Source organism: Lonchura striata, chromosome 2, assembly GCF_050655825.1.
Source record: "Lonchura striata isolate lonStrDom1 chromosome 2, ASM5065582v1, whole genome shotgun sequence".
NCBI classification, from domain to species: domain Eukaryota; kingdom Metazoa; phylum Chordata; class Aves; order Passeriformes; family Estrildidae; genus Lonchura; species Lonchura striata.
Window position 1 is genome coordinate 119,390,487 of NC_140704.1, and position 66,218 is coordinate 119,456,704.

At 38.3% G+C, this 66,218-nt stretch overlaps 2 protein-coding genes across 7 annotated transcripts; one reads left to right on the top strand and one right to left on the bottom strand.

Moving 5' to 3' along the window:
• Window positions 1-18,290: 18,290 nt before the first annotated feature.
• Window positions 18,291-30,605, top strand: UBXN2B (UBX domain protein 2B). Its single transcript, XM_021555669.3, has 9 exons — window positions 18,291-18,422; window positions 20,477-20,577; window positions 21,324-21,395; window positions 22,923-23,082; window positions 24,555-24,632; window positions 25,954-26,063; window positions 26,533-26,670; window positions 26,800-26,961; window positions 28,957-30,605. Exons 1-9 carry the CDS (start codon window positions 18,300-18,302, stop codon window positions 29,117-29,119), a joined length of 1,107 nt encoding a protein of 368 aa, XP_021411344.1. The 5' UTR covers window positions 18,291-18,299; the 3' UTR covers window positions 29,120-30,605.
• A 17,104-nt stretch (window positions 30,606-47,709) lies between these two features.
• CYP7A1 (cytochrome P450 family 7 subfamily A member 1) lies at window positions 47,710-59,719 on the bottom strand. 6 transcript variants are annotated; one of them, XM_085573848.1, is made up of 10 exons: window positions 59,615-59,719; window positions 55,941-56,011; window positions 54,790-54,988; window positions 54,582-54,679; window positions 54,312-54,456; window positions 52,819-53,059; window positions 51,863-52,476; window positions 50,416-50,546; window positions 49,320-49,495; window positions 47,710-48,691 (listed from the first exon to the last, which is right to left on the bottom strand). In XM_085573848.1, exons 5-10 carry the CDS (start codon window positions 54,389-54,391, stop codon window positions 48,392-48,394), a joined length of 1,542 nt encoding a protein of 513 aa, XP_085429974.1. In that variant the 5' UTR covers window positions 54,392-54,456; window positions 54,582-54,679; window positions 54,790-54,988; window positions 55,941-56,011; window positions 59,615-59,719; the 3' UTR covers window positions 47,710-48,391. The 6 variants fall into 6 exon arrangements, with proteins under 6 accessions (XP_085429974.1, XP_085429973.1, XP_085429971.1 ...); XM_085573847.1 differs by having other exon boundaries at window positions 54,553-54,679; window positions 59,615-59,714; XM_085573845.1 differs by having other exon boundaries at window positions 54,790-54,906; window positions 59,615-59,713.
• Between the last annotated feature and the right edge of the window lie 6,499 nt (window positions 59,720-66,218).

A 66,218-nucleotide genomic window follows, 5' to 3' on the forward strand; every position in this document is an offset into this window, starting at 1 on the left:
ATCCCTAGGAGCATATATACAGCTTGTGATATCTCTTGCATCAAGACACTCCCTTTCAGAGATCAAATAAAGAGTTACAGGGTAATTTAAATGGCTAAAGCAAAAATAAAGTCTTACTGAGAGTAAAGAGCCATAGAATACTTTGGCCTAGTATCTAGTGAAACCATTAAGATAAAACTATTTTTTCCCTCTACAATGAAGACTATATATCCACATATGGATATGACTCAACAACAGCAACAGCTGCCTTGAACACATGGAATAAAAGTCTGGAAAAACAAGGTGAACTAACTCTGGAAGATTCAAAGGCTATGATTTTTAAATATTGTGCCGGAGAAGCTGAAGTCCATATTCAGGAAAAGGAAACCAGAGACTCATGGCAAAGAGATTGTAATATAAATACTTTGCTTTGATGACCTCTATGTAACATGAGAGAAATTCACATCCCCTGAAACACAACTGAGCTGTTGTCAGCTTCACCCTTTCAAAAGCAATACAGTAATATCAATAGCCTGGTGTTCTGTGTCAAGCTCTTCTGAGAGACTCTGAGACTGATGACTTCATGTGAATTTATCAAATTTTGGAGTCTGCTCCAAGCTGGTCTGGAAGACAGAGCACACAGGAAAAGAGGAAATTCAAGGAGATAATATTCATCTGATAATTTCCCTTAGGATATTTTGTGGCTCAGCTTTTCATGGGAAAGTTTTCTTTTCATATTAAACTATACTATCTATACTTCATACCACAAAACCAGAACTGTTTCCCAAGTGTCTTAAAGGCTCAAGGGCCAATGTACTTTATATGTTTGCCATCCAATCCATTGCCCAAAAAGGAATTAAAGTACTGTCTTTCAGCCGCACACAGACACATTATAGCAGAAATGAGAATCTAATGTAAATCTCTTAAATGCTGGATTTACTTTCAGCCATAGTAAGTATTTCAGAAAAACTATAGTCAAGATTCCTCATATTTATTGAGGTATGGAGTCCTTCCGGTTGACACTGAAATGTGCATTTAGTGGATGTTAAACATTGGGCAGCACTGCATATACTCAAGTTGTACTTAGATCACACACTGACACTGTGTATGATCCACCAGACTGCAGTGTGAAAGCAGAATTCCTGCAGTGTGGAAGCAAAATACTCTTCCTGACCATCAACACTGCAGACCACCCATAGCATTTTAATTCAGTGTGACTGTCCTACTGCTTGGTGCAGTATCCACTATCTATCCTTTAGTCCCTTGCCTTTTCCACCCTACTAGGAATAGATTCTTTCAGACTGTTAAATTTTTGAATATGTTTTCAAAACAGTAGCAATGTATGCTGTGCATACCTCATCTTTGTTCAGAATATTTTATGATCATTATTTCAAAAACCAGCTCTGCACATCCCACAACACAGTGCTCTAAGGTTCACAACTAAGTCCCAAAAGTTATAGGCAAGAGACTTGCAGGGAAGGGATTGGTTTTGTTTACTTCTTTCAAGGACATAAATACAGAATTTTTAAATTTGTATGTACTTGTTTTACTGGAGAATATAATTTTTAAAAATGTGAATTATAGATTTATACATTATATCTACAAAGCACATACTTTTTTGTGTTCAGGAATAACAAGTAAGTTTTTCTTATATCTTGAGAATAAACTCTGTATGGTTTCAAGTCCTTTCATGTTGTCAGAACAGTGTTTGGGTATCAGTGTAAAGAAGAATCAGGTCCTACAGGAATCTGATTTTCAGAATCCCCTCTTGATTTTTCATAAGTTTCAACAGAAGAATACAAAAATTAATCAGTACCTGGAAGATATTTGTTTCCTAATAGCTATTAGGATAGGGAGAGAGCATAACTCCTTTCTTACCCATTTACTCCAAGTACAAAATCTGAGAATTTGATTTAAACATTAAATATATTCATGTGAGCTAATGTTATGAGAACTGAAATCACTGTAGATGATATGCCAATGTTCACCATTTTAAATGTCATGCCAGTTATATAATGCAAAGTTTTCCCATAGTATCCATCAGGAATTGCACACTAATGTTAAAATCATAAATATTTTTAATAGCGCCTGAAATAATAAAATTTACCATTCACTAATCAGCATGAAATCTATTCACTATGCATCTGTTTACATAAGTTGAAACAAGATAGTAGATATTTGATTGTTCTTGTCAACCAATAAACATGAGAATTTAAAAATTCTCAGCAAGAAAGCAAGACGAGAGAAATAGTGCTTTTCTGGAATCATTTTTTTATTGCTAGGGAAACCATTTCCTTTTGCAGCAGGCGACAATACTTATTATATTTCTGGTGTTTATTACATTTTCTCCAATACAGTTCATTTCATTGTGCGGCAGTAGAAAGACTTTAAAGTCTATCACTACTAATGGATTAATTTAAAAGCACTGCCTGGTAACTGATTTTGTTTCTCCAAATTTCCTAACAGAGCCTGCATTTTTTTTTTTTTTCTGATAGATTATATTGTTCATAGGTTGAAGTTTTTGACACACCTGTTTACATAATTTTCACTGTCTAAGAACAAAATTATGTACCAAATTTTTTATAATACATGCAGTGCAGTGAGGAATGAGTCCTTTTTTATTATTGTTGCTTTCAAGCAACAATAACATACACAGCTGCATGTGACATGCCAAGTAGGACACTGCAGTGGGATAAACTAGCATATACATGAGCTGGAACAATCTAACTGAATGTCTTTGCACTGCACAGTCAGGAATATGTTAAACAAAAGAGGGCATAGAAGTGAATTCAGAAACCAAAGCCCTGAGTGCCCGTATTACTTAATTGCTAGTCTGCTCTCTCCAGGCCTGTTTCAACAGGGTCTCTCCTTGAAAAACCTGCTCTAGAGTGTAGAATGCTAAGTACTGTGGATACAAGCAAGTCAGTGCCACTTGGCCTCTTTCATACATCCATTTACATGCAACTGGTAGTACATCTACATCACAAAAAGGAGAGTTTTGCAGAGGTACTCAGTCATGGGAACCCAGATGCCTGACTGGGTCAATGCAGCACTGCTGCCCAGCATCATATGGATTGTCCCAGCAGGTGGCCAGATGCAGCCCAGATGTGTAGGGTGGCAGGGCTGACTGCACAGTGAGATAAATTCTGGTCCTAAGGTGACTTATTACAGCTCACTGCCTGATATCTCATAACCCACAGTGATTGTTGTTGAAGCATGGTAATTTGCCAGAGAAAAAGGATCATCTTCTATTAGTTAATTAGTATGGAAATCATGAGGAACCTTTTGCAAAAGCTAGACTTCCTAACAATATCTACTTGACGTTTTGATTCATTTCTACTGCTGATCTTTCTATTCAGTATCTTGAATGTTGCTTAGAAAATCCCATGATATCATTTCCTTTAATCAAGACTTTTTCTTTTTCAGCCTGGAAAAAAAGGAAGGGATAAGCCTGGTACTTTTTCTCCTCTCAAAGATTTGACACTTGCACTCTTTGTTAGTCCTACCTTCAAAAACTGCATTGATATTTTTGGACATGACAGGCAACATGATTGTGACTAGCAAGTAGTGATTTAATCATATTGGCTTCCACAAGTGTTTTCTGTCTCCTAATGTTGTTTGCCTACAGAGCTAATGATAACATTTTCTTCAGTCAGCTCAACTAAGTCTGCTCTGTTGCACACAGCCCTGTTGAGTATGTAACCACATGACATATTCTTGGAACTGAGTAGAATAGGCTGTTGTATGGGCTTTTAAGGCTCTACTGCCTTTGATGAATCTCAGTATAAAAATCTCCATGAAAAGGCAAAAAAGTCATTCATCTCTTCCTTCTAGTTTTGTAACATAATTTACCAAACATAGCCTTAAATTTATAAAATAAAATATTGCTAAAATGTCAAGGTTCAGTCCTACCTGGACTCTAACCTCAGTCTAGCAAGATAAATTTGCCTTGTAGAATAAATAATCATAATATTTGAAAAATAAATCCAAGTAATCATATCCAAAAGGTCACTTACAGCAGCAGGGTTCATTTGGTGCTTCATGGGAGAAATCCCTCTGACTTACCACATTTCACAAAGGAAACACTGACAGTACTGTCTGATGAAGCACTTAGAGCTGAAATATTTATGCACTGTATGTACCTAGGGAAAAGTGAGAGTGCAAGTATTTCTTCTCCACACATATTTGCATGACCCAACACTTAACTGTTACATCAATACAAAACACTGGACAGGGTCTCAAACCCTACATCAACCCAGCCACAAGAGATGGCATGGCTGGACCACCTGAAAAATTTCATTGTACTGTTTTCAAAGCTATGCTATTTACAATGTAGGTAGGATATTTTCTACTTCTGTAAAAGTAGCACATATCTCCAGTGTTTGGGTTTTCAAGGTCAGTCAGGAAATCACACCTGCTGCTGAGGGTTTGCAAAACTTGAAATTGAAAATACCTTAATGCTTGGAAAACACCAGTCACTGTACTTTAACCAGATGTATTTATTTCTCAAATGTAGCACAGACAATAGCATGGCCTGACCTCCAGATCTGGCATTTTTAAAAATGTTCCCTCTGTCACGTGCCTATTTGCTTCAGCTCCACTAGCCTTGGGGATGGCATCCAGCACCTTGTTACTTAAGTGAGGAGGTAAAAAATGTTCCTGTATTTTATTTCCATGCATGGGTATTTCTTAAAGGAAGAGCCCAACATCCCTATGCAGTGAGTCCTTCCCCCTTTAAAAAAACTCCCCCATGCAAAAGGAATATAAAAATCATTCCCTTCCCAAGGGCCATTTGCCAAAAGTCTCAGCTTTGGAGCACAGCTGGCTGTAATGGCTTCAAGTGACCCATCTTGAGTGCAGTGGTGTGTGGATGCTGAGGTTTGCCCAGCACTTTCAGAGAACTCTTAACACTGCTGATGAAGCTGTTATAAAAGAAGGACATGGGGCTGTAAAACTGGTTGGTTTTTTTCCATCAGGAAAGCAAATGAGTATACCAACATTAGGCTAGTACCAGCAACAGATGGAGGTGAGAGAAAATATTAAGGAGACCACCACACCAGTACAGTCAAGAGAGTTTGATGAAGTGGCTTCTTGTTGCCTGTGATTTCCTAAAGGTGTAGCTGCTCAAGACTTATAAAATTCTCTTGTTAAATTTAAAGGGCCTTATGTCAAGCCCATTGTAGTGTAGAATGCATTTCCTGTATTGCTGGCAAATAAATCATGTTGCTTTTTGACATTTTCCCAGCTCAATAAGCAGTTGTTGTGTCTTACACAGTGTGTGAGGTTTGTCAGATTGGTGCAGTCTGAATCAAAGAGCAATTTTAACTCAAATGCCAGCCTTCTGCAAAAGCCTTCCTTCAAGGGACACTCATTCCTTTCACATTCTCCACCACTCTGAGGGGGCCTGTTTATGTACTGAAATATTTGTAGATTATGGAAAGGTACTGTTGTTTGGATTTTATTTTAACTCTTAATGTGTGTTTATACACACAGGGTATCTTTCAACCACTTGGATTGGTCTTTTGAAGTCTGGTGGGAAGCATATTTGTCACTCCCTCAGAAAAAAGGCAAGCAGATACATAGCACATTTCCAGACTTGTTTTGTGTTCTACAGCCCACTTATGTTTTCTGGACAAAAGCATAAAGTCCAATAAATTTAACATTGCACAAAAAAACACACTGAGCTTCCATGATTTCTTCCTTTCTCATATAAATTTGCCTAGGATTAAATCTTTTAAGTGAACCTCCTAAGTGACACATATTTTGCATAATCTTACTTCTTTCTCAGATAGTTTTCTTCTGCAGCAATATATTTCTTATCTAGTGAATTTTGTGACTTCCTACCACCCATTCAAACTAAATTTTAAAAAGAAATAGCAAAATCAACTAAGTGTATATTAAATATATTTGCCACCAGGTCAACTGCAAAAGTATCTGAGGTGTCCCTAAAGGGTTCCTTCCATTTTCCTACACCTACATTCTTTTATAGATCCCTGTCTTTTACAAGAGGTATTATCCTGGGATCTATATTATTTTTAATTATATTTGGGTTTTTTCTCTTTACATATGCTACATTTTTCTTACTTGTTGTTGAATCTAAAGTGAATGAAGTAACACATTTAGCTTTACTGTTAATAAAGAGAAATTGGATTAAAGTTTCTCTAGATGCTTTGCCCAAATTTTCACTTGCTAAAACATGCTGTGAAACAGCCTTTTGGAACTTGGTAATTTCCTCTCATCCTCAAATTTATTACAGCTGTATATTTTCATCAGCAAAGCAAATTAAGAATAGGTTATGCTGGTTTAAACAGAAATATTAATGTGATGTATAAATTAATTCACTGCATTCCACAGTGCTAAATGCAAATAATTTCATCAGTCACTTCCTGTCTAATTAAAAAAATAAATTAGAATCTTCTCAAAATTGTGCTATATGTCACTTTTAAATAGATTCTTACATATTATATTGCACTAGAGCCATAATTCAGCTTTCATTTTACATCATTTTGTGTCTGTGACCAATGGCTTAGAAAATTCTACTTTCATTCAGCAGAAATATCTGCCTCCAAATTGTATCTTAATGCAACCTTCAAGATGCATACCAAGGGCAACAAAACTGCCAATGTACTCAGCTTCATAACCTCTTTCAGAAATTCCTTTGACAACAAATATTCTATTTGCAGATATGAGTATGACTTTAACTTCTCTCAGACCAAATTCTTGAGTTTTGAGCCTCTCTGAGGGACATATTGGCCTGTTCTAAGTCACAAGAATGTTTCCCCTCTCTCCTCATCTCTCATTCACCACACTTACTGTCACTATATATTTTTTACCTTTTCCTTAACTGCTTGACCTTTTACCTATTTTTACACATCTCTAGGCCAGTTCACAGACATATCTGGAACTCTCACACTCTACAACACCAGCTAAGGACTCTCCCAGTTAACATGTAACAGCCTTGACTGCCCATGCATCTAGGGACCCAAGTAGTGGAAAATGGTTGTTGTGCCTTACTGTGAAGAAAAAAAAATACAATGAAAACTGTCCACTCTTTCTGAAATGACATTTTTTCATCAATTCACTCTTGCTAGAACACTCATAGAGAATCATAGAATTATACAACACTGAGGGTTGGAAGACACCTTAAGAATTCTCTAGTTCCAACCCCTTGCTGCCATGGGCTATTACTCTTGGAATTCACCCCAAAGCAAATGTAGTAAGGTCATTCTTATTCCAGCTGCAGAATCACCATGCAGCTGCACAATATGCTACAGTGCTAAGGCCAGAGCATGAGCATCACCTGCATATCCGTACCACAGCTTGCATGTATGTTGTATTAGCTAATGCTAAGATTTTCCAAAGTAAAACTAGTTGGTGACAGTATAATAGAGGATGGGATGTTGCCTGTAGTCCTAGAGATAGTCACTAATTCCCAAAGCATCAGCTCTGAAATATATAGGATCTACATTACATAGCATAAAAGAACGGTCCAATATCCAGCAGTGCTCTGGTGTTTGTTTGGTCAAAGTCAATGCAATGCAGAGCAGACTAAAACGCTCATTAACTTTGTCTCATCTTTACCTGAAAAGAAATTGCCTACTCTCAAATAATACCCTGGGTTTCAGGATGTCACTCAATATGACAAAATAAAACTCTATCCTGGGGTAAATCAATAGGTTTTCTGTAAATGATTTTAAAATAAATATCTCTTTGGTGAAACTGAGAAGTTTGTTGTCTGTGAAATCAAAACACTATGTAAGATACTCCAGAAATTAAAGCATAATGAAACAGAAAGTCACACCTAAATGTAGTTTTTCCTTATATTTTGGGGACAATGTATTTTATGAAAGCTGCACTTCTGGATTCTAGTGAAGAATATGGTCCTTTGTGTCATTTTAACATCTTGCACAAATCTCAGTAGACAGACTCTATAATCCAACAATCACAATCAATGCCTTGTTACACCATTGAACAGAAAAAGGGTTCTTTGACAGGATGATTTGGTGTTATACATGCTAATGTGAGCCATAGCATCTGCAGAATAGCTCATGAATACCCCCAGTACTGCTCAGCACTCTAGTCAGAGATGTGTTTTACTTAGCTATAGTGCCAAGATGCCGTTTCATTAACCTTATTTCTCTTTCTTTTCTGTAAGGCATAATTCTGTTGTAGCATAGACTCGCCAGGATACGTCATGGATACCAAGTAGAGTAAATAGTATTAACAGAATACGCACAGTCTGTGCTTCCAATTTCCATGCTTCACACAGGAAGATGTGTAATGACTAAAGTCTGACAGTTTAATTCATTCAGCCCAATGAGACTGGTTTGTTAAAAAAGCTTTCAATTTCAGATTCATTTTCCTTTTCTTAAACCATGAAGAAGGAAGTAATTTACTTCTATCCTGCCTTAATTTTTAACTGACCTATAATGCATACGGTTAATAGAAGAGCTCCGATTTTTCAAATGTCAACAGGAACTCTGTCTGTAGTCTATATTTAAAATTCTGACCACTTCTTACTATTGACCTCATGCCGTGGTCTCTCAAAGTCAAAGAACAAATGAGTTAAATGTATATTCAGAAAAAGAACAAAGTTGGAAACACTATATTAAAAGCAAGTTCTAGGATGCAAAGAGGTAGTTTGTTATAACAGGAAGGAAGCTGTTTCATCCCCAGTTTCAGCAAAGCTAAACAAAAGAGAACCTGTACTGTGTCAGAAGTTGATGGAAATAAAGTCATTGCAAAAAACTGGCAAATATTAGTGCGTGTTTCTGGAATTAAACTTTTTCAGAGAGACCTTTCTTAAAACCTCAGTTCAAGTCTCCTTCACAAGTTTGCACTGTAATCCTAAGCAAATCCCTTATGAACAGATTCTTTAAAGTATTTAAATGCCAAATCCTGTTAAACATTTTCTTTCTGTGTCTGTAGCCACTTGGGTAACTTGGAAAAAATCAGCCTCTCTGTCATGAAATTCTATTGTGGTGAGGATAGACATGCTGACTTTGCTTAGAAGTGTTGTGGAAGTACATAAAATACACATTCAACAGAAAACTTTGGTAAATTAAGATACAAAGAATGCTTTCTTGTAAGTATCAATTCCCAACATTCACAGAATTCAGATTTTGAACTTTGCTTTCTATAGTCTTCAGTGTTTGATTTCTGGCAAACTTCACCTTCAGTTGCAATAGAAGGTACAATAAATTGACTATGTCAGAACAGTTAACCTGAACAGATCACATTACTGGAGAGCCTGTAGGCTCTCAACTTCTTCCACATGTCAAAAATTTTGGACTCTGCTATCAGTATAATTGTTCTGATGACTGAACCTCTCCTGTTACATTATGTCTCTTTCAACACTCTTATTTTTAATACTTTCCAAGGTATCATACCCTAAATAAAAACACCCAACTTTCTAAGTTAAACTTTTTTTAAGGTTACAATATTCACTCAAAGTTGGGTAATCTAAGTAATGTTTCTTCATTTTTGTCACTCACTGAGAAGACACACGAACAGCTATCTCCATATGGCTGACAAGTAGCAACTCATCAAATCGCAATCGTGAATCCTGTAATCCACATTTCACATTAAACCAGCGTTTTCCACACAATCAAGCCTCCAGATTCCAATATAAATTCCACACAGTGGCCTCCTTGGTTTAGTACTGAAAGCAACTTCTGATGAGTGAAATGATCCACAAGTTCAACTATACAATCCAATACTCCACATACACATCTGAAAGTGCTACACCTTGCTGGTATCTTTGACTCCTGTGCCAATGCCAGCTACTTGGTGAAGCTAGCAATACTGAATGTAATTCTACAATCACAAGGGTTAAGCAACATAAGAGCAACCCTTAACAAATCAACAGTTCCTAATAATGACCAAATTTGAAAAGTTTTGATAGCAAAGTGAATAAGAATCCAGTAGAGTAAGAAACTGATACCACGTAATACCAAGAAATTTCAGACAAGAACTGAAATGCCCTACAGCCTACTTGTGCAGACACCCATGAGATTTGGACTTATGGGTATTCTCAGTTCAGTCAGAGAGAAAGGAGAGTTTCTAACCAGGCTAGAGCCTGGGAAAGGGTTGCAAAGGAATGTAAATAATTCTCTATCTCTCTTGTTGTTCACATTGTTTATAGATATGTTCTGCCACCGTGCATCATTCACTGCGCACCAATTGTGTGAGAATGTTTTTACTTTAAGACCAATGAAATTAGTCTGCATGCTGCTCTCTGTAAAAGAGCAATGTATTTGAAATGAAGTTAGTTAGTGTTCACATCATCTAGCCTTCTGAACTGGAGTTCTTTCATTCCTGTCCTGCCTCAATGGCATCATGGACTCAGTAAAATATTCCATGTGGAAGCTTCTTTCCAGGGAGTTTGGCTCCATCATAATCGTGTAATCTTGTTATGGTCACACAGGTCCCAAGAATCCCAAGAATCTTCCCAAAATCTTCTTGGGAAGACTTTTCCTTTACTAGTGTATCATCATATAGAATTACACAGTCAAATAAAAATGCGGGGTGTTGAAGACCCTTTTGTTTTAAAGTGCTTTTCACTTAAATACAAAACAAGTCAGAGAGAGAAATCAAGGTTTACATAAACACACTAGAAGAAACTCCCAACAACCTATTTTTTGAAGACAGACAGACTCATTAACAACTTGTGGTTCCTAAAAAGCAAATCACAACAGAAGTATGAATTAACTCCTCAGAAAATTATTTTAATAGTGTAAGTCCTACTAATATTGCTTTTCAGTGCTGTAGCAACCAGCATCTTTTTCCCTAATTCGTGGTGAATGGGAGCATATCCAGCATCACCAGGGTGTACACAAACCTCCCTCACTGTCAAATCTGGGACCATTCTTACCTTACTCTTTTACTAGCTCTACCACAATTTGCTAATATGATTTCACATCAGACAGTTTGAAATTTAGTGCCACAGCAAGGCACATAACAAGAGTGTGCCATGACTCAGGAGAGAGACTTTACTAGGTGAAGAACTTGTAGAACCTCAAGAGTATTTTCTTAGTTATCTGCAGAGAAAACCAAAGCAGCAGGACTGCAGAACTACCTAACCCTCCCCTCTTATAAATACAGCTGAGCAGAAATTTCTCACTACAGGGATTTTTTACTACACAGTGTCAGATTGTCACAGCTGATGTTAAGTGTGGAAAGGGCCTTGGCTTCAAAAAAAATTTATCTCTAAAATTATTTTGGGGAAAATGTGTAAATTTTGAATCTGTCAAAATATCTATTAGCATATTATTAATTGGGATACTCCAAATCTACTAAGTTACTTATTTGTAAATTCAAGATACTTCAAGCTATGTAAACTAAATAATGAAGAAATCCTTTTTTAAAAAAGTGACCTATATAATTCGGTTTGTGAATATATTTCAAGATTTCAGTTTTTCATCTCAGTTTGAGCAAGGGCCAAACCTGATATTTAAAAGGTAATTTAATGGAAGAAAAACATTTTACTTCCAAAAATAAGTTGCAGTTGACTCACAGCTACTCTAGTTTACAGAACCCTGCAAGCATCAATCTACCAATTTATACCACAAGAAGTGACCTTTCCTGAACTCCTCTACTTTTGCTTTGTACAGAGCACTTCAAAGTCTCAGTGAAGATGTCTCTTTTTCCAGGATTCTTTCCTTACAGACATTTTTCAGGTGATGTCTTTTTCCAAAGTTCACATGCACTGAAATGGCACAGGTGGTGTTCATCACCTCTCAGCTTGCAAGGTGTGGCAGGTTCTAGGACTCCATCATGGGCTGCCCCCACTAATGCAGATTAATGGGAGAGTGATTTGTAGATTCAGATTTCTGTCATTTGTCTCTAAGAGCCTAGAAGATACTGTTGTTGCTGAGAAGTAGCAGCCAACAGCTGTCTTTTGTTATCCATCTCCTTTAAATCTTCTTTCCCTCCTCATTGCTTCCATTTACTCTTTCAGCAATGAGGGAAGATTAAAGAACTGCCAAAGATGAGAAATGCAAAATTCAGAAACAAAAGGAAAGGCTGCATGGACAGGATGCCTGTAGGTGACTTTCTAGAGCTTGCATTGATTTAAAGGTCAAAAGCTTAAGTGAATGGGGATGAAGTATTGTCAATGTTTCCAGGTGCATTCTTAATTTCACTCTCAAAAAAAAAAAAAAAAAAAGTCAAGTTGTAGTCTAAGATGTAACAAAGAATAAAAGAAACAAAGACCAAAAGGAATAAGCATCCCTTAGAATAAAGAACATAGTTGAATGTGGGAAATTTTTACTAGATGTATCTTTCTGAGCATTGCTCTGCAACTAGGATCATTATTTAAATAGAAAAACAACAACAGATAGAATTGTAGTGGTTTCCAAAAGAACTGGGGACTTAATTAAATATTATACAACTCAGTGCAAATAATGGGAAAGTAAGTATGAGAACTGTGTGTAATTCTACTTACAAGAAACAGAAATTTAACAAATCCATGCACTACAATTACCACTAGCAAATTAAAGAACAAATTAGTATTTCCTGGGGTTAAATTCCTTGTCATGTGTTACTTGAACTTTAACTATTGTTTCCTAAAATTTCACCTTAACTTATGGTAAAGTTCTGCTCTGACAGACAGGAGGAAAAAACAAAAATCAAGGACAACTGATGCTCTCCCCAGCAGCACAACCATAAGACACTTGTATAAAGAGGACTTTCTGGGAAATATGCTTTTCTTTGAATAAGTTACAGGGTAAATTATCCCATTTCAGATAAGAAGTTAAAGTGGTAGGGACGTTATTCTATGCAGAGAGTATTTCTCTAGGAATTCTTTTTCAAGTGCCTGCCATACAATTCAACATTTCAGGCATGTCTCTTTATGTTTGCAGTACTACAAAAGTATTCATGCAGGTGAGAACTATATTGAAGATAAAGAAACCATCTCAACTTGACCTATAGTTCACCAGTAGCATTTTGTCAAAACTTCTGAGAATTTCCATGACTGCCATGTAATGTATTTTTGGCCTACTTGCCTGAACCAGCAGGGGAACAGAATGTGGTATATTGTCTTTTTGTTCTCTGTGTATATAGAACTTAGACCTGTGTGGCACTGGTACTCAGCTACAGCTCGCAGCCTTCACAGCAGTAAGATGTCAATATTTAAAATTAGAAAGTGATGTGTAATGGTATCAGCCGTAAGGAAATGTTGGCTTTAAAGCTGAGCCCGCGGATCCTGCTTACTTGTTGTATCAGCACCACCTGCTGGTACCTCACATATTTTCCATTGTAATGCTGGCAGGAAGTTTTTTCTCTTAACATTTCATTTAAGCTCTAAAAATATTTGAGGAGGCGTCAGAAAGAAAGATTGTTGTTTCCTAATCTCTTTGGAGACCCCACCGAACAATTTATACTCACGTTATTTCATCTAAGGAGTACAAAGAAAGAGGTTTATCCAAATATCTTAAATCCTAAATTGGGCAAACCCTGCTCTGAAACCAATAGAAAGGATCCAGGGAGTTGACTCCTGGTTCACATATTTTTTTCACATGTTATCTAGCTCATCATATTTTGGAACTGAAACAAAATTAGATTCATCAGTACAGTGAATGATTCTGAACAGATTTGTACACACACTATGATTCACCTGTTGAGACATTTCTAAAGGAGGATTCATCTCACCTAACACAGTCACATCCAGGAATATGTTTCCAATTCAGCTGAGTGCATCTTTTATTTTTAGCTGACAGAATATATCACTATTTTAATGTTATTTTTAACTCGGATCATACTTCCTTTTTGCTAGATAGTCAGATCTACAAAATAGATGCCCAAGTGAAGTGGAGATATCTTATTCATGCATTGGAAAAGGGAAACATAAGGATAATGAAATCTGTTCATTCTTCTGGGAAGCAGTCAGCCATACATTCAGCTCTGGACAAGACTCAGCAGATGATGTCCATGATCCAAGTGAAGGGTCAAAATAGGTGTCTAAGACACATGGCAGGGGAGAGGGGCCATTGCAGTGCAAGGGTACTGGGGACACAAAAATGCTAGTGGCACTTACAGGAGAGGCTGGAGGTTCTAAAATGGCCTTAGGGAGGACACAAAGGAAGAAGCTGATATTCTGGCTTGGAATTGGGGAGACATATAATGGGAGGGATATAAAGGGAGAAATAGAAATAAGGAATGCAGGATACAGATTTGTAGGTATTTGGCTTCCTCCTGTTCAATATGTCTATTTTTCCAGCTTCTCCCACAGCAGAAGCAGTGGAAGATCTTTTGCAGACCCACCACCTGTAGGCTTGCTCTCACATTGATGTAAATATATCCTCACTGCTTTTCCTCATCAAGATGCTTTCCTACTGCAGTCTCATTATCTGGTTTGCAGCAGTTGCTGCACTACAGACCAATTGTCAAACCTCTGAAAGCTTAATCTTTGTACTATGCCTCTGCACCCATTAATTCCCCTGAGTGAGGCAAGGGCGTGGCTACTGGAGCATCAAAATGAAGTAAACATACATTAGCACTGGCAGAATTAATTAAAATATCCTGATTTTCAGAGCATCTGCTGGAAAAGTGGAAAGGTTTGATCTCAAAATAGCCTTAAAAATGCAATAAAATATTTACCTCATTTTTTATTTCATATGTATTGTATACAGAAGGTTTGTCTGATATCCTCAAAGCCCGCTGTTGCCTTCTGTGTGTTCTTGAACCCTTTGCTCACAGAGTGTGAACTGCAAGGTTGTCAGGGATCTTAATGACTTGTACTTTCTTTCCAAAGGTATTGAAGTGATCAGTGTCATTTGTCCACTGTAACTGGAAGTAGTTCTGCCTTGTATGCTATACCTGAAGCTATAGTTTTGGAGTAGGTTTTTGGTTTGATTGATGGGGTTTTTTTTGTTTTGTTTTGTTTTGTTTTGTTTTCTTAGGTTTTTTCTTGTTTCTGTCCTCTCTTAATCTTTCATTTTATTCTACTGTTTAGGCTTTGATAGAAAACTGCCATGTGCAATTCTTATCAAGTCAAAGCCAAATACTTGTCATTTATAGATCCCATAACTGAATGATACATTATTAAATCTTCATATGTGTTTCATATTTATCATCCTAGATAAATATGTTTCATCACAGACAGGAAATGCTGTCTGTGATGAAACATTTGGAGACAACCAAAGTGAGCAGGGAAATGAAGACACTGTTGCTCTCTTGCAGTTATTGTAATACAAAGTTTGTAACAAAACCCAATACAAATTGCAGAGGTAGGTCAAAGTAATTCTAGGCTGAAATGATGATGAAATAGCAGATCTCCACAGCAACAAAAAGCCTATTTTAACACACTGAGTTTAAGAACTGTAATGTTTTAGAAATTAGAAATGCATGTAGATTTTTAACAGACTATGTTCTATTTATTTTGGTGTTTGGTGGTGATTTTATTTTTTTAATACAAATATGAATCTCTCTGCCCCTAAGAAATTTCCTTTAATTTATCTTACAATGTTATCAGTTGCAAAACAGCTGGTACATTGTGACCATAGGCCATGACAACCCATTGTGTTCACCCCAAGCCTTTTCTTGTTCCTAAATTATTTTCTGTGGGAAATTTCCCTCTAACACAGTTTACTTCACAACCACAAAGCACAGATGTCCTCTTCCTTATTGCATTCTTCCCTTTCCAACACAAGCTTCATGGAACTGAAGCTCATGGAGAAGCAATATCATCAGGGAATTCCCTGTTTCTCACTAGTCACAAAACCAGTTTTAAAGAGCTATGCATTTTTGGAAAATACAAGCAAATTAATTTAAATACATATGCTATGTCAGCACTTACTCATTTGCTTCTTGGGTAAGAGAGATACATGTTCTGTAATCTAGAATATATAATAGGGGCTTCTGAAGTGCATTTAAAAGTTTTTGTCTTACTTATCTGCATTCTCTGCACTGTAGCATGGAAATTTTTTTTCACTCTATGTATGTACTTTTTATGTATTATTTTATTTTTACTTGTGTTTTTATGTTTGTTTCTGGATAGCACCAACACTGTAGTGAAATTTTGGGAAAAACAACATTACCAAAAAAAAGATTGTAAATGCTGCTAGTTTTAGTCTCTAGGAGGAAAATATCTAGAATGTTGAAGTGTATTTTAGACATAAATAAAAATACAGTATCAAATTTAATTAAAGAACTAGAGGTTGTAATTAGCTGTTTTAAATCTATAGCTGTGTCAGAAAACATTGGTCACAAGAATGATGTTATGCAAATTAAAATGGATGCTTGGGTTGCACATATTTAAATTTCTAGATATCTGTGACAATATAAATTTCACTGAGAAAATAATTATGTGCTGATCTGTATTCAGGTGATCTCTTGAAATGTTGTTGACACCTTAAGCAGACGAGGCAATCACAAAGACAGACAGGAATTATGCCAATGTTTAGGGAAGATATGCCTGTCAAAATATGGAACACCAAATTATAAAAAACTGATTTTGTAATAAAGTTATTTGGCTTTTACAGTGATTACAGTTTAGACATCCTCACTGCTAATTTGGTCTGCATCACCACAGGACATTTGGACTTAGACAGAAGCTGCACACCACATATCAACCCAAGGAAGGCTGAATGAAATAATATGACTAAAGCTTTGTGCTTGGTATAGTCCTCATGCCAATGCTTCAAGTACAGAAACCAGCTGAGGGAAGTTCCTACTTCTATTCAGGTTCCATTTTTTCCTAAATCAAGCATAGAGTTCTTTGCAAGCATATGCCCTCAGCATATAAAGTTGCGAATGTGGGAGCTACATGAAATGTATTATATATGCAATGTTATATAAATATGTATACATAGAATATATCTCCTCAGTGATGTCATTCTTCTTTGTCAAGCACACAATATAGTTCTGTAGGAAAAAAAACCCAATAATTCATATCTACATACTCCATAAGAACAATATTGTCACCAGTGTAGAGACCAGTGTCACCACTGTCACCATTGACCCTTGAGATGGAGCTGGGTACCAGATAATATTTTTTCCTGCACTGTTTTTATGCTGGGACAGACTGCTCTGTCTGCATTCTCACTGAGAGTTTGGCTGACTATGAAGGCATGAAGCACACAGTTTAACAGTCCAGCTTAAAGAGTTCTATGAGATTCCAGCTCCCTTTGGCACAATTACCAGTGTTTCTGGACTGTAATCCAGTGTCAAGAGGGTCTGGAGAGATTGATTAGAAAGCAGAGGGTGTTTGAGCTGAGCAGCCCTAGAGAAAACTGAGGATGGCAAGAGTTCCTCATCCTGTCTAGGCTGGAGTTGATTTTCCATAAATGCTATGTTTTGGATTTGTGACTGAAAGCCAGTGTTGGTAACACAATGGTGCCTTGACTATTGTTGAGCAGGGCTCGCACAGCACCAAGGCCTTTTCTGCTTCTCACCCTGCCCCACCAGTGAGCAGGCTGGAGGAACACAAGGAGCCTGGAAGGCACACAGACAAATCATCTGAACCTGGACACCCCATAACATATGGCATCATGCTAAGTTTTAAGGAAAAGACAAGACACTCCCAAGATTAAAGGTCTGTCTGGACAAGAGCCACCAGGAGTGAAGTCAGCAGAAGTAACCGGGGTAAAGAGAAGGATCCAGAGGAGAGCAACAAAGCTGGTGAAGGGTCTGGAGCACAAGTCCTGTGAGGAGTAGCTGAGGGAGCTGGGGTTGTTTAGACTGAAGAAAAGGACTCAGGGGTGACCTTATGACTCTCTACAACTCTCTGAAAGGAGGTTGTAGCCAGGTGGGAGTTGGCTACTTCCCCCCAGCAACAGGATGAGATAATGTAGTCTTAAACTGAGGCAGGGGAGCTTTAAGTTGGACGTTAGGAAGAATTTCTTCACATAAAGGGGGTTAAAACATTGGAATGGGCTGCCCAGGGAGGTGGCGAAGGGTTGGATGTGACACTCAGTGCCATAGTCTATTTGACATGGTAGTGTTTGGTCACAGGTTGGACTGGATGATTTCAGAGGTCTGTTCCAGCCTATTTGATTCTGTGATAGGTAATTCCGGCAGTGGGCGACCGCAACCACCAACTCAAAATGGAGGGAACTGCACCTGCAGACTAAGTAGCATAAGAAGGAAGACATACAACCAGCAAGCAGGGCTTTGACTACTGATAGACAAGCTGTGCAATTCGCCGCGAATGAACGCTAAGGGCTTTGTCTGCTGAGGCCCATAAACTTTACTCCGCAAAGGTCTGACGTTCGGGCCGTGCCCCCGCGGCGGGCAGGCACGGCCCCTCCCGTTGCCATGGCGGCCGCGCCGGCGGCGCTGGCCCCGCCCCGCCCGGCGCCCGCCACCGCCTCCACAAGATGGCGGACGGCGGCGCAGCGCCCGCGCAGCCGGACGGGGATGTGCCCGCGGCTCCGGCCGCCGGCCGCAGGGACCGGCAGCCCCGGAGCACCGGCCGCCCGCCCAGCGCCCGGGATTTGCAGGTGAGAGGGCGGGCGTGCCGCCCCACTCCCGGGCGGGGCGGGGTCGGGCGGAGCGCCGCGTCCCCCCGGGGCCGCCGCAGGGCTCCCCCCGGGCCGGCCCTGAGGGCAGGGCGGTGCGCGGCTGCCCCGACTGCCCCTGAGCCCACCCGGCTTTTCTTCCTTCAGCTCCCACGCCCCTTGCAGGCTGGGAAGGGGAGCACGCCTCTGGAAGAGCACTAGGCCCTTTAGGATTGGAAAACAGGTGAAACTTAGTAACTGAAACTGTCTCTGTTCCATTTAATTACACATTATGGAAAGAGGAAGATGGGTGTAGTTTTTTTTTCATTATTACTATTTGGAATTTTCATAGGTTCTTCTTAAGATTAATTTTGCTGCAATCGTAGGATGGTTTGAGTTGGAAAGGATCTTAAAGATCATATAGTTTTAGCCCCTATGCCATAGGCATGGACACCTTTCACTAAACCATGTTGCTCAGAGCTCCATCCAACCTGACCTTCGACACTCCCAGGGATAGGGCATCCACAGCTTCTCTGGGAAATCTTTTCTGATGCCTCACTACCCTCTGAATAAAGAATTTCTTCCTAATATCTAATCTAAATCTCTCCTCTTGTAGTTTAGAACAATTCTGTCTTGTCCTATCACTATCTACCCATATAAAAAGTTGTTCTTCCTCTTTTTTCTAAGCCCCCTTTAAGTACAGAGAGGCCACAGTGAGATCTCTCTGGAGTTTTCTCCAGTGTTACTGTTGTGTTATTCTCCGGGATTGCTTTTTTTTATTGTTACAATAGGTAACAGTAACAAAATCTGTGTTAATAATTCTGGTTCATAAGGTTTTGGCTAGATACTTATTGATAAAGTGTTAAACCCCAAGGAAGTACCCTCCTGGGTCTGTAGTTGATTAGCGGTGCCACATGAGAGGGGATTTGAGGAAAGCACAGAAACCTGGCCATGCCCTTCCATGCTCTCTCAGCATCCCTCAATCCTTGGATTAGGGATGGTACAGGGTATGCTGTCTATGATTTACCCATCAGCTTTACATATCTGAAAGGTATTTTCTTCTATCCTCAGATGGAATAGAGGCCTTCAGCAGATTTTTTGGGCTCTCTTTCCTCAATTTAATTTTCTTAATGGATATAATTCCTCATATTTATTTTTTCCTGTAGAAAATACCTCATAATATTATAAAAACAACAAAAAATAATACGGGATTACTACCCTGTGTTCATAGCAGTGTGTTTTCAAAGGCAGATGATGTTTCATTTTATTTTAACCTGTATCCCCTCTACATAAAACTGTAATGAAACTGTAGCCTAGTACCTTTCTGGTGTGTATGATAAAATGTTAATGTCAGTCACATAGTGTGAGCAGAGTGATCTGGGGACAAAACTCAGGATGGTTTGACAAAATAGAGTCCTATTCAGTACAAAAGAAAGATTGCTGAAATTACACTGTAGGACCCTTGCATAAATTTCTAAGAATGAGCTTGCCAGTGATATGGCAGCATTTTGGGAATCTTTGTGAAAAAGTTTGTTGGGGTTTGTGTAAGTATTTGTGGAGTGATGCCTTGAATTCAAGCCAGAAAGGCTGAATTTGTTCTTCATTCCAGTACAAGCTTATTTGAATTATGTTTTTTATATTTCTGTGTAAGATGCTTGTAAAATTTATTGTTTGCTTCTATCAGAGGGTTAGATTGCTGCTTTATTTCAATTTGTTACCATTAATTAATGAGCTGATGCTTAATATCTCTGTGTATATTTACTCTTGTGACTCTAAATCTAATACAGGTTTTACATAGCTGGTGAAGTAGTGGAAACTAACGGATAGCAGAGTGCAAGTTCCAAGTCATAGTGGCCTTTAAGCATTGTGTAGTTTGTTTTTTTTTTTTTTTTTTTTTCATAAAGCACAAGGGAACTTGAATTTTAGTTGGGGTTCCTCATGTTGATATTTCTACTTTCCTGGACAGATGGATATTTCACATTAATTTTTGTCTTTATTCTATTCCATATGTAGTTCTTGAGTTATAGGCTTACAAAAATGAGTTCTGTTTCCTACAGCTGGCCTTGGCAGAGTTATATGAAGATGAGGCTAAAAGACAGTCATTGTGTTCTGACAAGCCAACAGCTACAAAGATCAGTAACCCAAAGGTATCACAGAGGTAAGATGTGGGTTTTTTTTCAGAAATGCCTGTTAAAGGAGGTCAAGCAATAAATGCAGAAATCTCTTCAGGAAGAGAGACTTTAGCAGAGTATGGGACAGTTGGAAGTATAGGGTGTTTTGAGGTTTTTTTTGTAACTTTCAGTGAACCCACCTAAGCTGACTAACCACCTATACAGAACTAAGTTTACAAACAAATAAAGCAAACGGCTCCATTTACCAGTACATCTCATGAAGGTATAACTTCCCACTCCCAACCAAAGGAGATGCTTCAATACCATATATCAAATACTTCAGTGTGATAGTTGGCAAATACTTGTTATTTGTTGGCATCATACTGGAATCTGCGTGAGAAGGAAGAGATGAATTAGTAGACTTCAGTTAGCTCTCAGATGAGAGCAATGCATTAATTGCATGGAAGCAGTGCTGCTCTTCTATGCTAGAAGAAAATAGTTCAGTTGGAATATACCTATAGTGACCACCCAGTCCAACTGTTAATGCAAAATGACTCTGCCATACATGTGCCTTTTCCTCCTTGTTCACTGAGAAGCATTAATGGCTGTGAACTTTGACAAAAAAAACCCAAACTAAAACAAACCCAAAAAACCAAGCAACCAAAACAAAACCCCAAAAACCAGAAAACACAACTCGATATTCTTAGTTTTTGAAAAAGAAGTAATTTCAGAAGTTAGATATGAAGTTTATATGCCAGTTATCTTCAAATGCTTTCTTTTATTCTCTTGGCAGTCTTAAACTGGATTCTCTTAAAAGGTTGAGAAAACCAGAGAGAAGCATGAGTGATGACAAAGAAAACCAAAGGTATTTCTAAAACAAAACAAAAAATAATTTAACAATTGTGAAAGTAATTGGGGTTTGCATCACTTTCACACTTTGCTCCCTCATGTTCTTTCAAAATGCGTGTGAGCTAGGTCTGTCCTGCAAAGAGCTAGGGACTTATTAGAATGTTACTAATAAGCTGTATTAGCTTATTAGTTGTACACTGTTGTAAAATTATATTTAGCAGAATCTGGCTGGAGTTATGTAGGACCTGTAAATGCCTTAACCTGTATGGTCATAAAGGTTGTAACTTACACTTGTACTCAAAAACTTTTTTGTCTTTCTGAGTATCCCGAATTGTTCTTTGTATCTATTGCTCAAATACTTGAGTGCTTCCTTTCTTTCTTGAATACAAATTCTGGTAAGAATTCCTGTTTCATATCCTTACCACTATCATTCTTTTAAATCTAATAATTAAAGATTTTCCATATAAATTGTAGTTGGGGCAATAAACACAAGAGATGTACAAAGGACATGTTACTCTGGGATTGACAATTATGTGGCATTATAAAAACAGTATGATTGTACAGTACTCTCATACCCAGTACTCTCTTCTGGTAATTGTAAAATATGATGAAATCAAGACATTGTGAAGACATTGGTCTAAGAAACAGTTTCACATGGATTAATTGGTTTGCCTTGCCCCAAGTGGTTAAGTGTAAAAGTTGAGGAAAGTGGAAAGCAGTTATTAGTTATTAACATTTCTTGTAATCAAAGAAAAAACAATCAGGTTTGCCAGATTTTGATTTATTTACATATTTTTACAGCATCTATTCCAATGTATTTAGAGATTGTAGTGCCTTTCTCAAGATAATTCTCGAGGAACATCTTGATCTTAATCATCAAACAGATACAATTTTGAACAGAATTATTTTTAGTGTAGCATTTTGTCTTCAAGAGCTAATAATGGTGCTATGAAGGAAAAAAAAAATTAGAAATTGTTATTTTCATAACAGTTTCTGCAGGTTTTAAAATGCCTTGAAAGTTAATCATATTTATTTAAAAATTTCCATTTCTGATACTGTTGGGAATTGAAGTATGCTAAATCTTTGAATTAAAAAATCAAATTGTGGCACTGTTCAGGTTTTCCAAGAACAGTTTTATACTTGTTCTGCTAAGATGGTGTTATCTATGAATTTATATTCTATCCAGTCCAGGCACAGTCCCATGCACAGGATACCCCTGAGGAAATCAGTCTTTCTGGGAGTAGGTGACAGCCACATAAGATGTCTAACCCCATCAGGACTGTTCACCTAAAACTTATGGCCTTGCCCTCTGATATTTGGGATCTGTTCCAGAAGGCACCTTGGTTCTTTGTTAGTCAGATGTCTTTAGTATAGTGCTGCTTGGGTTATTGAGAAGGTTGGAACCAAGTGAAGCATTTATCAGAATGAAGAGGTTTTGTGCCAAATTTGTCTCTTTGTTCATTTTTTTTTTCTTTTGATGGGAAGAGAAAAATTGTGCTTGTTACTTAAAGCATTGTTGCTTATGTGCATTACTATTCTAAAGATTCTATTCAGGTGACTCAGAATATAGAGGATTACAGATTTCTGGGGCTTCTAATAATCCAAGTAAAATTGTTGCTGAACTCTTCAAGGAAGCAAAAGAACATGGAGCTGTCCCATTAGATGAAGCCTCGAGAGCATCTGGTGATTTTAGTAAAGCCAAGGTAAAAGTTAAGAAATGTGTTGATCTGTCTTTACATTTGTGTCTCTGAAATTCATCAAACCACAGGAGAGCAAGTGCCTCTTTCTCTAATTTGCAAATAGCAGATTTGCTCAAAACAGTTTTATATTGTCTGTTTTCAAACAGCTTGCTCTAGAAAATAAAGAGGAAAACCCACACAATTTCAGAGGCAATAATTAGAAATCACCATGAACTGGAGTTATATGCTTTGTTTGTAATTATAATTGATTAAATAAGAACCCAGACTAAAGTTGCATCTCAAATCTTACCTATAGAATTGCTCCTAGACAGTTGTGGTCAACAGTTCAGTGTCCAGATGCACATTGGTGACAAGGTATCCATAGAGGGAGCAGTGCTTTCAATGTCTTTATCAGTAACACAGACAGAGGGGTGGAGCGCACCCTCAGCAAGTCTGCAGGTGACACCAGGCTGAGTGTTGCAGCTGATGTGCCTGAGGTCTTGGATGCCATCCAGAGGGATGTGGACAAGCTTAAGAAGTGGGGTCATGGGAACTTCATCAGGTCAGCAACGCCAGATGCAGAATTCTGCATCTGCATCAGGGCAACTCCCAGTATCAGCACAGGCTGGAGGATGAAAGGATTGAGAGCAATTCTGGGGAAGGATGGGGGTAGTGGTGGATGAAAAGCTGGACATGACCCAGCAATGTGCACTCACAGCCAGAAAGCTGTGGTGCTTGGGCTGCATCACAGCAAGAATGAGCACCAGGGTGAGGAAGGGGATGCTGCCCTTTTACTCCACTCTGGTGAGAGCACTCCTGGAGTGATTCATCCAGCTCTGGGATCCACAGCACAAGAAGGGCATGGACCTGTTAGAGTGAGTTCAGAGGGATGGAGCATCTCTCTTAGAAGGAAAGGCTGAGAGATTTGGGATTGTTCAGCCTGGAAAAGACAAGGGTCTGGGAAGATCTTATTGTAGCCTTCTACTTAAAGGGGGTCTATAAGAAAGATGGGGATAGATTTTTTAGCAGGCCTGTTGTGGTAGGACAAGGGGTAAAGGTTTTAAAAGAGGGTAGATTCACACTAGGTATAAGAGACATTTTTTACAATGAGTGTGGCAAGACACTGGAACAGGTTGCTCAGGGAGGTAGTATGTGCCCCATTCCTGGAAACATTCAAGTTTGTGACCTTTAAAGGTCTCTTCCAACCTGAAGTATTCTATGATTCTTATGTTTGAAAAAGTGTACAGAACAGAAGCTGAAATGTGTCACAAAGCTTTCTTAGTCTGATTATGTCTGCTAGATAAAATTTTCAACTTAGAAATTACATGATAGAGCAGTACTTGCTTTTTATCACAGAAACAAGCTTGTGGATGGCTTTTTTTGGGTTTGTTTTTTTTGTTTGTTTGTTTGATTTTTTTTTTTTTTGTACCTAGGTAAGAATGTTAATGAACTGTTTTAGATAATTATTTTATAAGCTTTTCTTTGTATTTTTTCAGTCATTTTCTGGTGGTGGATACAGATTGGGTGACTCATCACAAAAGCACTCTGAATACATATATGGAGAAAATCAGGATGTAAGTAAAATTCATAGCAGAAAACAGAACCTTCAACAGAGGCCTGCTTAATCATGTTTACAGCTTGAAATGCCAGTATTACTGAAACTATGTTTATGAGGAAAAAATAACATTAGCTACGTGTTCAGTAGGAATTGTTGAGGTTTCCGAAGATTTTTGTTGGATACCCCTAAGGCTTCCATTATGGAAATGTCAGATGTAAATTACTTCAAAATTTTTAGCACACCTCCTTTTCAGTTACTTTCCACCAGGTGTTGGCCTGGATTCTTTTAGCTATGCTAACATTTTAATCCTTTTAGGAATTGTTCTTGTTGTGACTTGCAAAGCAGCCCATCTCAAACTGGAGGGCATAGATGTGTTCTAGGGAAGGTGAAGCAGCAGGTTTGAGGCCTTTCTTTCCTACCACTTAAAAAGGAGGATGTGAAGGGGAGGGTGCGGAGAAACCAAGTTCTCTGCACTTTGCTATTTTTGAGAATGGCTAAAGCAAATTTTCAGCTTCTCTAGAAACAAATACTAAGGCCAAAGGATGTGGCCCTGGCTAGGGGGTGCTGTTGTGCCACACAAGGAGCCTTCTGCTCTTCAGCAATCCTTCTACTCCAACTAACAGCCAGCTATACCCAGCCACTCTTGCTGGAGCAGGCTTTCCATAGCTGGGAGCATAAATAGCTTTCTAAGGGAAGGCCTGTTATACTGGCAGGGGATGCCTAGTTTTGCTGGATGGCAAAGCACTTAGAAGGAAGAGAGGATACAGGTTTTGAAGCTGGAAGGCCCTGGTTGGACCTTTCATATAGGACGTAGCAAAATAAGGGAGCAAAGGAGGCTGGTTTCCAGGATTCTTAGCTTTTGAGATGAATGGAGCTACTTTCAGCTTTGTTGCAGCTCACCATGTAATAATTTGAGGAAAGTGTAGGTTTTGCTGTAACTGATGTATCAGCAGTAATTTGTGATTTTATGTGTTTATTTCTTAATTTCTCAGTAAAAATGTTTACTGCTTTTGGAAATAATTGGAACATTGTGAAGATCACTACACCCTCACTGTATCATACTTTATGTCATGGATAGCAGATTAAGAGATTCTTTTTCCTGAGGTAGGAAAGTGGTCTAGAAGATAGTAGTTTATAACCATTGGGCTTTTTCAAAAATAATCTAACAATGATAGTTACAGTGAAAGGTAATGTTCTTATTTTGTCATTTGCCTTCTTTTTTGTGGTCTTGTACAAAATCTGTTTAGTATAGATCAAAATTTCTGTAACTAGTCTGTACAAAATTGTGCTGCCTTATTTGTCTTTCTTCATTTTTTTTAACTTGTTCTACTTCATAGGTTCAAATTTTGCTGAAACTGTGGAGGAATGGATTCAGTTTAGATGATGGCGAGTTGAGATCCTATTCAGATCCAACAAATGCTCAATTTCTTGAGTCGGTTAAAAGAGGGTAAGTTAAAATTACAACTTTTTTGAGGTATGTCTTTGAAGTGAAGAAAAATCCTTTCTCCACAGACTTATCAAAAGCTCCAGATTTCTTCTTTGCCTGAACCCATAAAATACAGTCTGTATTTGTCACCAGATGCATGGGGCACTTAAAAATTTGCAATACTTTCGTTCTTTTGGTGGTTTAACTCTGAATGGTACTTGCTACAACAGCTTTTATATTCACAATTTTTTCCTAGCTCATTCTACAATTCAGCTGTTGGTGTATTCTAGATTTTGACTATTAGTTCACTGATTTTTTTTTCTTCTTTTAAGATGAAATCAATTCATAAAACAATTGAATATGGCTTTCAAAGTATATGTAATATTAATATTGACTTATACTGTGTGTGTACTTTTTGGATGATTTCTTTTTGCAGTTCAGAATGTAATTAAAAGTGTAATTATTGTAATTTATTATTTTTGTAATTAAGGGAAATCCCTTTGGAACTGCAGCGACTTGTTCATGGTGGCCAGGTAAATTTGGATATGGAAGATCACCAAGAACAGGAATATGTGAAGCCCAGACTGCGATTCAAAGCTTTCAGTGGTGAAGGGCAGAAGCTTGGAAGGTGAAAAAAGCTAGATCTGTTCTGTGCTCTGTAGTCATATGCTGTTTCATTCCTGTGACTGAAAATTTCAGACTACTTTGTCATGGTTCCATTAGTAACATCTGGTTTGGTTTTTTTCCAATTCTATAGCCTTACACCTGAAATAGTCAGCACACCTTCTTCCCCAGAGGAGGAGGAGAAATCCATTCTTAATGCACCTGTTCTGATTGATGATTCCATGCCAGCAACTAAAATTCAAATCAGATTAGCAGATGGAAGCCGGTTAATACAAAGATTTAATCAAACACACAGGTAAATTGATTCTGCATTAATGTAGATAACAGTAACTATTCCAATAAGTTTGTGTTTTGTTGTTAAATGAGTCTCAGCAAGACCTCATAAAGGGGGAAATACCAGACCTGCTGAAATGTATAGTTCTGTGTCACTTTCACTACATGGATATATGATAAACTCTCAAAAATTCTATACTTGGAAACACAATATATTTAATAACTGCAACTTCTGTGCAACATAACAATTATGTCCTTTGTTTTTTATGGACATAATAAAAGCTGTAACTGTTCCAAGGACAACTGAAATCTGTATAGCCCCACTATGTAGTTATCCCAGCCCTGGGCCTTCCTTGGGAGGACCAGATGGATGACTTGGGAAACACTGTGAAAACACTTTATTGCAAAGTGTGGAGTATAGTCTCAATGGGAATATAGTCCATACTACAGGCAGAGAAATGCTGTGGGCCATAATCAAGAATTTCAGCTTTCTACCTTGTTATACTTAAGGCTGTGACAAAACATGACATGGGCTGTAAGTGTAGACTGCAGCCCATATGCAGAAGGGTATTTAGACACTTCATGCTCATTTGCAATTCCATCATGTGAGTTGGACATAATACTGAGAACTAAATTCTGTTTTGGATGGTCATCTCCTAAGAATTGGCAGTGTGTGAACTTGATGGAGGTTTTAGATTTGTTAGTAGCTTGGCACCAATTTTATTGATGTTGGGGCAGTGCCACAAAGTGTTGGCCAACCCCATGAGGTTATGTTAGTGCAAGGTTCTGCAAAGCTCTGCTCTGCACTTCTGAGAGATCTTTGGGCAGCAGTTCCACCCATGCTTTAGCGCTGTTAAAGCCAGCCTTAATTTGAAATCTGCACAATTGTGTTAGAACATGGCTGCAGCTTGAATCCTGACTTGGAGATGGTGTTAGCATAGACCCAATTCCATGTTAATATTGTTACATGGAGAGCTCATCTGTTTCCTTTTTAACTCCTGGCTCAAAATAAGGACAAAATACGGCTTTCTTTACCCTACAGTATACACAGACCACAGTGAGGAAATTTTAGCTGAGATACCAGTAGAGAGGAAGATGCAGCAGTATTTTTTGATAGTTTAGACCTGTTAACATATGCTGAGAGGCCAGGCCCAGATCCTTTCTTCGCAGCATCTGCTGAGAAGTGACTGAGATGAACCATGGGGCTTTTGGGAGCCTCTGTAGCTGAGCTGTGTGTTCTTCAGTTTGCATGGAAGGGTAGAAGTGGTAAACTTGCCAGTAACATCTGTAACAACCTATATTGTGTTGACAGGAGTTTGTTTAATTGTTGTTAACTTTTTCTTGACTGTGAATCTTTATGGTTATCTTTAGCAGCTGATTTTGATCATATATATGTCAAAGGCCTTGAAGACTGATAGAAAGCAGAAATCACTGCCTATTTGGCTACAGTAAATTTGCCAATTTATTATCTTCACAGATTTATTCTCAGCTTAATGTCTTAATAGAATAATCTCAAATTTAAAATCTCAAAGTGAAAATAGGGGAAAGCTCTTGCTATTGAAGTGCTTTAATAATTCCTGTCTGTTTCCTCTTCACTGTGACTGTATATTTTAAGATTATTTCTTCCATTAATAATTTCACATTTTTGAAATATACTAATCAATAATTAAACTTGTGACAGCGGTGTTGAGATTATTTGACTTCCTGTGTTAGGTATCAGTTTGCAACATACTTCCATGTTAAAAAATTTGTTTCTGTTATTTGAGAAAACAAGCAACATTTACTATAATTTTTCAGGGGATTTTTTAATGCAAGAACCAAAAAAATTGTAAGCTACAATCATTAGTCATCTGGACTAATGAGAAGTTAGTGAAATATAGAAGAGAAATGTGAAATCTAGAATTTGCTTAGTATTTTAGTCTGCTTAATTGTTTTGTGTTCTCTGATCATCTTAATGTTCAGAGAAGTATGTCAGCTGGAATCATACAGAGTTTTCATGTCCCTATTCTTTTCACAGGATTAAGCATATTCGAGATTTCATTATCCAGTCCCGTCCAGCTTTTGCAACAACGGATTTTGTTCTTGTGACTACCTTTCCAAATAAAGAGCTAACAGATGAAAACCTGACACTACAAGAAGCAGATATACTTAACACTGTGATTCTTCAGCAATTAAAGTAATCTTGTGATTGTTGTACAACACAGGGACTCTGCTGTACTGTCATACAATATATTTCCAACAGATGAAAGAAAGGAGATATCAGTGTCTTTTTTATTTCCTCTTTTCCAGGGATCATATTTTTGGATTTCATGTCTTCCAGCTATAACATATCTAACTCTTTTATTTTAATTTCTCAACATTATTCAGGTTTTTTTCAATGTTACAGTTCTCTATGTTAATATGTTTCAAACCATATCTTATATTAATGTGAAATGAGATAGGACTTTGTGACTCATTTTTTTGAAGGGGTGGGGAAAGAAGCATTTTTCTGAAGGGGACAGTATCTTTCATAGAGTTGGTAAGATTTGCACTATGGAAATGTTCTATGCTGCATTGACAAACAGCCATTTGAAAACTTAGACTGTAGGTTATGTTTACCTTGCAAACTGTATTAATATTAAGGTGTTCTTTTTAATATGTTTACACATAATTAATGCCCTAATATAATTTTTGTATGTTCTATTTGTAGTGTTTCATAGTGTAGGATAATATTTATATTCTAGTTTTTATGTCATTTTCCTTGTATTGTTGCTCGTATGAGTGAATCAGTTCAGGAGATGCAAACCTCAGCTGTTGCAGACTATAGTAGAATGTTCTTATTTGTATTCTAGTTGTACTACTTGTGATGAAAATAAATATGAATTTTTTTTCTTCTTGAAAGTTAGAGAAATTTGAGAGACCGCTGTCATCTGGGGAAATTATGTGATTTAGAGGAGGCCTTTGGTCATTATGAATCTGAGTATGCAGTTGGACCCTGTGTAACAACGTGGTTCCTTACACAAACAGTTACTTAACGCCAAACAAAAATACACTGTGGTGCACAAACACAGAACTGGTCTACTTTTGTGCATGCAAGTGACAGCATAAACATGTTAATTGGTCACATATTTTTGACCTGAATTTCAATTGTTTATATTTTGAATTTTGGCCTTTTGTAGTATTCACTGGGGATTTGATTGTGCAGCTTTCACTGTGCTTGTTTGGAAGCTGTATAATTAAGCCCCTTCATCTTTGAAATTACATATTTTTTTAAAAAAACTTGTCCCAACACTGCAGTTAGCAGGTAGGAGTCTTATGTTGGGGGAAACTGGCTGCTGTGCTTTAGTAGTGTGAAGTTTTTTAGTATTTTGGATTTATATCAGACGAGTGGATGACACTCTGAAGGAGAGTAGGTAGGCTGTATCTCTTGTACCAATATGTGCTAAAAATTGCTGTTTTCCATGTTTATTTTGTTCTGAAATTATCAATCCTTGTTTATTTATGTTAAGTTATAATTGCTTACTATATTCTTATGTTTTTTCCTCAAAGTAGATATCTGACTGAGTAGATTTTAAACATGCAGTTGTATTTGAAGTATTTTGTTCTGCAATCTGAATATCTGCATGGTTTTAATCATAATTCATTTCATGTGCTAAGTAATTAAAATTTTGTGTTTAAGATCACAAACATGTCTTCTTGTGTTATTCCAAATTTGTGTTGTGATAAACTGGGGATTGTGTTGTGTGCCAAATATGTAAGCCTAAACATAAGGGAATTGTCATGTATTATGTCAATTATACATTTTATATCCGATATACTAACAATTCTCTATATAAATGCGAGGCCAAAGTGTGATATTGATTTTGGGCAGTCTGTGGTTTGGGCATATTTTGGTTCAGAATATAGGTAAAGTTACATTGCTTATTACTTCTGAAGACCATTATTGATTAAGTAGTGATATATGAAGAAAAGGGGTTAACTAAATTATGTTTTTTTCCTCTTACGCCAAATCCTACAACTACATATTATCACAGTCTCTTTGTTTCAAATACCTGTTAAATTTTAGTGTTTACTGGTAGCTGAGAGTAACTGGGGGTCCCATAAGCTGATGTTTTGTCAAGAAGCTGTTACTTTGTCAAGCACTAAGAAAATGTATCAGTGCTTATATTTAAATATTTCATGCTTCTCAGTACTTGAAAGCCTATGGAATCTTTCATCTCATAATTTATGTCATAGCTTTTATTGCTATAAATTGTCACAGCTAACATCTTGGCATTTTTGGCAAAAAACTGTTCTTTGAGTGCAGACCTATGTGGATATGCAGTTAAGACTGGCTACAAGGGAGAAGGAGCTTGGTAGAGGAAGATGGTCTTTCTCTCACAGTAAGGTGGCTAAATTTGGGAGTTCCATTTAGTTTCCATTAAATACAGGCAATAAACCTATTACTTGGTCTTGTAAGCAGCCTATGAAAGGCTCAGGCTTCACTTCTGCTTGACTTTCCTAGAAATCCTTTATCACACAAGAGCTAAATAATCAAAATCTGAATGTTTTCCTTAAAGAAAACTCATCAGTAATAATTTGTTCTGGATAAACACAGCCGTGTTAGTTTTTGGATTTTGTTTTTTTTCCTCAGCAGCCCACTGAGGTGTTTGCAAGCATTCTGCTTTAATTAAACTACTGGACACACTTGTATAATTAGCATATATTAGCAGTTATCTCATGCTGTTCTTGCTCTTTGGTGAAAATCTGTCCAATATTAAATGAAGCAAGGAAGAACACACAAGTACTCTGAGGTGCTATTTGCTAGCTCCCTGCTTAGTTGCTTGCACTAACTTACAGCCCCCATGGTCTTTAAATTGTCTTACTCTGTGCAGGGAGAAGAGACAGAGATGCATCTCCCCTTTGCTTGTGCTGCTTAAAGCTGGTAGGCCTCAGCACAGGCATGTGCTGCTCTCTGGGCAGGTGAGACAGCAGCAAGAGTCTGGGGTAAATGCTGAATCAATGGCATGCCAAAAGCAGTCAGCTTCTGGTGTTTCTGTAGGGTGGGTATAATTGGGATGGAGTCCTGAAAACAATAAAAATGAGGCTGCTTCTATTTAGCCTGGGAAGCTCTGGCCCTGGAATGGGATTAGATGAAAACAGTGCAGCAGAACCATCCACACCCATTTGAAGTTTACAGAATTGATTTTTTGACTGGGAGAGGATTTTAATCTTGTGTTTGTTATTAGTGACTTTGTTCAAATTTGAGTTTATGATGCTTCTTAACAACCTCTCTTTTGAGAGAGCATTTCCATTAAGTCTTTGGTCCTAAATTAAACTTCTTATCTTAAAAAAAACTCAAAACAGGTAACTTACAAGGAAGAAAACCGGGATGAGGTGATTTAAAGTGGGCAGTTACTTCACAGGGAGGAAAGCATAACACTAATTAAAAGCTTGTACAAAGCTGGAAATTCAGTTCAGGTATTCTCAAAGGGAAATTCAAACACAATTTTCAATAGCTGAACTACTGGAATGAAGCAGCCTTAAAAATCAATTTATTTTTTTTGTTGTTTTTTTTTTGTTGTTGTTTTGTTTGGTGTTTTGTTTGTTTAAAGCTCATTGTTATGCTAGATTTCTTGTAAGTTTTGTTTTAATTAAACCAAATTTATTTGGGTTTAGTGCTAAGACTAAAATAAGATTGCTTAATTTTTGAAAAGCAACTTGCTTTGCCTTTCTCTAGTCATAATTAATAAATTCTGATCTATGTTTCCTATTCAAAGGGCTGGAAATGTTACATACATCACTATACCTCTTCCAAAATTCCCATTACAAGGCTTCCAAAAAAAGTCTGCTGAACATCAAAGAACTCAAATTACAGATTAGAACACAATTTACACTTCTTAGTTGCAATTCTCTTTTAGCTATGGTCTTGTTCTGCCCATAACTGAAGAGCTCCCTGGTAGCACATCTGAAGGTTAAAGCAAAGAAACTATGTTTAAAAACTTTTTCATCTAAAACTGAGAAAGGGGGAGAGTTCTTTTCTGTTCACAGGGAGCTGTCTGCTCTGGAGTAATCTACAAGCTATGTGGTGTAGCTCTTTTTCAGGGATATGAGAAGGTAGATTTGTTATTCCATACTGCATTAAGATAAACCAAGAAAGAAATTCCTAACTGTATTAAAATTAAATTTTATAAAATCCTTCAGGGAATTATTATAGAAGAGCTACTATTTTGCATTTATAAAGCTTCTTCAGTCTAAATTAATTTGGTGAGCTCTTAGACCATTTAAATACTAACAAGCAAGAATTCACAAATTTTTCTAATCTGATGTTTCTAGCTGAAGTTCGAATGGAAGGGATTGTTTATGCAGGGCCATGAAACTAGGATTTGTTTCATAGAATTCTCAGTGTCTTACTAGGTGCTGATATAAGAATTTTGATTGTCTATTCTAGAAAAAGAAAAACCAAAACCATTCATAAGTGTTTACTAGCTCTAACCTTAACACTACCAAATAATTGCATTTTGACGACAAAATACATTTTCTGATTTCCAAATTAAATTTTTGTTTTTGTGAACACTTTTATGACAAAAACTTTCAACAGTGTTCTGCACCAATGGAAGCCTCAGAACTTCAGTGCTTGCCTTGTGTAAGCTACAGACAAATTTCCATTTCAGAGCAAATAATTAATTTCTGTTTATCTTACAACTGTTCCTAATCAAATTCAAGTCATCATTAATCAAATGTTCACAACATAAATGTCCTTACAGTCTCTCATGAAAATTTAGTGAATTTTAAACTAGATTTTGCCAACCAATACTTCAGCCTGAATGTGAAAATGTAAGTACTAAGTTTTTTTCTGAAAGCTTGCAGTTAATAGAGAAAAACATAGATAACATATTTATTTCTATTTGCTTTTGAATTCTTCTTTACTTAGCAAATTGATTCTTGGTACAAGAAACTGAGAAGTTTTCAGTAGAGAAGACTTTGCCTATGAATGCAGAAAAATGCTACCACTTTTTGTCCATGAACAAGTATCTCAATACATGTCAATAGTAGTTTCCACTTCTTTATTTATCACTTTTTTTAGTATTGGTTCTCTTGTTTTGATATTGTTTTCCCATGTATGCTTTCACCTCTTTTAACTATAAAATTATATTCTGCATATTGGTATTGATGTGGGACTTCTTCCCATAGCAGCCCTCAAATCCTGTAGTCTAAAAGGAATCATTGATAGCAGAGGAGGGAGCATAAGTGGATATAAGCCAATGGTTATGTCAAAAATCTTTTTACTAAATTATTTGCTCCTGCTCTTATAGTCTAATAATTTGTTTCATTTTCTAAGGCCAATTCATGCAAACTGTATTTAATGAAAGAGACACAGACCTTAAACTGGGTTGCAAATGCTTGGTAATCTTGGGCACTACACAAAAAATTGTAAGCCAGGATTTGTTTACTGAATGTACTGAAGTAGAGAGATCAGACAATTAGACAATTAAAAGGATTTGCTCAGGGTTCAGATTCACTTTTTTTCTCCCCTCTCTCTTAAATCCCAAGACTGGAAAAGTTTGGATAAACAACACACACCTTGCTGCCATAGGCCTCAATAATATATGAGATTGACTTAGTATTTTCTGTATTCCTGTTGTTGTAGAGCCTGGCCTTCAGAATCCAGTTCTGTCTGGGTTTTGTGTGTTTGTAATAGTATCTCATGCCCCAAGTTAAGAAATAAGCTTAGGTCACATATATGATAAACGTGTGGAGTAAGTCTTAGTGTCAGCAAATAAACAAATGTGAGAAAACTAGAATCTTAGGATTTTGGAGGATTTTGATTATTCATGATTCTTCTCTAACCTGCACTGACCTCTTCCACACAGAGGTTTTCATTTATTTACTCATCTAAACATTATTTTGTGCATGTATGGAAAGTCTCTTTAAAATCTGCCCTCCTATGCAATTCCTACTGAGAATGCCATGAGAATAATGAACTTTATGTTCAATGTTTTCATCCTAGGTTTTTTGTGGCTGGCTTCATGTCTCTTAGCATGACTGCAGTTCTGAAAAAATAGTGGCTGCCTGGTTGTAGTTGCAATCTTCAGGCCCTGAAGAGAAATACATTTATTTATAAGATAAATATATATAGCCTATATAAATAAATAATAAAAATTTATTAATTTAATTAAATTAAATTTTATTTAATTTTAAATAAATTAATACCTTATTATAAAGTAAGAAAACTTTGTAGTAAAACTTTGAAACAATAAAAAATCATGACTGTGTTATTGTTCCCATCAACTCTAGCTCCTATTGCTTTGATGATATCCAGGATCAGAACATGTCAACCTGGCGAGGTCTGTTTGCCTTCGTTGGCTCTCTGGGTGTTATTACCCAACTGACTGCGCAAGCAGAGAAGGTAGAGCTGACCTGAAGTCAGTGATTTCCAAATGGCCTTTACTCATAGTCAAGGCCACCAGCAAACATGCGTTTAATTTTATGAGTTTTCTTAGAACAGTAGCCTGTCCAAGCTCAGAGAGTGCTGCTGGCTTTGTACAAGCACAGTAACCACTTATTAAGTGCCTTTCGAATAGTGAGATGTCTTTATTATTAAGAAAGATACATTGTGCTAATAGATTTGCTAAGAAGATGATCAGAGGGATAGAGTGTGTCTCCTATGAGGAAAGGCACAGAGAACTGGGATTGTTAAGCCTGGAAAAGAGAAGGCTTTTGGTGACCTAATTACAGCCTTCCAGGGAGCCTTCAGGAATGATGGAGAGGGACTCATTATAAGAGCATGTAGTGACAGGATGTGGGGAATGGCTTCAAATGGAAGGTAGGTTTAAATTCGATATTAGAAAAAGTTAGAAGAAATTAGAGAATTCTCTGTGAGAGAGATGAGGCACAGGAACAGGCTGCCTAGAGAAGTTGTGGATGCACCATTCCTGGAAGTAGTCAAGGCCAGGTTGGATGGGAACTTATGGAAGGTGTCCCTGCCCAGGGCAGGTGATTTGGAATCTAGATTATTTTTAAGCTCTCTTCCAACCTAAACCTTTCTATGATTCCATGATACTCTTAGATGAAAAAATCGGTCTCTTTCCTGTAGAGTAACAATGTGATAGTCAATAATATGGATTTTTGTAATCTATTCACTGAGCACTGAGATTCTGTAGCATTGTTATGGAAAGCTTGTTCACAGGACAAGTTATAAGGGTATTTTATTCCTGCAACACAGAGTTAAAAACCCCCATAACTATACTATTATGGTCCTGGGAAATGATTAGGGGGAGGTTCTTTCTCCTCTCTTAATCTTCATATTCTGAGGGAGGAATAGATTATAATTCATATCAGGTATTTCTCCTAGAAAAGCTTCAACAGATGTGAGTGGCAACGAAAGACATTGCTTTCTTACTCCAACTATCTTAGCACCCACAGAGCTTTCAGTCTATACTTCCCATTAAGATGGCTGCCCATCTCTCATCAATGTCATTCCTTTTTTTTCTATTCTTGCCTCTTAACACCTGTCACTGAAACTTAGGGAATCTTCTGACAACAAAGTTTCATTCTGTACTGTCAGGATCTCATCTATTATGTTGCACCTCATCCATTTTATTTGGTCTTCTACAGCTAATGCTTCTACTTGAGTAATGACATGCTTGGGTAGCTGATCATATTAGTTTATATTCCAAGGATTCATCTTCTTTCTGAGAACAATATTTTTTTCTATATTTAAGAAATTATTTGGAAGAAACATAATGAAAAAGATGAAAACAACTCTTCCTCAACTCAGTAACAAAAAATTGTCACTTTTCATTCAAACATCACTAATGGATTCTTGTTTCTTTTTTTTTTTCCTTTTTTCTCCCCATAGCTAAGCTAATTTTTTCATATCAAAGACGTTGATTATCTTTTGTTAATTGTCCAATTAGTCAAAAAAGGTATGTTTAACTTAATTTCAAGGGACTTTGGCAGTAATATGTCTCAGTTTTACCCCAGTAGTGTGGTTTTAGCCATCATTGCAGCTGATCTGTCAACCCGTGACATGCTAAAAACTGCAGATAGTGCAACCTGAGAGAACTTCTCCTTTCTATTGTTTTTCTTTTATTTTTTCTTGTTCCACTGTGTTCTAAAGAAGAACAGATGGAATTGCTGTAGAAGTCAGCAGGAATTTGTTCTCATCCTGTGATATAATGGGTTTTATAGAGAAGGAAGTTAAAAGGCAAACAAAATAAAGCAAATCTTGAGCAGCAAGTGAGTTATGACCTTCCTCTGAGCACTGCATCAAAGGTTAAACAAGGCCAAGTGCAGGGTCCCACAACTGTGTCAGGGCAACCCCTGGTATCAGCACAGGCTGGGGAATGAAGGCACTGGGGGCAGCTCTGTGGGGAAGGCCTTGAGGGGTGCTGGTGGATGAAAAGGTGGGCATGATCCAGCAATGTGCATTCACAACCCAGAAGCCCAAACATGTCCTGGGCTGCATCAAAAGAAGAGGGGATTCTTCGTCTCCACTCTGCTCTCATGAGACCTCACCTGAAGTGCTGTGTCCAGCTCTGGGGCCCTCAGCACAGGAATGAGAAGTGAGTCCAAAGAAGGGCCACAAAAAAGTAAAGTGCCTCACCTATGAAGGCAGCCTAAGGGAGTTGGTGTTGTTCAGCCTGGAGAAGATGAGGTTTCAGGAAACCTCCTTGCAGTTTTTCAGAACTTAAAGGGGGCCTGCAAGAAAGATGGGGACAGACTTTTTAGCAGGACCTGTTGCAATAGAACAAGGGGTGAAGTTTTTAAACTAAAAGAGGACACTAGAGATGGAGAAATTTTTTTATGATCTGGGTGGTGAGACACCAGAACTGGATGCCCATAGAAGTGGTAGATGCCCCATTCTTGGAAACATTCAAGGTCAGGTTGGACTGGGCTCTGATGTAGGTAAAAATGCCCCTGCTCATTGCAGAGGGGGTCTGGACTAGACAACCTTCCAAGGTCCTTTCCAACCCGAACTATTCTATGAGTCAGAGGAAAAAGAGAGATGTGATGCACATGTCAAATGGAAAGATAAAGGTGTGTGGGCCTGTTGGGATCACTGTCACCACTGTGCCAACTCTTTGAAGAAGGATTTTCCCCTTTATTTCACAAATGTTGGGAATAGGCATTAAGAAAGAGAGTGGCCACAAAGACTAAAACATAATCTTTGCTCTTAGAATCATGACTTTATGAACTTTTTTAATATGACTTCATTTTTTATTCTATACTAGTGAGACTTAGGGAAGAATTCTTACCAAGAATTTTCCAGTTTTATTCTGCTTTCTTTAGAATTATTTCTTTGAATTATATGATTAATGAATGCAATTTCTTTCTGAGTTTAGGGGGGAGTGGGGGAGGCAGGGGGAAGTAACAATGGAAGTAGATTTGATATGCATCTATGACCTGAACAAGACAGGATTTTTTTACCTTCTGTTAGTAGAAACTGCTTTCTTTTACTTTCTGTATAAGCAGGTAAATTAATAAAATTCTCAGGCAGCAAAAAATGTAAATGTGTAGAAGCTTATCAACAGAAATAGAAAATCAAAAATGTAGTATTATAAGATAGCAGTCAGTGACTTTGATTTGTGATTAGGAATCTGGGAATTAGTCTTTTCTGTTATATTTTAAAGTAGAAAACTGAGATGCAGCACTGCACCTGAATATTTATTGTAAATGGTTTGTGCAACATGCATCTCACCAACTGCTTTGTGCCTTATGGCTGTGGTAGTTGCATACTAAAATTTAATGCCAGCAGACAGAAACATCTCTCTAGTTGGATGGATTTGTATTTGTGCATACAGCAATAGATAAAAAATCATTTTTGGAATCTGCTTGGATATATCTGTTCATTCAAGTTAATAGAAATACACAAAGTTTCTTTCCTTTTTCTAAATGTTATAAAGGAGAATTTCAAGAGCAGTACACAATGATTTCCTTTCCTGTGGTGAAAGTCTTAGATTAAATTCCTTCTGATATTGACAAGACAGGAAGCAAAGCAGTGCTAAGTATCTTGGGGAACATTTACTGTGTAAGAACTCCAAAGAATTGGTTGGTAGATGTTTTCAAAAGTAAACATTCTGAGTTCTTCATACATTTCAATACATGAGTGCCTGGTAGGAGAAAATTAACAATTCCATCAGTAAGATTGAAAATAAGTTTTAGTGACTAAGAAAGTTATGAAAATAATTAATTCCAGAAAGAATTGGGTGATAGCCATTTAGAAGATTTGACCTAAGTCAAATGTGTCACAGTTTTCAGCAAACCAAAACATTGTGACAGCCAGTATAGATCAAATCAAATAAAATCATATGTTTTCCATCTTTTAATCTTCTAACTTGAAGTAATTTTGAAATTAAAGCTTTTTTAATTGGGAAGAGAACCAGGAATGTGTCAACAGAATACAACGAAAGGAAATAATTAATTTTCTTATTTCCAATTGAAATTTGTATTTCAGGAAATATGAACCCTGAATAGTTGGTTTGAGTGACTACAATTTGCATTTTTCTCTCAGGAGCTGTTGGCCAAAGTATTTTCCAGATCGGTGCAAACTTGACTTGCCAGGTTTATGCAAAAATTACATGAACCAAAAAATCTATCTCTCCAGAACCTCCTTTCAGAGTGTAATCAAGAGCAGAAATCTCCAGGGCAGTTTTATTATTTACATGCTCAATAGCTATTGTTCCTGTTGAAATAAAAGCTTGCTCTTGAAAGCTGATGACCAAAACTGAATTCAGAGCTTGCATTTCTTTGATGGTCCTCAAAACTCTGAGAATGTGATTCAGTTCAGAGATTAGGGCACTTAAATGTAGTTGTGCACTTTTATGTGTGAGCAAAATGCGCAGCTCCCATTCTGTTCAGTAGGGGTTTAGGGCTTGATCAGGCAGCTATCCCACATTCAGATTCCTGGAGCTTTTCAGTTTCTGAAGACACTATGAGGTCAACAAACTAGACACCTGATTTTTGGGACTGTATTTATGTATGGATGAAGGGAGGCTAGAGATACAGAGGTTACTACAGGATATTTCAAATGTCTCTACTTCCTGTGTGGGGACAAATGAGTCAAACCCCTTGTGAGTGCCATCATGTAAATTTAGAAATTTATTTGGTTTACCCTAAAGTAACACCACATACTTTGGCAACTGCTGGTGTTCAGCTGCCTGTATGTGCTGGCCAGATCTCCACTGGCTGTATGAGTTTTGAAACTTAACTCATATTTCATAACCTGTGAACTGACTCTTATTCATTCTTGTATTCTTACCACATACTCATTACAAAAATCTCAATTACACTGAAATTAGGAACTAGAAAGAAAGGCTTTTAGGTTATGAAAAAAAGCTTGCCTCAAAAATATTATAATTATTCCCCAGATAGGCATAAGAAGCAGTAAAATCCTGTATTTCTTTAGCTACCTCTTGTTATCCAGCATATTTTTGACAATACATAAATTGTAATAGTAGTTCTATGGTGCTGGTGATGGCTGCACGTGTGTCTTATTTGTCAGGCTCCAGATACATTATACTCTGTGTGGCTTCAGTGGCAGTCCTCTGCACAAGGTTCAAGGCTGATTGATGGAACACTTTGATGTACTGATCTTTAGCAATAGCTGTAGTAGTGGAACACCTTAATAAACGCTGTTCAAGGCCAGTTTCAAGGCTGGACATTATCATCTAATAACTTTGATCAGAGTGGTGGCAAATATTTGCATAGTACGTGCATGTGGATTCAGCCTGTTGTATTTTATTTACAGAGCAACTTTTTGGAATAGGGTCTGTCTGAGGTCTACTCTAGAAATTGAGATTCACAATTTCCACAGGACCATGATCTTGCAGACCTCTTCTCCTCATTTTCTGACTTCATCCTATTGTATCTCCTCAGAGCCACCCTGTCATGCCCTCCCTTAACCTTTTGTTCCTCCCCAAACATTGTTACCTAATGCAAGCTTATTTCTGTGCTATTCATGCTCTGTTCCTTGCTTCACAGCTTGCAGAATGCACATTAAAAAATCACACTGTGGAGTGCTGTTTTTAAGCGCTGTTCTGGCTCCTCATCAACTGAATCTATACGTGCTTCACTCAAGTGATGGTGCTTCACAATGTCTTTAGTCAGGCTCAAGATTCAAAATCAGTATCCCATCCTCACTCACCCTTGGTCACCCATCAGCAATCTCTGTCACTGTCCATGTACTCCTTCAAATGTTGTCTTGCCTTCTGCATAACTGCTGATAAGATATAGCCTCCCATAGCCATTCTCCTAACAAAACATACACCTCAGTGTTTTCTCCTTGCACTGCAATAATTTTCCAGGGCTCTCCTCTCCTCTCCTGCTACATCCATTGGTATTTTTGCCACAAAGGGCATTTATCTGTGCTGTCATCCCTCCTCCATTGCTACCTTATCCTGCATTCCTTATAGTACCAAATATAAACTTTTTTTCTTCCAAGGAGCTTTGTACCTTAATCCTCATGTCTCTGTCACCTGGTATTAACTATCTAGTTCTAGTGTTTTAGATCTGACCAGATCAAGATGCTCTGTGATATACTTGACCTTAACCAACCTCTTGGTCTCTTCAGACCACTGGCTGTTCTGGCAATGCTGCCTCATTCATTCCTTGCCCTCTTCTAGATGGCAGGTTTCACCTTGTCTTTCCCTTAGATTGTGACATCCCTGGGAGAAGCATGGTGGTTTTGCTCTGTGTTTGTACAATTCTTATATCAAGTCCTTATCTGTGTGGAAATAATAGTAGTAATAAATAATGATTGTATAAGTATTCTTAGCAGTGAAGGCTGACAAATAAGCAAGTAATTTTTGCTACCACTTTAGAAATCATTAATGGGGTAAGATGGTGCTGGCCTACATCTCTCACCTCTGCTCTGCCTGTGCCAGGAACTTCAGCAGGAAGCTGAGGTCTTCTGAATTGCAGCCAGGCATCTCTCTTCTGGCACTGCAGCGCCTTCACTAAGAACCTCATCTACAGATACCTCTGCAGTGTGGTGTATGTCTTAGATCTGCATCCAACACCCCTATTCTCTGGCTATGGTTTCTGTAAATTCACAGGACTATTAAATCAATAGATTTTAGGGACAGTTGTCTGACTATAATCTCTGTACAGACACTAGAGAATCTTTTCTAAATGCAGACATAGAACTTGAATGGACAACAGTAGTTTTGGTCTGTTTAGTCAAGTTTGCTGTGTCTAAGTAGTACATGTAAGAAGGTAATGTACCAAGAGTATGAGGCACAGTGAACACAACTCGTGTAATTGCATCATTAATGGCTCTCCCTGTTGGTTTTAACATCAGATTTTAATTCTCATAAGAATATTATTCCTTGTTCTAAGTTCTTACATCGAAGAAATAAAATAGCCATAAAATTGTCTGTTCGATGTGGAGGATGTATTTTTAGAAAGTGCCACCTTAACTATTTGCCTTTCTAAGGTTTTGCTTACTTGGATAGAGCAGTCAAGACGAAATGTTTCATAAAGAAGAGAAGTCTTTCCCTCAGCCTAAGGAGTGATTATCATTAAAGCAGAGCAGAGCTGAGGTCACTGCAGGTCGTCAAGACCCAGCTCCCCTCTCACCTGCTGAGCCAACCCTTGAGCCAATGCTTCTGCTCCTTGCTCATGGCAGCAGGGGAACAGAGCTTTTTGCAGGCACAAAATGTTCGTATCTGCCTCCAATTCCCTTGCAGGATCTGGCTTACCTTTAGAGTCCAGGTATCCATATGGAGCAGGGGCTGAGATAAGGTGGGGTCTGGCTCTGCTCTCTCTACAAACCCAGTGAGAGGCGAGTCTGGCCCCAGCACAGCTGGCAGAGCCACAGGCACCTCCCGGGGCAGAGAGTGGGGACTGACCCTGTGCTCCCACCAGCCAGCACTCTGCACAGAGTACTTACCTGCAGCTAACACAAAGAGGGAGGCCTCCCAAAGCCCTCCAGAACCCAACAGAAAACCAGCTGGTTTTTTGAAACCTGCTAAGAACCTCTGAGAGCAAGTCTGCTCCTTAGGAGTCTTGCACAAATCCTAAGCATCCAAAGGAAGCTCTGCTTGTTCTTGCCCTGTGTAAAGGGGAGATCATTTCACCAAGGGTGATGTGACTTTTACCTTGACTTCTTCTGGTTTAGGGTATTTAATGTTCTGCCTGTGGGTGTTTTTATGTCTCAAGTCTGCAGTTATTGGGGGCCTTTTTCAATCCATTCCCAACCAACTGTTACATGAATGTTACCAAGAAATAATTACATGGCCAGTCGCGCTAAAGAGTTCTCATAACAAGAGAGATTCAGCCAGCCAAGGTGTTTTAATCTTTCAAAATTTCTATGGGATCCTGCTATCTAATGAGACAAATTTTAGAAATTACCGTTATCTTTAAAAAGATAATTGGAACCCACAGGATATTTATTATTTATAGGTGATTAAAGTAAAATAACCTTTTCATTTGAAAAATCTATGTCTCTGTAGTGAATTGTTCTGAAGTGACCTCTCTCTCCCTTCATGACTCATGGGGTCACTGAAGATCATCTGATTTGACATGTGTCCCACAGAGTTGTCTGTCTTGGCAGAAAACAAATTAAAGTAAACAAGAGTTAGCAAGCTGGGTATTTACACTGATAGCATGCCTGTTAATAGTATGTAACCTTTTTATTATTTAATTCTAAGGTTATTAGGAGGCAATCACTGTTTTAAACCAAAACCCCTTTATGCAGCTAAATAGAATTATGGTCAGGCCTCCTCTGTATGTTCCTTAACTGTGTGGACCTGGTGGTGTAAATGAGAGGAGATAATAGAATCATAGAATCATAGAATACTTTGAGTTGGAAGGGATCATCTAGTCCAATCCCCTGCAATGAGCAGGAGCAGATCAGAAGATCATGGTCCAGTCTTCAGCCTGTTAAACATTCAGACATAGCACTCTGCAGTTCATAAATGGCAAATACCTATTTATGGTACCACAGCTCTCTGCTTAGACCAAGATGATGAACGACTTGAAGCATGCTATCATCAGCCAAGCAATAGTTATATCGAAAATGTATTTCATGCTTTCAGAAAAAATATCTCATTATCTTTCCTCTTTTTGCTTTCTCCTTTACTTCATCAGAAACTTGCATAAGAGGTCTCATAATATAGATACCAGTTTATCCTGATATTCCTACAGTAAGATAAAAAAAAAATGAAGAAGGGTTTAAAAATCTATGCTCAAAACCACTATTGACATGTTGAGGAGTGGCTGCCTGAACTCAGCTCTGTTACAACAGCTGTGGCCAGCATGGATTCAGAATTGTAAAACTGTCTTGTTTTCTGAAATGTTGTCATATTTCATTAGTAAAGTCACCATGTCACTTCCAAGATCTCCATGATCAGTAAAGAATTTTTTTTAGCCCGAAAACATTTAGAACATTTAAACATTAACATCTAGAACATTTTCATTGCCTAGATTCAATCTGTTTACTCGCCTCCTGCTGGATTATGAGCCACATGGTCTCACTCAGCTGGCTCTGCCTTGTTCCTAATCCCCAAATCACTGTTCAGAGGCATCTGACTAGCCCAATGTCCAGTTCATCTGGGTCCAAAGAAATCTGAACATTTAATCTCCCTGGTGTGCCTAATCTATGTTATGCTTATGTGTCCCTCAGGAGTTATCCCTCACTCTTAACCTATATAGGACAACCACAAATTTAGAGTTGTCCCCTGGGGGTGTGGGAGAGACTGAACTCACTAATTTCCTCAGGGACTGCAATCCCAAATTGAAATTGAAACTCCTCTCAACTAAGAGAGCACTTTGTCTGTAAGGGGACTATTAGGGAGTCATCCTGTTGAGTCTGTTACTTTGTGGGTTTTTTTGGAGAAAACACGCTACAAATTCCCTGAGAGAAATGCTTGAGCTATCCTAATGGTTAGGGTGTCCACCTGGAGGCTGAGACTGTTGTTTCTCTTCTGCCCATACCTCTTCATGCGTTTTAAATAGTGAGCATATATTGTGAAATACACAGTCCACAGTAGAGGCTGCTTGCTTGCTGAAAGCCTGGATATACCAAATATATTTCTAATTGCTCTTATGGTTTTGGTATTATTTTTCTTTGTTTTCCTATCTTAATAAAGTTCTGCTTTTAGGAGAGGCAGTAGAAAGAATTGTCCTGATCTAACCTTGTGGTGTTTGTGACCCTGGCAAGCCAGATGAGTATTGATTGCTGAAGTGTTTGATTACATTAGCTGAGGCATAGTGCCACAGACCTTGTACTTTATTTTCTCCCCTCACTTGCATCTGTGCAACCTCATTAACAGGGGTTTAACTGAGGTTAGAAAATGAGCATCTACAGCAGTAAATATAAATACTTGTATATAGCCCAATATATATCAAAAAACAAAAAAGGAAATCTATATCCAAATGATTCAAACTGTTCATTTGCATGTCTTTTGTCACAAAATGGAAGCATACTTTTGGGCTTATACTGGGGTCTTTTCATCTGCATAACACAAAGTCAAGGAAAAAGTCCCCTGAAGACATGCTTTATCATCCTCAGGCTACAGGAGTCCAGAACTGAGCAGAAAGGGCTGGTTGCCTTTCTTCTATACGCTGCATATCAATACACAGGTTAGGTGATCCAGTCATCCTTGGAGAGCTGCTACCCCAGCAAGAGAGGACTGGCCCAGGCTGAGTGCTGAGGACCATGGTGCCACTGGAGTTTGGGCAGGAGCACTTGAGCCACCCTTGCAGGGCCCTGTCTGCTGACAGTGCTGGTTTCCACCGGTTTGTGGTGATTCTGCACTTTAGTCAGTATTTTCTCCACACTGTTCAGAACTGGACTTTAATCTGTGGGGTGATCCTCAAATGTTTTTACCTTCCCCTGAGTTCTCTATTGTTGGTATTCCTTGGTGTGTGAGCCAGCTCAGGCAGGACACAGGAACAACCACAACACCATGGATGAAATGGAGAGAAAATTTGGTTTTACTGAAACAAACCCATGAGTTTTCTAGCTTTTACTCTTCTGATTATCTCCCTGATCCTACTGCTGGGGGAGTGAGTGACTGGCTTTCGATGCTTGGTTGCTGGCTGGGTTTAAATCATGATGCCAGTGGGGCTATCCTCAAAGCAGCACCCAGGCAGAGGCACACAGGCAGGGATGCAGGCACCATGGAGCTCTGTGAGTGCTAGGGGATCACCAAATCTCTTTTCCCCCTCTATATCAGGGATTCACGCAGGTGTAGTTTACTGCTGTTTGATTGCTCCCACAGCAGGACAGGAATCTCATCCACGCTCAGCAGGATACCTCTAAATCTATCACAGGACTATGTTATCTGAACACAGGTGCTGTTCAGCACATGAGGCTAAACAATGACTGGTATGATGTATGTGTTTTTTTACACCTCAGCTTGCAAGCCATTTGTCTATGTTCACAGTCTTCCTCACCGATTTTCCACTATTCTCCCACACTTGGGAAGCTGAAAGTCAGATCAGCTTGAGGAGCTACTGAATACTTAAATTTCTCATTGAGCAAAGGAACTCATAAGAGCCCATTAAACCATAGCCAGAAAAATCTGGAGCAGTCAGTTTGAAGGGGACAATGGGATGTAAAAGAGGCTTAATTTTTGAAGCAACCAGATTAGTTTAGCAGTTGTCTTATCTTTTTTCTGTTATTGTAATTCCATGTTGATTTCCTTTTCATCAAGGAAGTGTATTTTTCTTAAAATATTGCATAGCCTTGCTGCCCTCAAAAACTGCTGTTTCAAGTAGGATTTATTTAAGAAAGAAGGAGCAGATACTCTAATTATAAAAACATGTGCCAGGATGCATGTCAAGCTTGCATCCACTCTCCGAATTAGCTGACATTGAATATGTTATAATTTATATAAATCATACAAAATATAATTGACAGAAGTGTGAAAACAAGCTGTACTGGATACTACCCTTATCAAGAGAACCAAAGTGATAATTCAACCCCCCCTTGCATTATACATAATTGTTTAATATTACACATGGTGCAAGAAATCAGTGTTCTCTGTTGTCCTTTGAAAATGTGAAAAGATTAAATAAAATTACGAAGACAACACACGGGTAATAAATGTGTGTTGTACACAAAATAAAGTGTTTTGCACATGCTGCATAATCTTATTAACCTTTGAATATTTAGCATGGTGGATAGTGAGAAAAAAAAAGAAGAGATAATTTAAAGTAATTCTAGAACTCAGTCAAACATTCCTTTTTTAGGAAGAGTTCTATCATCTAGGCTGGGTATCTTGCCAGAATGTGAAATTGAAAATATCAAATAGTTCTGTATCTCATCTTCTTTCATGAGGCTTGCTTTTGAGTTTAGGGAAAAAGGTCAGATCATAAGATCTCGGAAAAAAGCAGGATAAAAACAATGTTTTAAATCCATTTGTTCTTTTCATCAGCAAATGATGAGAAAGCTCTCTCTTTCAGACCAAAGAAATTTAATTAAAAAATGGACTTTTGTGACACACATACATCTGTCACTTGCAGCAGAAAAGGACAGGGATGCTGTCCAAATTATATTAACCCTGAGACAATTGTTCTTATGGACATGCTACCACTGAAAATAAAATGTGTGGGCATACTACTACACGGTAACTTTAATGGAATTAGACTAGGAAGACCTAAGGAGGCTTATGAAATTATGGAGTTTAGGAAATGAGGTTAAATGCAGCCAGAACCACTGGTGGGTGAATATGTGATAGATATTTATTTATCACCATATTGGTGTTTGAGCTGGCTAATTTAAAACAGGTTTGGGTGGCTTTGGATGAGTGTATAAACCTTTAATAATGTTAAGATGTTAAAACAACAGTCTAGAGATGCATTTAGTTCAGCCAATATAATTTATTTTAACACAGTTAGCACTTTCTAAAAATAAGTATCTTACAAAGAATATAATACAAGTTTTGCAGTTTCACTTGAACGTGAATATTTCTGTAGGTTTTTTTCAAGTCTTCTTCTAGTTTTTCATAAAACCATAAATGTAATTCCCCAGGAAACTCTCCCATCCCCACTGTGAATCTGCCTTTATATAACAAAAATTTTATTTCACCTGTGAGGAGGCCCAGCCCCACTCTCCCCCAAAAAAATTTCAATTTTAGAAAATAATATGTTTCAACTGTAGTACAATTTTGGAATTATTATGAATTAGCTCATGAAATTCCACCTGTGGGAAAATATTTGCTGACAGAAAAAAACCTGGCTGCTGTATACACACAATTGAAAATCTTGTCTTTCAAAATGGTTGGTAAAAAGTGAGACATTTGCATCAAAAGAGAGCATTATACCCACTGCATGCTGGTGCCACACTGGTGCACATTTTTCATTAAATGGTGAATTAGCATATTCATATAGATTTTCCCCCATGACTTGAAGCATTTCATTTGCATATATACATAAAATGTATATAAAGCATATGTTATACAGTGTATTTAGTACTGTTAGTATATACAGTGTATTTATGTACTGCTAGTACATAATGTATTTGCATAATACAAAACATATATTCATAAGCATTTCATCCTGTACCTGAAATCAATGTCATTGGATGGCTGCAAAATACCCAGTCCTGCACGGGATTGATCTAGAGAGGGACACTTCACATTACTGTCCACAAGCTCTATCTCAAAATATGAAAAAATCAGAGCCAAAAATTGTTTAATTTCATGGACAGCAAATAACCTGCCTGGGCACTTTGCTATGCCTGTCCCAAAAGGCATGTAGTAATACTTCAGCTTCTGACCATTCCGGAAGAAGTCGGTCTTCTCCTCTCCCTTCTCGTTCAGGAAGCGATCGTATTTGAATGTCTGCAATTAAACACACAAAAGTGTTCCTTGATATTTGGATTATCTCCAGAAACCAGATAAAGCTGCTAAGACACAAAATGCAGGCTTATTGCTCCAGCAAGAAGTGTCGTACAGTACCACCAGCCCCCACGGTGTTGTTTTAGAAAGAGTAGCTTCGGACAAGTTCTGTTATGTGGGAAAGGATCCCAGGTTCTTTGCTGATAACGCTCCTTTTCTTTCCCAACCTCTAAAAATAAAGATTGTAACCTGCGTTCTTGTCCGTGCAGCAGAAGGAGAACTGGAATTCTAATTCTGTGGCTTTGGGAAACTTTTAGCCTTATCCTTTTTCAAAGACCCTCGTCATGGTGATCTTCCCTCACTGCGGAAGGCAGTAAGTAGAAGGCTGTCTGAGGCTGGTAGTGCACCTTTTTGTTACACTAAAACATGTTTTGCAGATAGTGCTTGCACTGCCTTTATTATTTTTTTTTGTTTCTTATTATCAGGTGTATCTTATTTTCAGGTGTAAGATTGGACTGTCTGGGGTACAACAGAAAGCCAGCCATGGGGCACCCCAATAAGTGCTTTATCTAAAGACCTGTTAACTTTTGCCAGAGCACCAAGTTTAATGCAATTTGGAAAAAATACTTACCAAGGGATCAGCATAGATTTCTGGATCGAAATGAAGCAGCTGAGGATAAAGAGCTACAATGTCATCTTTGCGAATGTTGTAAAAGTCGTTCTCCAAGTGCAAAGTGAAATCTTCCTTGGCCACTCGGAAAGTCATGGATGCACTGGAGAGTCTCATCGCCTCCTTGATGATGCTGTCTGTTGGGAGAGGACAAGGAATGATTGCCATGTTAAAAAATGTATTCACATACTGGGGGCAGGTCATGTTTCAGAGCCATTATCAAACCCTGAATTTATTAGAAGAAATATTTTAATATTAACTTTCTAAATGCCTAAGAAAGTATTTCTCATGTCTTTTTAGCATTTCTATCCCTTCTGCAGATACCACTGAGAGCCTAATCTGCTTTTCCCACAAAAAATGCTTATAGTTAATGAAACAGAATGTTCAAAAGTGAGACATATTTTCACTCTGAGATAAAGACCAAACAGTGAAAACTGAAAACATAACAAGAAAAAGAAAAAGTGCAGTGAGCAGAATTTTCTGAAGTTTTAAGAGGTCCTGTATAGAAGCCCATACTCAAAAGAAAAGTAATATGGTAATTTTTTGTTTCAATATTAGCTGATTTTTTTTAAGTAACAGTAGTTAAAAAGCAGCATCATCAAAACTCTCTGTAACTTCTGAAAAATGTGCTTATGATCTGAATATTATTGAGAGGAAATAGAAGTAATGGTATTAGAAAACATCGCTTCACGTGATAAGAATAGGGATTTAAGTTTTGGCAACATTTTCTTATTTGATTTAAAGACATAACTAAACAAAATAGTGTTCAGAATTATCCATGGGTCTAAGTTATGCAGCTGTGGAGGATTATTGAGACATGCCATTACCCATGAAAAAGTGCTGTTCATGTGAATTTTGGTGGTCTCAGTACCACCTGGGACATTGGGAAGCCTGGTTGTGTTGACTGTTGCTAAGGAACATACAGTTTCCTGTTCTACAGTTTCTTTGCTAATTCCATAGGAATTCTATAGCAAGCATTCATATGGTAATAAATAGAAGACCATGGAATTTGTAGTGTGATTTCTGCATAAAATAATCCTGCACAAAATAGTAATACCTAGTATTGGCATATTATCCAGTTGTTTCCGGTTCAAGGAAATATGTTTGCCATCTAAGCTGATACTCTCTTCATCAGTTTCCAAAACACTTTGCACTTCTTTGGTAGCAGCTCTCATTGCTTCTGGACTCCTAAGATCAAAAGAGCAAAGGTATAACATAAATTTAAAAATTCTTTAAGAAATGGTTTTGCTATTAACTTTCTTCCTGACTAAAATTTATTTTGTTGGCAACAAGTACAACCTTCTAAAATAAAAATGTTGCAGCAAAATGCTGCAGTTCCATTTTTTCATATCTTGGCAAATGTATGATAACTTCAAAGAAAAAAGAAAAAGAAAGGAATCTCAAGTATTTGATTTTGTCTGCAATGACAAGTGGGACAGAACTGATGCGCTCAAATCAGGTAATAAACAGTACCATCACTAAAAAACAATGCCAAAAATAAGAAAAACCCCAGCCAGTTGTAGATTAGAAAATAACCCAACTGCAGGCAGGTTTAGGAACAGGATTTTAGATCAGTTTGATAACATCCTTTATTTTGGCTGATGTGACAATATTCTGTCTAGCTGAAAAGAATCTTCCTAATATTAAGAGCCCACATAGTATCCTTCACCATTTAGCCTTTCTCTCAGACATGGAATATATGAACTTTGGTGAAATATATAGACACAATAAAAGAGGGTGCAATAGTGTCTTGATGAAGGCACAATCAGGGTGTTAAAAGACTCCAAGTCCAGCAAATCTAAAGCAGAGGAATTCTTGGATCAAAAAGTACTAAATAACTTCAAAAAATAGCATTGGCAAGCAGATACGATAAGTAAAAGTATTAGGAATTTAGACACATACTTCAGAATTAGTTATGCTGAAGCAGAAAATCCAGAAAGGCCCACTCTAAAATGGACATTTGATAGTATTATCTGAGCTGTGCCCTTGTCTCACAAGTAGCAAGCTCAACAGATGCAATCTACAGTAGAGCTTCAGTGGGATCTATCAACATATAAATTTTTTTCTATTAAGTGTCTGTGAAAACAATAATGAAGTTAAACCTCATTTTACCTGCTCTAGTGAGATGGTCTAAAAATGTCCATCTAGTTTTATTTGTAGACTTTAATACAATTAATGTTTTGATTGCAACTAGCACTTTTAATGTCATATCATATAGATTTACTCCAAAGCTTTCTTGACAAAGTGTAGCATTGCCATGGAGTGCTGTTTCTTAACAGAAAAAAAAATGCTTCTAAAGAATTGCTCTGTGCTACCACTACTGGTTCTCAGGTGGGTGAAGGGCTTTTCTGTGGAAGCCCTGAACAACATAGCACTTCTGTTGCAAACAGTAAGCTTTTTATCACTGATGAGGTATCAAAGAGTGGAGTTGACCCGTACTAATGACTTGGTATCTGAAAGATAAATATTTTGCTTGTTTGGGAACAACAACCATTGGGACTTACTTAAGAAGATAGAACAAGGTCCAAAAAGTGGCAGGAATGGTGTTTGCTTGAGAGGCCCAGAGCACTGCCACGTGTGTCTTGGCTTTTTCCATGTCATCAAAGGTTGACAGGGTGTCGTTCAGGAACATGCGGAGGGTGACAAGCTCAGAGAGGTTGTCCCTTTTCAGGAGGTTCTTGTGCAGGAGTGCCTCCCCCAGCTTCTCGCGTGCGCTGTGGGCGCTCTTGAAGAGGTGGATAGGCAGCCCTGCCACGAGGGCTGGGAAAATCTTATCAAATTCCTTGAAGTTTTCAAGAGCATTTAGGATATGAGCTCTTTCAGTTTCCTGCTTTGATGATAGGTTTTTGTCATTATTTGAATTAAATTCTTTACCGAAAAGTGTTAAAAATCCAGACTCGAACATCACTTGGCAACAGAATGTATAAAGTCCTTCTGTCACCCAGGTATTGGACTGAAGCTTAGGTGCCCTTGACTGCAGCATGACATACTGTAGGTTTTCCATCATTGCTTCAATGAGAGCATCCAGGGCATTGCCTTGAAGGGTTCTAATGAAAGTCTGATGAAAATTTTCAGTGGTGTTTCCCTCTGCTGGGTCAATGCTACCATGCCCAAAAGCCTGTCACAAAATAAATTATATGCATGATAAGTAAGGCCTGTCTTTACCTGGATGATAAAGTCTAACAGAAACAAAAGCCAAAGTATAACTTCAAAGCTTACTAGAGGGAAGGATAATAAAATAATAAAGTAATGTACAGTCTTAGAATAATGCATAGTCTTAGAACAATCTAAATCACTGCAAATTTCCATTTAGGAAGAGGAAAAAAAACCACAATATTTTAAACAGTAAAAGTGCAGAAATGTGAAACAAATTCTATTTCAAATGCATAATTTTGGTTACAGGGATTAACTGGGTATGTCAGCAGATACTTTGTATGTTAAATATTAAAACCAGGAATACCTTGGCAGAAGTAGCAAAGTGGAACTTTTTCCAGTCCAAGTGTTTTCCCTGGCGCATCAATGCATGGTATGAAAAAGGGTCAGTGAGGAAATGAATGTATTTCCCTGCTACATGGCAAGTGAAGATGTGGCCATGCTTCTTCTGCTTTTCTTTAAGGAATTCAAGGGGGTTGGCACCAAACTTCAAGGCACAGCCTAGGTATGGAAGGAATCCATTTTCAAGTGGTGGCTCACCTTGCTGCCTGCAAAACACAAAACAAAAGCTCAGTTTAAAATCATGTATAAAGATCTCCAGGACTATCAGATATGTAAAATACTGTGAGACTTTGTGTAATGTAAATTAAAAAAAGAAGAAAAAAAATCCCAAATGAGTAGTTTATTTACAAATAATTTCTCCCCTTTAAGACCTAAGCTATGTAAGAAAGAACAACTTTAACTATTAATAGACATAATAAAACACATAATAAAACAGTTTGATTATGTCATCTTTTTTTCCCCTGTATCAGATATATATTTATCACCTGTACAAATATAAAATTATTGCCAATAGCTAACACACAGCTATGAAATTGTCACATTAATAAATAATCCATCACACTGATATTGTCTAAGACAATTTTTGGGCAATTTTATCCACATCTTCATTTGAATACCAAGCAAAGAAACTTTTTAGTATAGAAAGATTATTATTGGCATATCCCATTAATGGACCAGATCTTTCTAAAAATATGGGAATTTGCTATGATCTTCAGTAAGCATAAGAGCTAGTGTTTCAGACAATGTGTCGTCAATGCTATAAATTAAGCAGATAGTTAAAGTGAAGCATATGTTTAAATTATTTTCTTTTTTGAGTAGAAACAGCTTTCCTGTATAAGGGCATTATGACTGCTGAAATAACTTTCATATAATATTTCAGCTTTTACAGTAAATGAAGTTAATTATTTTCACCTTTTTTAAAATTAAACTTTTTAAAATAAAACTAGAAAATGACTGCTGAAATTAAAAAAATAAGAAGAGTTAAGGTTATTACTTGCTCCCTATGTGAATGTGTCAGTAGGATAAAAGCTTTTAAGGAATATGCTTCGTACATAAATATTACTTATATTAAATTGTGTTACTAGATATAATATAAAAATGTTTGTAAGTAGATATTAAATGATAATTACATATAAGTAGGTATTTGCTGTGATTACAATACAGGAGAAATTACAGCTCAGAAGTTTAGGAAATCAGGACATACATATTCATATTTTAATTATCTCTCTTATGCATAGATTTATACCGACGGCTACCTCTAGGCATCACTACACTATTATTGCAAAGTTCATACACAAAAATCCAATTGGAACATAAATCTCTCAAAAGACCAAACTACAGCATTGTCTGTGCTGTCCTGCATACGTCTGACTATAGCTCTCTTAGTGATGTACACAGGATATTTGACACAAATAAAGGCCAGGTACACTGAGATGCTTTTACAGAAAGACTCCTTACCTTCTCCTCCTCCCTAGAAGAAACCAAAACACACAACAAAGTATTACTGCCATTCCCCAGATCCAGGATGCTAGGAACATTTCTGGTAATGCCCAAAGGCTTCCAAGTGGAAAATGGGTAACAACCAGGATGGCAGGAGAAGTGACTGAGAATGAAACAGAAGACAAGTCACAATTTATATATAGTGGGTACACTACTGTATCTAATGGCACCAAGTCAACCTAGCAAGCTATTGATTAACCATTTCTTGTTCCCTCTCTGCTCTGTCACCTTTCTGCAGAAAGCTTCGCTGGATTGATGCAGACAGTTGCAGATCTGGCCTTGAGTTAATGTCACGTAGCAGTAGCCGTTCCAAAGTAACCAAACAGCTGTAATAGTTGATAATTTGAAGGTTAGCCAGGGTATTTTGGTTAATCCTGCAGATTTACCAATTGCAGTTTATAGTTCAAATTTAGCAATATATGAAATGCTTACTGACCGGTGTCCAGGAGACTCAGGCTGCGCTAACTGGTGGCTGCTGCCCGTGCTGCCCTTCAGCTGCCAGCCTGTTCCCCTCGCCCTCCTCCTTGTGGGCTGCCCTGGCTCTGGTGTGCCACTGCAAGAGGGAACAGCAGGGTTCAGCAGCTGGGCAAAGGGATGGCTGCGGAGGTGGACTTACTTCCTCTAGCAACATTTGTCTGGAAGAAAGGGTAAAAATGGGCTTTCACAGAATCATAGAGTGAATCATAGAAGAAAATGAAACTAGATCTAGACAACTACACTGGTTTGGGGTTATTTTCATTGTCCTTGGACCACCATTTATTTTCCCACTAAACATTTTCTCCTTTCTGTTGTTGACTTACAAGAATTCAAACTTTGGCTTTCTCCTAGACCTGGCATCAAGCCATCAAGGAGGCAGCTCAGGTATAGTGGTGTTTCATTAGTCATCCAAGGCCTAATATGTTTCTAAGAGAGAAACTGAAGGGCTTTTCAGACTCACTTTTGTACCAGCTTTTGTTGGTGTCCCTACAGCTGTGTGATCAAACAGTAAAGATTTGGACATCTTCTTGTTGCAATTAAACACTGCACTGAAGGCATTGACACTCAAATCTGGCAGGTGAAAATATTGTTCTGTCTTCAAACCAGGGCAGGCAGTGAGGAATGAGGTAACTGTGCACATGCCATTACATTTGAGTCAATTTTTAAGTTACTATACTGAAGAAATTAACCTTATTTGCAGCATCAAGGTTTGCCCTCACTTAATCTGAAAATAACTCCTTTTGCAGGTCAGCTCCAGTCCTCTATCCCGTTTTCATTTAAGCACAGGTGTTTCATTTATTTTTCTATACAAAGTTCTTTTTCATCAGCTGAATTTAGCTTGATATTATATAATTGCTTTTAAAAACCTTGCTTTCCCATTTCCTGTCTATATGCGTTATTGAAAAATTCAGTTATGAGTGTAATCTTTGATTTCATCCCATGACTACTTCATCCTAAACAAGAATAATAATTTTATTATATTGGTGTCTAATTCTTTTTGCATGCGTTGTTGAAACAACATTGAAAAAGAAAGTCAGAAGTTACTGTCAGTTTTGTGTCCAACATCCAGGAACAACATCTAGCCAGCAACAGTTGCCTGTGTCTCCTTACCATATCTTGTGTAGCACTATGTAGAGCTGCCATCACAGTTGCCTCTTCCCTCTGTGCTTTGGCTTGTTGTGCTGTAAAGTGATGATAATAACATCATTTATAAATGGCATCCTGCTGCCAGAAAACAGCAGCAGTAACTTCTCTAAAGCTGCCCACCCTTTTTCACTTTCTGCTTTGTACATATATCATAGTTTTAAAAGTATAACAAGGTGTAGGCAGAGCACAAAAGCTGTTTGGCAACTTACCTGAAATAATTGCTTTTTCTCTCAGAAAAGTCTTAAATAGGCCAATCTACAGTCCCCACACTAGCCTGTATTAAAACAGACTGCAGGCTGTGAATTATGTCTTTGTGATAAAGGCAAGCAGGAGTCTTGTCTGTCACAGATACATCACCAAATTTAGCAGGTGGTAAGTGTGAATCTCCTTCCATTTATATTAGTGGGCATTAGGCTTTCCTGATTTTTCAGCAGCACCGGTAGAGTCCTCTGATGTTCTGGGTGTGGTATTTTGGTGTTCTTCTGACAAATACATTATTTCCTACAGACAGAGCTCAGGCAGTTGCCGCCAGTCTGTACAGCAGGGATTAAAAGCACCATGTGGTCACACTGTTTGACAGATAGTACATTTTCTGCAACCCTTTGTGTACTGTGTATGAGCTTGGCTGTCTTGCTCCAGCCCAAGGGGATGACCCACAAGAATTATTGATGCAGTCAGAAAAAACATGCTGACTTGGCTCAGTGAAGAAAACGCCTTGTGTAAATGGTAAGAAGAATATTAATGTGAAAAACTGACATGACTTGGGCTCAAGACTCAACTCAGGCCAGTGACAGCATCAGGAGTGAAGCACTGCATATGTTTGGATGTGTAAGCCTTTGTCACTGCAGGTTTGAGAATGGGTGTTCTTCAAGACCTCAGCAATGTATCAAACAGTAGTTAGAAAACACAAAACCATTTAAGAACTGTAATAGGACGTTTGGTCAAGCCCTAATGAGCACTGAGCTAGAACCAGCTCAGAAAGAGCAGCTCCAGAGCACGTGGATGCAGGCAAGAGCGTGCTGACTTTTCACCCAGTACAGCGCATTTAGCGGCCGCTTCCAGCCAGCCTGGCTGCCCACAGCAGCTCCGAGGGCAGCGTGTCCACACAAGGTCTGCTCGTGTCTTCAGGGCCGGGAGCTGTGGCGAGACTGATGCACGGTTAGATTGCACCACTCTCCCCAAAGGGCACCACAACACTTTTCACCCAGATACACCCACTGGCTGTGGGCAGAGGCTGCCAGGAGCACTCTTATCTGTCACCTCTGCTCCAGCAGGCGAAGGTGAGCTGTGGCCTCCATGGAGCCAATACCCTTCCCATAAACAGCTCACTTCTGTGGTGATTCCTGAAGCCTAAGAGAAGCCTTTAGGCTTGTTTGCTCCTGCTCCTCCAAAACTGCTCACTACCTAAACCTGAGCTTCGTCTCATATGCTATACCTATAGGGCTTTCATTAGTCACAATCCACATGTGGTATTTAAATTAATAGAAAATAATAGATAGACCAAGCTGAGGGGAATAATGTTTTTCCAAGGTTACTGATGGCTTCATAACTTCAGAGCACTGATGCACAGAAGGGTGTGATGGACTCAGGATAGGCTACTGGTTACATTTGGCAGTAAATAGCAGATTTCCACACTGCCAACTCTAGAACTTGTTTGTTCATGGGAAGTTAATAAGAGGTATACACTACAAAGAAAGGATTGACTTTTTTTTTCTCATGCATGTGTTCTCATGTGTTGTGAGAACTGGTTTATTTTCTTTCACCAACAGATGAAAAACCCTGAAACCACACAAACCAAGCATTTTGCTCAGCAGTGGGAAGGCAGCCCTGCAGTTCATGGAACAGGATCAGGCTGACATGCTACAGCCAGAAGATGCAATTGCAGCTCTGAAACACTTGTGCAGCCGTGAAGCTTGTAAAAGAGATCTCAGAAAGGTCGAGCAATATGAAAGGAAAGCTTAAACAAGAAGTTGCACACTGAAGCTGCTTGTAGCTCAGAACCTTTGCAGCCAGAAAATAGCTAATAAATAATTATATGTCACCACCTACTGGTAAACCTCCTTGTGTGGCACTTGTGTGTTGTGCTCTACAGTAGCCACCGAACTTTGCGAGTCAATATTTGTTTCTTGCTTCTATATACACAATATAGTACTTCTTCCATGTGCCTATGTATTTTTCTTTGCATTTACATCAAGTATCTTTAATGAAGATATGGAGATATGCTGGGTAAGATCACTTATTTGGCCCTCAGATGTATCTGAGGGTCAAGCTGAAAACCTGGCTTTTTTGCTATCAGTGAAAAGGTTAAACAGAACAGGAAATAAGACTTTACTCCTCACCAGCCACAAGAAACATCTATTTTTAGAGAGGAATGATGGCTGTCAGCACACAGGATCCTGTACTGTGAGGATAGTCCAGACATTGCAGGTCCTTGTGCAGCATCAGTGTTGACCTGGCACAGTCATCATATGTCTGCAAACTGAAAGGCATCAGCAATGCTCCAGGCACAGGGAAGAGAACACTGGCTGTCGTGTCCCCTCTCAACAACAGACCTGACACACCATGGCACAACATTGCCCAGCCTGCCCTCATAAACCAGCTGCTGCTACCAAGTGATCATGCCAGAAATGTAGTACCTTCCCCAGAGAGACTGTAATTCCAGATATAATTCCAACAAATCCCAGTCTGGATTCACCTTTTCCCTAGTTTTCCTGGGTCAATGGAATAGGTGGAAATCTTGTATACCTAAATTATAATAGAATATCTAAAAGAATACGAGCGAAATTAAAAATGCTGTAAAGAATAATGCCATAGTTTAATTATTTAATGATCTATACAACCTAAAATAAATTCATGTTGCTACACTATCACTCCACAGCTCTATTTTAACAACTATCATGGTTGTTCAGAGGGCAGACTTTGCCTACATTATACTCTGCCTTCTGCAGAATTTGTGAGTCATTTGACTCCAGGAAAATAGCATGGTCCTGTTTCCTTAAAAAAAATTAAAAATGAATTAAAAAAACCCCATCATGACCACCATCATCTTTTTTTTTCTTTTTTTTCTTTTTTTCCCTGTAAATTTTATGTAGACTGTAGAGGTTCAACTTTTTTGTAATCTGATATCATTGTGATATATTTGACCCTGTCATTTTTTCATGGTGAAGCACTCGGCACAGACAATGCCTAACATTAGGATAACCAACACTGATAGGCTATAAAATTAGACAGGCTTGGAAACTGAGTTTATTTGCATCCTGTTTCAGGACAATTGCCTTAAGCATTTAAATAATAGTAAGGACAGATATTTCCTCTAATGACCAAATTAATATACCCATATTTATCTCAGAGTATCCTCTGAATGTGATTATATATCAGATAATGAACTTGATTTACTTGTACCATATCAGTTTATTTTCTTTCTGTTTTTTAAGAATGTCAGTTGAAAGTTCAGTAACCTTCCTATCAGACCTGGGATTTACAATGCCACTATTGTCTCTTTAATAGCAAGCATTAAAAACTAAATCTCAATCAGATATACCATCCTTTAATAAAAATATTTTAAGAGGAAAAAAAAGGGAACTATTAAACATATGATTAAAGTAACAATTGAGAATATCAAGATTTATGAAAGTTACCTTTTTCTAAGTATTGCTGAAGAGAGGCTGTAAAGAGAGCAATTATGAAAGTGAAGACAAAAGAGAACTCATACCGGAACCTGAGCAGGAAAAGGAAATGGCTGCAAAATAAACCATGAGGTGTTATTACCACTCATCCAGTGCAGCAAACTGCACCTTCCTAAAGCAATTTTTTCTTTTATTAAACTCTAGAATTGAGTTGTATTGTATAATTTCACAACAAAACAGAAGCTTCTACATTATCCTGTTACTTTTAAATGTGCAATTGCAGGTGCTCAAAACACTTAACAGGGAGAAATTAAATCTCAGATGTGATTACAAAAATGATGCAGTTCACTGCTACCAAATAATTATTTGAAGAAAGGTAGTTAGGTAACAAGCCAGGAGAAGATTGCTGCAATCCAATTGTCTGGGTGAACAGTACAAGCTGTTCTGGGCTGCTCCAGCAGATGGAGCAGGGAATGCAACAGCATCTTCTGCCTCACTTTGCTCCCCTTTGCCTTTCTTCCTTCCTTCCTTCCTTCCTTCCTTCCTTCCTTCCTTCCTTCCTTCCTTCCTTCCTTCCTTCCTTCCTTCCTTCCTTCCTTCCTTCCTTCCTTCCTTCCTTCCTTCCTTCCTTCCCTCCTTCATCCTTCACTCCTTCACTCCTTCACTCCTTCCTTCACTCCTTCCTTCCTTCACTCCTTCCTTCACTCCTTCCTTCCTTCCTTCACTCCCTCCCTCCCCTTTTAAAGAGGTGCACTGCTCTGTAGCTTACTAGTTGCTCTTTAGCTGTCAGCCTTCCAGTATATAAAGCGAGCTTACAAGAAGTATGGAAAGGGACTTTTTGCACAAACATGTAGTAATCAGACAAGTCATACAGGTTTAAAATGAAAGAAGGTAGATTTGGATTAGATATGAGGAGGAAAATCTTTACTGTGAGGATGGTGAGACACTGGAACAGGTTGCCCAGAGATGTTGTGGACTTTCCACCCCGGGAAGTACTCGAGACCCGGGTGGATGGGACTCTGAGCAACCCAGTGGAAGGTGTTCCTGCCCACAGAAACAGGGATGGAACTAGATGCTCTTTAAGGTCCATTTCCAATCCAAACCTTTTTATGATTATATGATTCACTGCCTGAGTTAGGCACCCATTAAGTGTAGTACTTATTTCATGTCCCCTCCTTCATTACACTCACAATTCACTCTACATCTCCATTTAGAAGCCACAGAGATTCAGTGATACATGTACCTATTATGTAAGAAGAGCAGCATCTTAAGAACCTCTCTGTTGTTTACAGCTATTTCCATCTTCTCTATGCAGGTGCTGTGATTGCTCTGGTCCTGCAGTCTGTATTTGGGCCACTTTGGCAAACCTCACATCCGGATGCTGTGGAGTTGGCTTCATGCTCCTTTTGTTCCTGAAGCGATCACCTGTGCAAGGACAACATCCATTGCCCCAGTGTGAAAGGAAATCAGAAGGTCCAACACCTTACTGGCAAGATGGCATTCTGGCTGGGAGCCAGCTTGGCACCTGTAGTCACAGTGGGGAATTTTTATTTCAGCTATGGCCACTACAGGTCTAAAGGGAGTCAGAGGCTGATAGCTGTTGGAAACCACCAGCAACTTCCCCTTGATGGTGATTTCAGCAGCTATTAGGCCACTTTGGGATTGTAGAAGTCTCCAGAAGTTTGGTGAAATTGGAAAAGCTGGATTAACAATGCAGCTGGAAAGGATCCACAGCCTGAAAATGGTGTGTGTGTGTGTGGGAGGGGGGGTCAATGGAAAGCACAGCTTTCCTTGAACAGTTTTTCTTTGGTTTCAGAATATCTTTACTTTTCTTTTGCATCTACACATGAACACAGGAACATCCCTGTGGATTTATGCAAGCCTGTTGCCTAGGTATGGAAAATTTTGCCAAGAATGTTGTATATAAATATGGTTTTTAATGGACATCTGAGCTTCACTGAACTGTGCGAAATGCAAAGAAGTAGAAGTGTGGGGCACACAGTTATGCAACTGGGCCACATTTTACTCTTCCAAGGGAAAATATACATTCTTCTACTACCAGATTTAATTAAAGGTTTCTTTTTCCTATAGTTATATTCTACTTTTAATAATACAGTATTTATTGGCAGATACAAGCCAAGTTTGAAGAGTGAGTACCTTTCTATATTACAGAAGAAATCTGCCAATCATCACTTCAATTTTTCCCTGTGATACATTCCTCTTCATGGTCAAACTTCTGTGAGCCAAAGCTTTCCTCATTTTCTTTTTTTTTTTTTTTTTTTTGAGAAAGCAAGCTGTGGCAGTGAATGTCTTCATTGTGCAAAAGAAAGGAAAAATAAGACATGGTGGTGTAACAGACATAATATGAAACCAGCTTCACAGTGTAAGGCTGTTCAACTGAACAGATTAGATTAAAAAGATATGAATATGGGACTAAATAACCTGTCCAAAGCACAGCCCACTGGTTTTACATGTGGTTTTTCCTTCTGGCCTAGGAAAAACTGAATTGCAACTGAATACAGATTACTAATTTGGAAAAGTAATATTAATTTTCACTACTAGAGTTGCTGTAGCATTGCATTTTACCATTTATGTCTATATTATTTTTGACTAGAATAGGCAAAGATCAGAGCTCTACCTCTTACAGCTTTGCTTTGCAGTTGAAAAGACAAACTACAGGTAGAAAGACAAAAATTAAAACAGAAAAATGCAAAAAGAACAGGATAACAGGAAGAAAGAAGCTGATGGAAGACGGGTGACAGGTAGATGCTGCAGAGAACAGGAAAATAAAGACAAAAAACACAAGGTAAAAGATAGAAGCATTTAAACAGCTGGTTAGTTTACAAATGTGGACAATTACTGCTTTTTTAACAAATAGAGAAACATTGGTGCTCCAGTACTTATATAGCTCAAGACTGGTCTCATAAGTTAAACAGGTTTGGTGTGGTCAGAAATGCAGTGGCAGACTGCCAAAACCCACTCCTGAGCTAAGGGAAGCATTTGACTTGCTGAGTCAGCGTGGAGACAGCTCCCCAGAAAAGTAAGGGCACTGTGCCAGCACCAACACATGCCTTTGGATGAACCATCACCTGATTGCTCACAGCAATTCAAGTTCTCATGACAATCCCCCCCAAAATTTTTGGCTTGTTCCAAAGACTTCCAATGGTGGCAGACATAAAAGCGAAATTCTAATTATAATTGTTCAGCAATGGTAATTTGTGACTGAGGAATGATCTGGCATGGAGAGCAAGGAGGGGTTAAACTGGCTGGAAGCAGGAATGCCAGAGACAGAACAGACTCCTTCCAAGGGAGTGAAGTTTTCCTTGGTAATGAGATAAGAAACAGTCTCAGCTTTGTCTTGTAGCCTGGAATAAGACTGCTCAGGGAGCCAAACTCAGAGGCAAACTCTGAGCAGCAGAGCTGGGTGAAGGGTGGATCCACAGGCTGAGGTGCCCCATGCAAATAATCTTGGATTGTGTGCTGTGTACGTAAGGAATCTGTGATGCATCTTTGCAGATTCCACATAGAAGTGCATATTGTGATGGGACTCTGCCCAATGCATTATTCATGAACTTCTTTATATTTAAGCACAAGGGTGAGTTTAATTCACCTCGAGGGTGCCATAAAAATTCTCCAACAGGTGCCACTAGTGTGCCTTGCTGGAGCAACTGCTTTTGGCCTCCAATCTCCTTTGTCTCTTCTTCCAGAGGTTACAGCCCCAGTAGCCAGAGCAGAGCAAAAGGACTGTCCATCTCTGTCCCACCACCCCATCCCAGAGATAGACATCTGCTCGAATTTATCCTTGGTGGCATTTTATGACAAAGAGCCAGGCTCCAACTGAGACTTCAGACCTCATGATTCCTCATTCTGTACTTGCCACAAGCACTTGTGCCCAGGACGATTTGGATGGTTGGAAAACCTGGTCCAGAAACCTGGTCTAATGGAAGGTGCTCCTACCTATGGCAGGAGTTTGGAATTATATGATCTTTAAGGTCTTTTCCTACCCAAACTCTTCTGTAATTCTATGGTTCTATGGGGGCAGAGGGGTCTGTCCTTTTGTCTTGCTGCATGCTTCATTGAGACATGGAACACCACCTATGTTAGACCATCAGCTTCGGCCTGAACTAGACTGCATCTAACATGAAGGTACAAAATATAAATTCAGAGATCCCGGGAGAAAGGGAAAGACATTGAATCCCTGGGAAAACAGTTAAACAGAAAATATTACAGCTACTGTGAAATATACACCTTATTTCTGCTATGCCTACCTAGTCTTCACAGTATACAAACAAAGAATATAGATTTTAAAACCATGAAATGTTTATGTCAAAGGTAGGAAAGAACTGTTCAGGTTATTTAAGTCCTTTCCAGCAAAATTCCACTTGTGGGTTAGGCACAGGAAGAGCACAGTCACTCCTCCCACTTGCCTGCATAGAGCTCAAATCCACCCCTTCCTTGGCCCTCTTTCCTGTCTCCTGTCTCCTAGGTCTGGCTCACGCATGCATGAAGGAGCTTGTTGTCTGCAGGACCTCTGCTTCATCTGTCACAAAGGCTACAAGGTGTCTAGTGAATGAGGAGAGCAGGGGGACGTCTTACTGCTCACACCCTGGACTGTCAGGCTGTGGAGTTGGATGCTGCTCTCACCTCTGCCCCAGAGCTCTCCTGCAGTGACAAATAACTCCTCTCTCCAGACTCTCCACAAAGCAATTCCTGTTTTGTTCCAGAGCAGTTTCTCATTTTCTATTTGCCCTCCGGAGGCTCTAGATCTAATCTGCAGAAGTGTTGGGCACACACAATCATGACTGAAGTCAGGAAGGTGGGGATTTACCAAAATATCTCCTGTATTATCACAAACATGAGACATGAGTTTGTAGAACTGAGAGCTCAGAATAATGCACTATGAGCTTATTCATTTTGAGTGCCTGAATTCCTTGTCTGTACCCCAGGAATTACAACAGAAAATAAATAAGCAACTGTTTGCACAGCACTTAGAGCATTACTTAGAAAGGATGATGACAACATTAGTATTTCCATCTTTAGAGTGGAGTTGGAATAGTAGACAGGAAATTGGGCATGAACTGCCAACTGAACAGTGGAAAATCACTGACTGAATGCCATCAACCCTGTGGGTGTTATATTATAATGCTCTTACAAGTAATAAATAATAATATGAAAGTAATGTTATAATGCCCTTAAAAGGCAAGATCAAAAACATATGAATAAGGAATGGGGAAAAAAGTTACCTAGCAGTATCTAATATTATGTAAATTACTGTACTCCTGTAATGTAATCTCTTCTGCATAATTGGGTTTCATGCTGAAAATTTTGTTTTCACATAGAAAGTATAAAAATTCTGGTACATGAAGTCTAGAGGTACAGCTCAGATGCAATGCAGCCCCACAGTTAATTAAGCTGCTTTGTGGTAAATTTGTTCTAGAAATACAAACATGTTTGGACACTCCTTTCACCTTACTTAGAGAAGGATCCGTTAAGTACCCCAGGTATGGAACCACCTTAATACAATTACTCTGTTTCCAGTGCTGACAGGGTGCTATCTTGCACAATTTGTACATGTTTTGAGTGACCAATTGTGGAATGGGTGGAGACCTTCCTTACAAACAAAAGCACAACCTGTTTTCAGCTTCAAAGGAGAAATGTGAATTTTTCAGTAATAATTATGTATTAATTTTGTTAAGATTTTTTCAACAGCTAAGACTGATACTGATCAGTGGGTGGTTTCTGTTATTCTTTGACAGTTGGCACTAGACCAGCAAAAAACCCACAAAGAGTACACTGATGATGGAAAACTATCACACTTGCCCGTAGGTATTCTAATTTAAACAAGCAAAGTCTAATAACTTGGCTATTTGTTCCACTTCTTTCAAACAATAGATGCACATACCTCAGGAACTAATCTAGAGCCATTTATTTGGGCAATTCTCCTCTGACTCCTTAGAGCTCCCCAGTATCAGTGGAGTTTTTAGAAAGACATGGCCTGGCCCTTCTTCTGCTTCCCTCCAAACTCCAGGACACAGAAGTATCTCCCTTGCCCCAAGTGCTCAGTTCATGTCACAGAGTGACTGAGGCACATGGCACCCCCTTCCAAAATTTGGTTTCCCTGGGAAAGAAACGAGATTAGACAAGTGGCTGGAATTGTCTTTGGTCTGTGTGTTTAAAGGATGAGGACCCTGAGACATGCTGAACTGCATAGATTAGACATACCCATTTTTCAGCAATTATCTTTCTGGTTTATTATGTTTTGTTCCTATATTTAAATGAACAAAGCTTTGTTTTTTTTGAGAAATTGAGAAAGCTTTTCAGTACAAAAGTATACTCTCTCTCCCAATAGCTGTTCTTAAGCAAGAAGAAACAGCCTTATGCAGTTTTTCAAAATCTTTATTGAAATCATGTTTCACAATACATTGGGAGATGAGGATGATTAACTTTTGATACCAAGGTGGATGTCCTGCAGGTGGACATGGTGCCAGAGCTACTGCCCATAACTTGGACCATGTTTGCTCTTAGATTATATACCTGCAATAGGGCACACATGGCATGCTCAAAAAGTAATAAACCACATGGAACCAACTATTTGGGCTAGGACATCATGATAAAG

Excerpts from the sequence above, each read along its gene's own strand:
- CYP7A1 (XM_085573848.1), bottom strand. The coding sequence starts at position 54,391 with ATGTTCCTAGCATCCTGGATCTGGGGAATGGCAGTAATACTTTGTTGT. Across the intron at positions 53,060-54,311 it reads CTTCTAGGGAGGAGGAGAAG|GCAGCAAGGTGAGCCACCAC; the intron begins GTAAGGAGTCTT and ends TGTGTTTTGCAG. Across the intron at positions 49,496-50,415 it reads GGATAATATGCCAATACTAG|ACAGCATCATCAAGGAGGCG; the intron begins GTATTACTATTT and ends CTCTCCCAACAG.
- UBXN2B (XM_021555669.3), top strand. The coding sequence starts at position 18,300 with ATGGCGGACGGCGGCGCAGCGCCCGCGCAGCCGGACGGGGATGTGCCC. Across the intron at positions 20,578-21,323 it reads AACCCAAAGGTATCACAGAG|TCTTAAACTGGATTCTCTTA; the intron begins GTAAGATGTGGG and ends TTCTCTTGGCAG. Across the intron at positions 26,671-26,799 it reads GAAGGGCAGAAGCTTGGAAG|CCTTACACCTGAAATAGTCA; the intron begins GTGAAAAAAGCT and ends CCAATTCTATAG.